This window comes from Orbicella faveolata, unplaced genomic scaffold, assembly GCF_042242905.1.
Source record: "Orbicella faveolata isolate gen_17 unplaced genomic scaffold, um_ofav_v1 contig_34, whole genome shotgun sequence".
Lineage (NCBI taxonomy): Eukaryota > Metazoa > Cnidaria > Anthozoa > Scleractinia > Merulinidae > Orbicella > Orbicella faveolata.
In genome coordinates this window covers 9,104,791-9,172,596 of record NW_028301563.1, presented here as the reverse complement: position 1 = coordinate 9,172,596, position 67,806 = coordinate 9,104,791, and the positions used below count along the sequence as shown (strand labels likewise).

At 38.7% G+C, this 67,806-nt stretch overlaps 3 protein-coding genes and 3 long non-coding RNA genes across 10 annotated transcripts; 4 read left to right on the top strand and 2 right to left on the bottom strand.

Moving 5' to 3' along the window:
- Nucleotides 1-11,919: 11,919 nt before the first annotated feature.
- Nucleotides 11,920-21,930, bottom strand: LOC149104645 (uncharacterized). 3 transcript variants are annotated; one of them, XM_089270857.1, is made up of 8 exons: nucleotides 21,714-21,930; nucleotides 17,976-18,226; nucleotides 17,253-17,367; nucleotides 17,011-17,133; nucleotides 15,533-15,655; nucleotides 14,978-15,094; nucleotides 14,468-14,701; nucleotides 11,920-12,961 (listed from the first exon to the last, which is right to left on the bottom strand). In XM_089270857.1, the coding sequence occupies exons 1-8, from the start codon at nucleotides 21,784-21,786 to the stop codon at nucleotides 12,654-12,656; spliced, it is 1,344 nt and encodes a 447-aa protein (XP_089126983.1). In that variant the 5' UTR covers nucleotides 21,787-21,930; the 3' UTR covers nucleotides 11,920-12,653. The 3 variants fall into 3 exon arrangements, with proteins under 3 accessions (XP_089126983.1, XP_089126984.1, XP_089126985.1); XM_089270858.1 differs by lacking the exon at nucleotides 17,011-17,133 and having other exon boundaries at nucleotides 21,714-21,929; XM_089270859.1 differs by lacking the exons at nucleotides 15,533-15,655; nucleotides 17,011-17,133 and having other exon boundaries at nucleotides 21,714-21,927.
- A 9,996-nt stretch (nucleotides 21,931-31,926) lies between these two features.
- Nucleotides 31,927-32,901, top strand: LOC149104644 (uncharacterized). Its single transcript, XR_016201306.1, has 2 exons — nucleotides 31,927-32,359; nucleotides 32,822-32,901. It is a non-coding gene; the product is annotated as an uncharacterized LOC149104644 (long non-coding RNA).
- Nucleotides 32,615-33,781, bottom strand: LOC149104643 (uncharacterized). The gene is made up of 2 exons (XR_016201288.1): nucleotides 33,480-33,781; nucleotides 32,615-32,863 (listed from the first exon to the last, which is right to left on the bottom strand). It is a non-coding gene; the product is annotated as an uncharacterized LOC149104643 (long non-coding RNA).
- A 116-nt stretch (nucleotides 33,782-33,897) lies between these two features.
- Nucleotides 33,898-40,706, top strand: LOC149104642 (ribitol 5-phosphate transferase FKRP-like). The gene is made up of 3 exons (XM_089270968.1): nucleotides 33,898-33,997; nucleotides 35,500-35,942; nucleotides 38,640-40,706. The coding sequence occupies exons 2-3, from the start codon at nucleotides 35,699-35,701 to the stop codon at nucleotides 39,116-39,118; spliced, it is 723 nt and encodes a 240-aa protein (XP_089127094.1). The 5' UTR covers nucleotides 33,898-33,997; nucleotides 35,500-35,698; the 3' UTR covers nucleotides 39,119-40,706.
- A 731-nt stretch (nucleotides 40,707-41,437) lies between these two features.
- On the top strand, nucleotides 41,438-44,302 carry LOC149104641 (uncharacterized). Its single transcript, XR_016201277.1, has 3 exons — nucleotides 41,438-41,937; nucleotides 42,088-42,158; nucleotides 43,473-44,302. It is a non-coding gene; the product is annotated as an uncharacterized LOC149104641 (long non-coding RNA).
- A 2,668-nt stretch (nucleotides 44,303-46,970) lies between these two features.
- On the top strand, nucleotides 46,971-62,966 carry LOC149104640 (uncharacterized). 3 transcript variants are annotated; one of them, XM_089270807.1, is made up of 18 exons: nucleotides 46,981-47,071; nucleotides 47,257-47,612; nucleotides 48,818-48,982; nucleotides 49,546-49,656; nucleotides 50,051-50,176; nucleotides 50,500-50,596; nucleotides 51,434-51,652; nucleotides 51,809-52,185; nucleotides 52,466-52,633; nucleotides 52,875-52,985; nucleotides 53,166-53,282; nucleotides 53,903-53,993; nucleotides 54,252-54,626; nucleotides 55,144-55,266; nucleotides 56,120-56,242; nucleotides 56,310-56,432; nucleotides 57,316-57,450; nucleotides 61,559-62,966. In XM_089270807.1, exons 1-18 carry the CDS (start codon nucleotides 46,993-46,995, stop codon nucleotides 61,915-61,917), a joined length of 3,255 nt encoding a protein of 1,084 aa, XP_089126933.1. In that variant the 5' UTR covers nucleotides 46,981-46,992; the 3' UTR covers nucleotides 61,918-62,966. The 3 variants fall into 3 exon arrangements, with proteins under 3 accessions (XP_089126932.1, XP_089126933.1, XP_089126931.1); XM_089270806.1 differs by lacking the exon at nucleotides 56,310-56,432 and having other exon boundaries at nucleotides 46,971-47,071; XM_089270805.1 differs by lacking the exon at nucleotides 56,120-56,242.
- The last annotated feature ends 4,840 nt before the right edge of the window (nucleotides 62,967-67,806 follow it).

Sequence of the window (67,806 nt, the reverse complement as noted above, 5' to 3'; positions counted from 1 at the left end):
ATTTCCGCTTTGTGAACAGTGCGAGGCAATTATGCTAAAAAAAGTTCGTTGAAGTTTAATTTGAAAAAAGATATAAAAATCGCTCTATATATGTACAACACTAACACAAATTCGTTCGTTAAGTGACCTACGCTAATCCCGCAATTAACGAAGAAACGTTTACTCAAGAATTAATGTTTACATGCCCATCTATACGGAAAATAACGTAGCTGTTCCAGAAGAGAAGTTTTCTCGGTCCGAAAGTTGAAGCGTTCAATTCAAGGAAGAAGCTTTCCAGGGAAATGGAATCGACTGCATGTCGCTAGTTATAATCCCGTAATTACGAAAAAAAAAAAAAAAAAGGAAAAAAAAAGGAAAACGTTTTACTCGAAAAGAATATGTTAACATCTACACGGAAAATAAAGCACCTGCTTCAGTAGAGAAGTTTTCTCCTTCCTGAAAGTTGAGGAACTTGTAAAATGAAAAGATTAAACCTTTGGAGAAACTAAAATATCGGCTCGTCCTTGATCATTAGATATTGATCGACTTTGTTCTCTACACGAGGAGCTGCGATTTGTATTTATTTATTTATTTATTTATTTTTTTTTTTTTCGAGCGTTAGCGTTAAATCTTCAATAACGATCAGCACTATTTTTCTCCACATGTTTGAAATACTTATTAAGTAAGCATTCTGGTTAAGCGGTTTTAAGAAGATGACTACGGTAAGTGAAAATACAACTGCTGATATGCACGCACTTTCTCCCAACTGCTAAATGCGAAAATGTATGGAAACTACTTAGGCGAATAACAAGTTAAGTAAAAATATGTTAAAAAAACGTTTGCGCGTTGGCCAAATTTGAAAAAGAGTTGTGAAATTTTTATTTCACCACGCTTCACAAAGCATGCTTTACCAAGGCTTTACGAAGGTCTCTAATGCTAATTTCATACTTTTCTATCGTTGTCGAATGAGACGACAAAAGCTTTTAACGATAATGCATTCAAAAGTCAATAATATTTATAATTTATAATCACTCTGCATCATTTAAGACTATTGTTTTTTGCCCAACACGTCCGCTCATGTTCAGACTTGCGGCATCTTCCGCAGGAAGAATATTGTTGTATGTTCTTGGGACGTACAATATCTAGAAAAACTGACCAATTATAACTTCGACGCAAATCACTTTACCTGTCGTAGAAAATGAGCCAACGAAGAAGATAAGGAACAAGGACCGAGCATCCCACGTGCAAAATGCCATTCCGTTGACCAATGGAATAAAACCTTCGAAATGCAATTTGTTTACAACCAACGACGACTAACTTAGAGATATATTAGAAATAATACCAAGATATAAACATTTTAGTCGTGTGTTGTTTGAATATTTAATGATACGTCGGTTTTTTTACTAGCATTTTATGCTAAGGGAATTTTGATTATTTTGGCAGGTTGTCAGGAAGTTAAAAAGTAGGCAAACAACTCCATAGCAACTAGTTTCTTGAAATTTATCCGACATGATTCAATTTTAACTTTGTCAAACGAACTGAGCCACTCTTGAAAGGGTTCCGCTAGGTTGGGTAAATTTGAAATGCCAAATGTTAACTAAGATAACATTTTTATCTTTCTTCAAACACAAAAACCACTTGTATTTCGAATTTACGATTCGAATGTCACACAGCACTGAATTAAGTACGTGCTCTGGGGTATTGTTTTGACTTGTTTCTTAATATATTGTGTATTTTGGAGAGCTCACTAGAAAGCTAAGGAAGATAATTAAATATTATGACGTAGTGGATATAAAGATGTTTTAAATTGACTCCCTCCCCAGATGGCGATCAACTTTTTATTTTTGCAGCATGAAAACACACCTATTCTAAAATTTCTAAAAATGCAATATTTTACAAACAGACTATCTTGGTTTTTGTAGCTTCACTGAAAATTTACTCATCGTTATTTTACATATTAAATATTAAACGCGGTTTCCATTTTTAAATGTGTTTATATTGAATGATCTACTGACGTAGTCAAACAGACGTTAAAAATATTTTCCTACCCGCTAAATAGCCTAAGTTACTCTGAGGAGTACGTTTAATTTTCCAAATTTGCGCATCATTAGGAATAAAACATTCTATTTATTACAATATACATATCGGTTTTAGCTTTTCTTTTTGGAAATTGCGGTCACTTTGACTTCCCGTTAGACAGTTTTCCACACAAGATTGGAAACATGATCATGTCTGAAATTAATATCTATGTTGCTTTTTTTTTTCCTAATGGCTCATGCTGAAGTTGGCACGTCTTATAAATATAAGGCTTTAAAGATATTGAATTCGTATCCGAGTACGCTTTGAGATCTTTGAAAACATGTCCAAACATGCGTTTTAATACCAGTCAAGAAATGTTTTTCCAGTGAAATGTTTTTCAAGGTGGAACACGCATTAAGACAAATAAAAATTTTAATGTGTTTTATTTTTCAGCCTGGACCTACAATTATTCAGGTTATAATTAGCATATAGTTCTGAGATAAAATGATGCCAAGTTCGGATATTCCATGAAATGAATTATTTTACCACGAACTAAAAGACGGCGAAGTCAAAGAGAGATAAAAGAGCTAAAAACATATACAGAGTTTAGGTTTTGTTTTTAACAATTTGAGAACAGTTTTTGTTATCGTGCCATGGTTATATTTTACTCAGTGTTGTCATGGCATCTTTTATTTCATACGTATAGCGCCAATCCCATTTCAGCCATGAAAGCAACAGTTATTTGACTTGATGTATGATTTTTTTATCCAAGTTTTGTGTTTTCCAATTTTTAACGAACTTTTTGTTCAGTATATTTATACATTCTAGATCAGTCTAGCTCAGATCCTATCACCCAACCTTTTGGTGGGTTTCTGACATTACGGAAATAGGTACGCAATGCGTACAAGTGTGGCTTCCAGTTACGCCTTTTAGTGATTACATCCATTTCGAAATCTTTAGCTTTCCTTGAAATCTGACTGGCTCTCAAAAGTGCGATTTATTCACGATTTTTTTGCCCGTTATGGCATTTTTTTTTCCCAGCCCAAAAACTACAAACTAGTAGCAAAGGAAAACCCGAGAAGGACTGGGGGGGGGGGGAATGCTTTCGTTTACAATGGGTGAAATGAATGAACTACTCGATACAAAGGTGGGTCACGAAAAGCTTGACTTATATCTGTCAACATCGTCTGACTGCGTTGGTAAACAGTTTTTAAATAACCTTTCTGTTGTGAGTATAAAGTCCGAAGGAAAGAATCTTGTGAAAGTTTACTGTTATTAATTCCAGTTAAGGAAGCTTTGGTTATTACTTAGTGTAAATTTTAAAGTCTTTAAAACATTATAGTGTTCTTTTTATGAAAGGTTTAATTCCATATTACGAATTATTAAGGTTTGCTCATATCGATCATCATTCACAGCTAAGTTCACAACTTAGCTCATAGAGCACTTTGATTGAAAACAAAATAAACGAGGTCGAGTAAATGTCGTTGCTTACTATTGATAAGTATAAAGAAGTCAAGAGACAGGAAAGACTAGTGCTATAAACATAAAAAACGAACACAAAGTTACATGAAAGAGAAATATAATACAATCAGGAAATTCCGGAAATTATTTGAGACGACTTAAGCATTTTTATCCTTTTTGGCTTTTCGTGTTCCCACATGACTTTCGTAAACGTTGCGCTCTAATTTGGACCAGCATTTTGTTTTTCAATCCTCATGGATGACCCGTGTCGTTTACCACGTGCACATGCGCGTGCACGTGTGACTTCAGTATTTTTTCTCCTGGAGGTTTTTAAGGTCATTTTCTAAAACTCTTTTTTATTTTCTCATTTTCACGCAATTTTAACGCACTTTTAAATCCCTCTCTAATTCGAACATCATTAGCTTTTTCATTCCTATTGCAAGGAGCCCTATGGCTTTTTCGAAGCGGTTCCACGCGTCCAAACGGTTTTTTTTCCCCTTAGGAAACTAAGTCTTTGTGGCATTTTAAATCCCTTTTACTTTCCATGGCCTTTTGCGTTCCCAAGCACAGGCAAGTTTCATAAGCAGTCCACTAACTTCCACGAACTTGTGCTTTTGTTTAGTCCGCGCGGGTGCATATGCCTTAGGGCTTTCTGCACGCAGTTACTCGCGCGTTTACTTGTGTGTCTTGAGTGGTCTTACTCCGACTTCTGAGACTTCTTCATGTTGCTTTACCCTTTGTTGGCTTTCCTCGCGTTCCCAACCAAGTTTCACGTGAGTTCTACGCGAATTTTTTTTTTTTTTCTTACTTTCTCCCCTCGGATGCCCAGTGGCTTTTTCAACGCGAATCCACGCCCGTTAATCTGTGTAAAATTGGCTTGTTTTCTCCCGAAACTTTTGAGACGACTTGAGGCTCATTTGATTTGCATGTTCAGTGGCGTGTAACAAAGAATAAGAAGAGTGATTAGAATTCATTATCACCAGTTATTGCGAAATCGCCTCGACTACGCGAGGCGGGAAAAATAGGTCAGGTGACTTAAGATTTAAAAGGTACAATTCGAAGTCAAGTCATCAACCGTAGCAAGGTAGACATCAAGATAGCGAATCAAAAGGATCTAACGACTCAACAACAGAAATTTTAAGTTTCGAAATCGCTTGTCGCTTCAACTGAGAATGTTGTAAATAGTAATTTACCTAACAATTACTTCAATTTCAGTTGACTACGATGTAACAACGGACACCACGAACCGTGTATACTCTAGTGCAAATAAATCCGACAACTTTGATCCCTCTAATCTTCCAACTAAGTTGCACTTTCAACCGCAGGAGCGAGCCATCATTTATTATTTTCTTGGTCTTCTTTCCCATGCGACTTTCACCCTAATTTCGTTCAACTCTAATTTCGAAAGCATGGGTGAGTAAAACATAGTAGGGAACTCCTGGGTTAAAAGACTAGGAAAGGCATGAAAAAAGGGGCAGACAATCAGCACGGAATACAGAGAGCACAAAATCGAAGTTAAATTTATGACCAAGAAGGCTTGCAAATGCCCGTATGAAGCAAAGGGGAGACACATAATAACCCAACACAAAGAGTGGGAAAACAGCGACTACGCATGATCAGATAGATTGAGATAGATAGATAGATAGATAGATAGACAGACAGACAGACAGACAGACAGACAAACAGATAGATAGATAGATAGATAGATAGATAGATAGATAGATAAGTATATTTCAACACGGTAAAACGTTCCTTCAGTCTGTTTATAATCTTAAACAATGCCTAACCAGTTAACAACATTAAACCAGCTAACAAAATTAAAAAAAGGAAATCGCAAAATTTCAGTTTTTAATGGACAAAAACCTTGTACCAGAGTAACTTTAAGTATATTACAGTCCTTTTTGAATTTTGTAAAAGCTAAAGACATAAACAGTTGCCTGACATAACACCAATACCAATTTCCAATGGGAAATCGATTAAAAAAATTTCAAAGTTCAGAGAAATTGTGCAAACATGGGTGAGATTTCTTCATCACTTTCATTTCACCGTTACTTTCAAGTGTTTCATATGAACTTCAAAATTTGTTTTCGACGTTCGTTTTCTCACAACTGATTTCTTTTGAGGAACTATTTTAAAACAGTCGCACAGAAGTTTGTAATACGATGTAAAAAATCTCGGTACAAAGTTATTGTTCGCTTGTTACTCGAACTTGTGGTGGATTCCTTCTTAAACTATACGTAGAAAAATTGAAAGTTGCTTTACAAAGGGGGCGTGTAAAACTCTTATATATATATATATATATATATATAGTTAAGTGTAAGATGAGGCGTCATGAAGCAAACTTCTAACTGTTCCGGCTTTTAATGTGACGTTTCGGCCTTCGGCCTTCTTCAGATTGGAACAATACTTACAAGTTAAAAAATAAAACGTTAAAAATCTAGTAAGCTTACAGATTTGCATGTATATATATAAGATCAGAAAAATGTAAATATAGTTACATAATGCTATAACACCTGAAATAATAGATTACATAACAAGCTAATGTCAACTTACAAGAACGCGCTGGGTGATAAGATTACAACAATGTATCTGCGAGCGCCTTAATTACTAAGTGTATAATAGTCTAATTCTGTATTGTAACAAGCTAATGGCAACTTACAAGAACGCGCAAGTGATGAGATTACAACAATGTATCTGCGAGCGCCTTAATTACTAAGTGTATAAGTGTATAATAGTCAGTCTAATTATGAATTGTAACGGACGCGATTTTTGGATCTAAATTCCCGTCTTTTATTAAGACCATGAGGGCTGAGTGTAAATAGCTGGGAGGTCCAATAGGCCTCTCTGGTCAATAACAACTTATCAATATACGAAGCAACCCCCTGGCTAGTAATTTGTTCGATGACGATAAAATTAATTTCGGAAATTTCGTGCCTAGTACAATTAAAATGGACTGCAAGCTCACACGTCTTTTTGTTGGTGAGCATGGATGATTTGTGATTGCGAAAACGTACTTTAAATTCTGTTGTGATGGAACCTACATACTGCAATTTGCATTTATTGCACGAGGCCAAGTAAACAACGTTTTTGGAAGAGCAAGACAATTTTTGCTTTATCTTGTAGACTCGGCCTGTGGAAAAGCTTTTAAATTTGGAATCTTGAATTAAAAAATTTTTGCAAAGATCACAACGAGTACAACATTTGAAGCACCCTCCCATTTCGTTCTCTGCCTGGTTTGCCCCGTTGTCGCCACGAAATTTAGATGGTGCTAAAATATCTTTGAGATTTTTGGTACGGCGATATGCTGGAAAAATCGATTTAGATGGAAAAATTTCAAGTAATTCGGGCGACGATCTCAGAAGATGAGCATGTTTCTTGATAACTCTCTGAATATCAGGCAGGATAGGATTGTAGTCAAGAACTAACGGGAAAACTCTCTTGACAGACTTGGCTTTTTTCTTAAGCAATTCTGATCTCTCAATACTAAGCGCTTTGTCGAATTGTTTGTCTACTAAAGCTGCATTATAGCCCTGGGACTTAAGATACCCTTTGTATTCAGCACACCTCTTGTTAAGAAAATCGTCAGAGGAACAATTACGTCTAATTCGTAGAGCAACCCCATAGGGAATAGCCCTTTTACAATGTGCCGGATGAGAACTTGAAAAAGGTAAATAAAGGTGACTATCTGTAGGTTTAGCATAAATATCTGTCTTAATAAAACCTTGCTGGAGGTGCAAAGTGAGATCCAAGACATTGAGGGTATGCTCCGAATAAACCAGCTCAAACTTGATGGTGGGATAAAGAGAATTGATGTATTCAGTAAACTCTAACAATTTAGGTAAACCATGTGGCCAAATATCGAAAACATCATCTCTATAGCGCGACCATAACATGGGTTTCACGGCACCTTCAGATTTAGCTTTCTCATCAATCAAACCCATTGCCAAGTCGGCATAACTACAAGCGTTTTTGGGCCCCATGGCTGTACCATGTTTTTGCACAAAATTTTTTCCAGAAAATTGACAATTGCTGGTCTGGAGACAAATTTCAATAGCCTCTACAATGCAATCGGTTGATGGAAACTTATCAGATCTAGAATCAAGAGCTTTTCTAACAGCTGAAATTCCTAAATTATTGTCAATGTTGGGAAACATAGCGACTACATCCCAAGACACCAGCAAGCACCCAGGTGGTAAGGGGCCTTTCTCGGAATTGAGAATTTCGATCTTGTTAATGAAATCTGTAGTATCTTTAACAAATGAAGGTAAATTTTGAGCTAGGGGCTTTAGATAAAATTCAGTAAAGGCCGAAAGTCTTTCGATTGCCGTTCCGCAACAAGATGTAATTAGGCGGAGAGGGTTGCCTTCCTTATGCGATTTTACACTGCCAAAAGCCACTCCCGGTTTTGGTTCCAAATTGGCAACCCATGTGGCAATCTCTTGACTAATTTGGCCTTTACCTAACCAATCTCGACCCCAATTTTTGATCTTTTCAAAATGCTCCATGGTAGGGTCATAGTTAAGTTTATCATAATGGAGATTGTTGTTAAGTTGCTCAAACATCTTATCCTGATATTCATTCTTAGAAACAATAACAAATCTGGATCCCTTATCTTGAATTCTAAACACATTATCACTAGATTTAAGTTTACTTAAGGCTAACCTTTCCTCTTTCGTCAGATTGTCTTTGGCTCTTCTTAAGTTTTTGGGCTCAAGAATGTCTTTCTTAACATTGTTTAAGAAAAGTTCGACTTCAGGAAAGCTGGACTTTGGAGGCATCCAATTGCTAGTAGAAGGGATTGATGGAAGTCGTTCATCTACTTTCTCACTTTGCACCTCCAGCAAGGTTTTATTAAGACAGATATTTATGCTAAACCTACAGATAGTCACCTTTATTTACCTTTTTCAAGTTCTCATCCGGCACATTGTAAAAGGGCTATTCCCTATGGGGTTGCTCTACGAATTAGACGTAATTGTTCCTCTGACGATTTTCTTAACAAGAGGTGTGCTGAATACAAAGGGTATCTTAAGTCCCAGGGCTATAATGCAGCTTTAGTAGACAAACAATTCGACAAAGCGCTTAGTATTGAGAGATCAGAATTGCTTAAGAAAAAAGCCAAGTCTGTCAAGAGAGTTTTCCCGTTAGTTCTTGACTACAATCCTATCCTGCCTGATATTCAGAGAGTTATCAAGAAACATGCTCATCTTCTGAGATCGTCGCCCGAATTACTTGAAATTTTTCCATCTAAATCGATTTTTCCAGCATATCGCCGTACCAAAAATCTCAAAGATATTTTAGCACCATCTAAATTTCGTGGCGACAACGGGGCAAACCAGGCAGAGAACGAAATGGGAGGGTGCTTCAAATGTTGTACTCGTTGTGATCTTTGCAAAAATTTTTTAATTCAAGATTCCAAATTTAAAAGCTTTTCCACAGGCCGAGTCTACAAGATAAAGCAAAAATTGTCTTGCTCTTCCAAAAACGTTGTTTACTTGGCCTCGTGCAATAAATGCAAATTGCAGTATGTAGGTTCCACCACAACAGAATTTAAAGTACGTTTTCGCAATCACAAATCATCCATGCTCGCCAACAAAAAGACGTGTGAGCTTGCAGTCCATTTTAATTGTACTAGGCACGAAATTTCCGAAATTAATTTTATCGTCATCGAACAAAATTACTAGCCAGGGGGTTGCTTCGTATATTGATAAGTTGTTATTGACCAGAGAGGCCTATTGGACCTCCCAGCTATTTACACTCAGCCCTCATGGTCTTAATAAAAGACGGGAATTTAGATCCAAAAATCGCGTCCGTTACAATACATAATTAGACTGACTAGTATACACTTATACACTTAGTAATTAAGGCGCTCGCAGATACATTGTTGTAATCTTATCACCCAGCGCGTTCTTGTAAGTTGACATTAGCTTGTTATGTAATCTATTATTTCAGGTGTTATAGCATTATGTAACTATATTTACATTTTTCTGATCTTATATATATACATGCAAATCTGTAAGCTTACTAGATTTTTAACGTTTTATTTTTTAACTTGTAAATATTGTTCCAATCTGAAGAAGGCCGAAGGCCGAAACGTCACATTAAAAGCCGGAACAGTTAGAAGTTTGCTTCATGACGCCTCATCTTACACTTAACTATATATATATATATATATATATATATATATATATATATATATATATATATATATATATATATATATATAAGAGTTTTACACGCCCCCCTTGTAAAGCAACTTTCAATTTTTCTACGTATAGTTTAAGAAGGAATCCACCACAAGTTCGAGTAACAAGCGAACAATAACTTTGTACCGAGATTTTTTACATCGTATTACAAACTTCTGTGCGACTGTATTAAAATAGTTCCTCAAAAGAAATCAGTTGTGAGAAAACGAACGTCGAAAACAAATTTTGAAGTTCATATGAAACACTTGAAAGTAACGGTGAAATGAAAGTGATGAAGAAATTTCACCCATGTTTGCACAATTTCTCTGAACTTTGAAATTTTTTTAATCGATTTCCCATTGGAAATTGGTATTGGTGTTATGTCAGGCAACTGTTTATGTCTTTAGCTTTTACAAAATTCAAAAAGGACTGTAATATACTTAAAGTTACTCTGGTACAAGGTTTTTGTCCATTAACAACTGAAATTTTGCGATTTCCTTTTTTTTAATTTTGTTAGCTGGTTTAATGTTGTTAACTGGTTAGGCATTGTTTAAGATTATAAACAGACTGAAGGAACGTTTTACCGTGTTGAAATATACTTATCTATCTATCTATCTATCTGTTTGTCTGTCTGTCTGTCTGTCTGTCTGTCTATCTATCTATCTATCTATCTATCTCAATCTATCTGATCATGCGTAGTCGCTGTTTTCCCACTCTTTGTGTTGGGTTATTATGTGTCTCCCCTTTGCTTCATACGGGCATTTGCAAGCCTTCTTGGTCATAAATTTAACTTCGATTTTGTGCTCTCTGTATTCCGTGCTGATTGTCTGCCCCTTTTTTCATGCCTTTCCTAGTCTTTTAACCCAGGAGTTCCCTACTATGTTTTACTCACCCATGCTTTCGAAATTAGAGTTGAAGGAAATTAGGGTGAATGTCGCATGTCTGGATTTATGAAAACGATGTTAAAGACTGAATCAGGTGTTTTTTGATTTTTTTTTTCTTTTTTCATTTCTTTGTTTTTGTTTTTGTTTTTTTCTGCTTTCGCTATGACAGCAGCTTGTAAATCTTACCTAGCATGAAATGTAGAGACTCCTTGCCGCATGTTTCATTTATTTAGGTATTTTTTTCATTATTTATCGACCCCCCCCCCCCCCCCAACCCCGTTTTCAATTTGTGTTAAGTTTAGCCCAGGCTACACTCGTCTGAATTCAGTTCGCGTGGTGACTCTGACAAGGAGCGACCGATTAGCGTTCTGTATTTGCTGTCTAAAGGAAGTCTACCCGAGGACATCATTAAGTCGAATGAAGGCCCAAGTCTAACGATTTGCCAGTAAGCGTCGTCCATTATCGTACGCGAAGCGGGCCTGAGGAGATGTGTAAACTGTACGGGTCACATTTAGTCCCGTAACAGGAGGCCGTCTGCCCTGTGGCGATAATGTTGTGCTTGCTTTAGACATCAAAACTCTTTAGCCACATCGATTTAGGGCTCAGACGTGCAATGGACTAGACGTTTCTAGCTGCTGTTGGCGTCATTTGCTCTGAACTTTGATGTAGCTAAAGTCTTAGAAAAAAAATCTGTTGAAATCTGGATGTGCCATTCCGCGCTCGACAAAATTGAAGTACATCCGGGACATTGCTATTTGCGAGCAAAACATGGCCACGAGGAGAGAGAAGAACGTGAGTTCAAGCGCTGATCGTGAGTAGAATTTCCTTGTTTTATCAATTTTAAGCGTTCTCGGCTTAGCTAAGAATCAGAACTGTCTGTGATTCGCTAGCGCGGAAGAAATTTATTTGCGTGGCTTCCGGGCGATAATTGACGTAACGACAACATGTTGAGTGTTCGCTTACTGCTAACTATGGCCTAGTTTGTTTGAGGTTCAATCGATTCTCGATGTAGGAAGCTCTTGATGGCAAGTCTTAAAATAGGATCAACAATATTTTTACTTAACAAATTTTTTTTTTTTTTTAAGTCAAAGCATGCTAAGTTTCTTAATAGACCATTTTACAGTTGTCTGCCCAGTGACCTGGCCTTTTAATGGCAATCAAGGTGACATCACTTTAATTTGATACAGACCTCTCTGCTTTTGCCATGTAAATGCACCTGATAAGAATTAGAACAACTTGATTTACATAACAATAGCAGTGAGGTCTGTATCAAATTAAGGTCACCTCCAGCCTCGCTGCATGCCATTCAAAGGCCAGGTCACTGAACAGACAACTGTAAAATGGTCTACTATCCAAGATATTAAAGTAATATGTTTACTCTGCGCTCTACAACCTATAGTGCACGCAGTAATTATATTGTCTCTTCCTGATCCAAAAACAACAACTTCCGGCCTGCATTCCTTTTCATATTTGGCTGCTAAATTATGGAACTCTCTTCCAGAATCACTTAGGACTTTAAGCGAAAGATATTACAGTATGACTGTTTTCAGTAGCATTGCAACTTTTCTCTAGTTTTATTACGTACGTAGTTAAGCTCTTTCATTATTTTTAGCATATTTATCGTATAAGTATTGTATTTTGTTATATTTATGTTCTCGAAGATATTAGCCAATTTTAGCTACCTAAAATTCGAGAGTAAATAAAGTATATGTGTATGCCTTGTTTATGGGGAGGGGGAGGTTCAATTACCTGTTTTGGAGTTGTTTAAGTGTTTTGAAGACCGTACCGTCTCTAGGATCTTTGGTCAAGTAATGCGATATGCGCTCCATTGCTTTCCGCGAAAAAAAGTATAGGTATAATAAGAATTTTCCAGTAAAAGTTGGATGTGCTTACTTCAAAAATCGGGACTATTTATTTATCTGGGCCTAGCTTCAGAATGATATTTGTAGGTGTTTGATTCAAATCCTCCTCGACTGCGTTGTTATGTTCTATTTGCAATATATTTTTTTTATTTAGTTACAGTGTCACCAATTAGCACAATAGTGCTTAATTAAATACATATGAAACCTTAAATAAAGCTATTTATTTTAAGAATACGTTCGATGAATGATCCAATAATGTTGGTCACTCAAAGGAGATAAAATACCTCCACCTCATCGGGAGTGAAACGAACAGTTGTGACTTGTTCTTCTACTCCAGTTGGAGCATCGTACGAGATGCCAATTCTTGTATATGAATTTCCATTACCATTTGCGTTATCAGCAATGTAAATATCATGCCCTCCACCAAATGTTGGACCGTAACTTGGATTCACGAAAATTGCTTGTGATGGATCTTTCACCATACCCTTAATTGGGCGAATTCCTTCTTCATTGCGTAAAGAATAAATAAAGGCCTTGTCAGTGTAGCGATATCCACCATGATTGGTTGTGGAACCTAAAGAAAAGGGAATATAACTTAAAACTGAAGAACAGTAAGTTCTATGCTGAGTTGAGCCCAACGGTCTGGACTTAGCCTGGTAGCTTCTTTTAAGCGAGAGCTTCACGGATCAGCGCATGTGCAAGCCACAACGTTAATCATTCAATTATATTCCATTGTTTATAAAAAAAAAAAAAAAAAAAAAAACCGGGAGCGTGCAGTTGAATCTTGCGGGAAAATTTGCTTCTAAAAATTCCTCGGTCAGTCACGAAAACGCGACGATATACCTATTTTCCGTCCTCGTGGATTAATTACACTTTGTGTAGACAATGGTTTAGGCCATGGCCTACCCTATGGCCTACCAGTGGTCAGATTTTAAGAAACAATAACAAAACATCAGTAAGAGTCGAGCGAGTTAGCTGGCATAACATTGTATCGTGTTAGTGCCTTTTTTTTAGTATACCCCCATTAGCGCCGACTTATAATTTTATGCCAGCTAACTCGTTCGACTCTTGCTGATGTTTTGTTTGTGTTTTTTTTTTTTGTAAATCTGACCACCGGTAGGCCATAGGGTAGGCCACAGGGTAAGCCATGGCCTACACCATGGCCTACCCCACGTTTTGTCCACACCCTCCACCACGTCCAATCAGTTGGCATTTGCAACAAGTTTTGTGTTCTATTATGTCTCTCGATTTATGATGTTCTCATTAGCGCAGTAGTGCTAAATACCATGGCTTTTAAATAATGCGGCTTTCTTTCACCTCTTTGTTTATTTTACTTTGGCAAAACATGGAAGAAACAGCCTCGACTTCCACATTGGCTGTCATGTCTTTTTTGTTACTGGGAAGTGCTATGAAAAAAAGCTGATCATGCAAATTTGACGAACCCTCTGACTTTCTGCTTCAATAACTGCTTGCAAAAACATGGTTCACATTTCAACTGAGAGAACACATGGTTGGTTGGTCACCTTACTTAGCGAGGCTCATTTAACTTTTAGGCCAAATGGTTGGTATATTAGAGCCGCGGCCTGGATCATGGTGTTGCGTCAATGGTCAAGTCATTTTTCTCTCACGGTGCCTTTCTCCACCCTAGGGAATAACTGGGTACCGATAAACCGATCTGAGAAAAACTCTGCGGTTAAAAACCCATTCAGGATTAGTAGGAGCACTTCGGCCGAGACCAGAAGGAAGGAAGGAAGGCAGGCAGGCAGACAGGCAGGCAGGCAGACAGGCAAGCAGGAAGGCAGGAAGGAAGGAAGGAAGGAAGGAAGGAAGGAAGGAAGGGAAGAAAGAGGGAGGGAAGGCAGGCAGGCAGGCAGGCAGGAAGGAAGGTAGGAAGTAACAACTTTATTTAACAAGTGTAACACATGACGGTAAAAACTGATAAAACAGTGACAGGCAGACAGGCAGACAGGCAAACAGGTAGACCGGTAGACAGGTAGACCGGTAGACAGGTAGACCAAAAGAGATGAGAGGGGCTGAGCGATAAGACAGATAAAGAGGTAGCAGTTACACGGTCATTTACCCCATGGAACGTCTGTGTATCCTCCGAAGACATAGTGATTACTTTCGATAACCGTAACAGTATTTTTCTTTCCGTCACACAAGCTGTGAAAGGTAAAAGCATCCCAGCCGTGTAAGGAGGCGCGGTAACACAGCTTCCACTGAGAACCATTACCAACAGCTGGCCCAAGAAAATGAAAGAGATGGGACACATACGATTCATCTTTCGAAAGTATTGTTGAACTTATTGGCAACTCTGAAATGGAATGAGAAAGTTTGAAAGTAAAGGCTTAATGGTTAATAATTAATATAAAATAAAAATACAGTCGACATTTTCTTCAGTGTATCTTCATACTTATAAATACAAACATTTCTATCTTATAGACAGTTCACTTGTATGGTCGCATAGAGAAAAAATTAACAATACATATATTTGTAATAGCACAATACGGACTCTCAGGTACTGCGGCGGAACTCTTGTGCAACTGGTGAATTTGTAGGATGACGCGTATGTAATATTATAATAACTTACTAGTTTCGCATGTTTTCCCAGCAAAGCCAACCTCACACCTGCAGAAGTAGCCGTCGCGTGTATTTTCGCATTCACCGCCGTTCTTGCATGCATTCTGCACGGCACAAAAGTTTATGGCTACACGGAATAAAAATGCAAAAGGAGAATAAATTAAGAGGTGAACGTAAATGATGTTTCAGTGACCAGGCCTACCTATTGGCCAAGGGCAGAACGGCTAGGCAGCCACTGGGGGATTTGAGCGTAGCAATCCGACGGTAAACCAAAGAAAAAGTGAGGGCTCCCTGATGTTGATATTTATTTTTGCTATTTTTATTTCCCCTAAGCGAGGAGAAATACTATCGGCCATGAAGAAATAATGGTGAGAAAACTGGCAATTAATTGTATTTGATGTGGGGCAATTAGATCCGGAAATATTTTCTGGTTCAATTTTCAGAATATCAAAATGTCAACATTGCATGCCTTTTAGAGCTGCATGCAGTCGAATGAAGATGCCAAGCCCAGTGATTCAGCCGGTTTGGAGGCTACATGGAATAAATACAATCCAAACGAAGTTACCTGTGCAGATGTATCCATCTCCTGAGTATCCAGGCTTACAAGTACAGTTATAAGACCCTTCAATGTTATTACATTCAGCTTCTGCATCACATGTATCGGTATTCAATGCGCATTCATCAATGTCTAGCGAGAGATTTACGAGAAGAATGGAAAAGTAAGAAAAGAGATTTCCCCTGAGGTTTGTGGTCCGTCCCAGGAGTCACAAGCAGTTTACTGCTCTTATCTACATGTAGGGTCTTACTATAGGTTTCCTTTTGGGTCTTTGTCTGGTTATCTTTGGGAGATTACCTTAAGGATTTTAGTGGGGCAGGCCATTACTCCAGATCCGCTCTGTAGCCATTATTTGCTACATGTGTCTCTCTCAAACAGCCGTCTAAGAGACCAGAGGGGGCTAATCTTTAGCCGCAACCGTTTTGGGTTGAGCACACGATCGCCCTTTAAGACAAGAACGTCTGGACACTCATTTCGTCTCCAGAACTGAAGTAGGTTTTTGGGAGACGCTTTCTTTCCTTTCGCCTGCGAGTTTGATTGCTTCTCTTTGCTCCAGCAAGACTTCATCATCACTAGTGCTGGTTCTTATCTCCTCAAGTCTCTCGTCAATTCTCGGTAGCAATTTTACAGCATTTCAGGCGTTCGAATTCTCGGCCTTGGGTGCTCTGAATGTTGGGTTGAAATGACTATATCTCTGGACTTGGTTAGTTTACGATCTCTGCATCACTTTTCTACATCTTTGACAGCATCTTTTGAAGCGTCACTTATGGCTCAGTTGCCAGTTAATATAGAATGCTGCAGCAAATTTTGGGGGAGCAGGGGTTGCATTTTGCGATAGGCGTATTCCTACCGTTTCCCAACCCCGAGGCCTGAATGAGGAAAAGATTCCTTAGCATGCTTTTTTCCAGGGGCCAGATTCAGGGATTTAGATTAAGATATCTGATATTGTATTGTTCGAATATACAAAATCCTATCGTTAGGGAACAATACTCAGGATACACCTTTAACTGAGGAAAGTTTCGTGAATTTGGCCCTAGAAATTTGTTCACTTTACTCCAACATTTCAGTAGTATAGGTCTTGAAAATCCTTTGATAATAGAGGCACTCTACATTAGGGGTGAAATGGCTTTTATTACTGTTTTCTATAGATTTTAAACGCAACAACCAACAGACAGAGCTTAAAACCGTTATGGGTTTACTGCGCCTCTCAATAACATGCAGACTCTAAAATTCAAAGCTTAACCGACAAATGTGTTTTTCGCTACCGCCAATTACATGTTCGGTGGCTCCTCCCAGCTTCCGACTACTGCCGAGCACTGTTTCGTTGTCTGAACTGTACTCAGCGATTTGATTACCGCGCGCTCGGCAGTAGTCGGAAGCTGGGAGGAGCCACCGAACATTTGTTGGCGGTAGCAGAAAACGATTTTGTCGGTTGAGCTTTGAATTTTAGAGTCCGCATGCTATAGAAAGACGCAGCAAGGTTTTACCAGCACAGTCATGGCCATCCCCAGAGGATCCGGCTTTACAAGTGCAAATAAATGACCCATTGGTATTATTGCACACGGCATCAGCGTCACAATTGAAGATTTTTTCTTTGCACTCGTCAATATCTGAGTAAAAATATACCGAACAACTAACATTTAACTTGCAAACAATATTATGTCTGTACATATTTTTAGGTCTGTCAACCTCAAGCTGAAAATATACGGTAAACATTTTCATTTCTTACCAAGTTCACATTTGTCACCTTTGAATCCAGAGGCACATAAACAGCGATATCCTTTGCTGGTAAAACCTGTTTGACAGGTTCCGTTGTTATGACAAGGATCGTTGGTACAAGCATTCTTAATAGATTAAACAAAAAAATCTCAGTTAAATCGATTACAAAAACCCTAAGCTGTTTTAATTATTACTACGCTCATTAAATATGCAGATAGACAAGCTTACAGCCTTGTGGTTTGCCTTTTTCCCAGGGCTCATTGAACATAATTATAACAACGCTTTCTTCCTTTTCATAAGAACCTGAAGTCATTTTTGCCGATGCGACGTGTGATAAAACGTCATATCTTCAGTCGTCTACAAACGGTTCACTAAATTGCAGTAAAAAGAAGGTAGATAAGTTAGTGTATTTACAGTTCTTTTAATTTCTCTTAAGATCGTCCAGAGAGCAAGCAAATAGGAACCGTGGCGATCTATCGTCTTTGAAGGCCCGTCTTTACGAGTCACAATGTTACTGTTGACCGGAGTCGTTCGATGGCATCTTTCGTCTTCATAATTACCTCCCGCCCGTAGGCACATGTCCCGGGGTATGCCAGGGGAATGATGATGAATTATTGTTGACTGATACCTCAATTGTCATATGCTAGCAAAGACATTCCCTCGTTTTAACTGTCGAAATTTCATTTAAATGCAGACGGAGACTGTACATACAAAATACGGACGTTCTACTCACAATTGTTCCATGGTATACGTAGCCTTCTGTTTTTAGCAGGTCCTTATCGTGTTCTTTATGTGTTGCATTGTTCAACTCACAGTTGTGTGTTCCAGTAAACTGAACGTTAATGCTGACACAGTTGTGTTCTAGGTAGCATTGCAGTTCACAAGAGTCCTGGTCCAACACTTTGATGGTTCTTATAACGTGATTAATCAGTCGTTCCCCATAGAAGAAGTAGGAGCCAGGAAACTCTAACTCACGGCATTGATCTGAAGCGTTCAAATGATCTCCTATTAGCTTGGTAATTAAGAATACTTTGCCACTGCAGATATTGAGGATTTTTAAGTTGACTAAGCCTATTTTAATTTACTGACATTTAATTAGCTATCGAAACAAGCCTATGCACATAAATTAATGACAAATGCTGCTCGCTGATAGCCTACCATTACTGTTAATAAGTGTGAGTAATCAACATTAGATCGATCAAAGATCGGCAAAACCCGGTTTTAAAATTGGAAAAACGGTTTGGAGATCGGCAAAAACAACAACAACAACAACAACAACAAAACAGTTTTGGGATCGCCAGAGATCGGTAAAAATTCGTTTTGTAATCAAGAAAAGCCGGTTTTGTGCTGGACTAAACCAGTTTTGAGATCGACAAACACCGGTGTTGAAATTGGCGAAAATTGGTTTTGAGATAGCCAAAAATGGGTTATACTATCAGCAACAAAAGAAGGTTTTGTGGCTTAAAAAGCGGTTTTTAGATCGCCAAAAGGCGGTTTTGAGCATGGGAAATAAGCACTACATGCTCGAGGGGTCGTGTATCTAATTAATTATCTAATCATCTAATTACCTACTGATAAAATGAATGAAATATCAGAAATTAATTTACCTTATCGCAAATCTAATTTCCTTAAATATCGGACTAGATTTTGCCTTTGAATAAAATTGTTTAAAATCACGAGAATCATTAAAATATTCTGAAACACAGTTCCACAGTACAGCTCCACTGTAACAAACAGAATTTTTCATGAAATAAGTGCAAAATCGTCGAACGACGGCCTTATTATGTCCTCTTAAGTCATACGGACTATTACGCCATACAACTAAATCTGAAATCATTGCGGGCATATAGTTATGAACTAATGACAAATCCTGCTTGCTGTTAGCTTACCATATATAACTACCAAAAAACGGTTCTAAGATCGCCAAAAACTAGTTTGTTTGACAAAAAGCGGTTTTGAGACTGGCGAAAAGTGGTTTGGGGATTGCCAAAAACCAGTTTTGGGATCGGAATAACCAGCTTTGGGATCGTCAAAACCGTTTGTAGACCGCTAAAACCGGTTTTGTGTAGGACAAAAGCCGGTTCTGAGATCGGCAAGAACCGGTTTTGGGTTGGATCAAGACCGGTTTCGCTTAAAAAAAGCGGTTTGGGGATCGGCAAAAACCGGTTTCGGGACCGATAAAAACTGGTTTTGATATCGGGAACAACCATGATAGAGAATGCTGAAATTTTCGCCTAATTTAAGGAGTATTTTGTTGCTCATGATATTACTGAGCTGGTATAAATGAACGGAGCCTTCTGGATTTATGATTGTTGGAAAACCACAAATTGCCTCTTAGGCCCGGTTCAGACGCCGTTCTTCTCATGAGCCAAATCGAATTCAATGAACTGAGTTCATGTGAAGTCCGGCGTCTGAATCAATTCGAAACGGCTGATTGAATTCGGATTGGCTCAGCCGTTCTTCACGCCTGGCTCAGCCGGGAATAACGGCTCTGGTTCGGCTTTGATTCAGACGTCGATCTTCACGTAAGCCAAACCAAAGACATAAATTAATTGATTTTTTTTTTTTTAATTTTGAAGACGTGGGTATGCGCAAAAGTATAAATTGTACGTCAGCGTATCAAAATGGGGGGTTTCGCTCATCAGAGAAGAAGCCGATATGTTCAGTTTGCTGCCACCTCGGTAAACAGCATCAAAATTAATGAGCATTCATCATAGTGCTTGTGTTTGAATTACGTGTGAATATATTGCATTGGTAAATTAACCGGAATATTGCAGTTGGGCTATTTGCCCAAGTTGTGCTGTATTTCATGACATACAAAAAGGTTGGAAGTTGAAATTGACCAATTTTTCAGTCGTCTTCTTGCAGTTACATATATATAGATAAATGCTCCTTTTTGCCAACGTTTCATAAATTTTTCACATGACGGCTTTTGATCGTGCCTGGTTGTTGTTTACTATGTTTATGGGACTTCAGCACATGTCAGCGCTGATCGAAATGCACTTTTATCTCCTATTGAATTTTATTCGGCTGGAATTGAGATAGGCGTCTGAATCACTTTCGCCGGTCTAAATTACTTTGGCTCGGCCTAAATTCGAATTCGATTCGACTCATGTAAAGTACGGCGTCTGAACCGGGCCTAAATAGCTAAAACCTAGCAAATATGCGAAGAACAACTGAAAAAAGCAAAAGCAGTTGAAAATATTTTTTTTGACAAAAACATCAGATATCAATATTTGAAAAACATGCCTGTTAAACACTGGTTTCCATGGAAACATAAAGGTCCTTAACCAACAACAATTCATGCAAATTCTTCCCACAAATTTGTTTAAACAGTCGCCTAAGTTGGAGATATTTGCTTTATATATATATATTTTAAGTTTTACGCCGGCAAAGATGGTGAGGCCCCCATGGACGGTCTAAATAGAAAAAAAAATAAACGAAACAACAATTCCTCGACAATTTCAAGAAATTTTCAATGCTTTAGCGGCATGATAAACAGTCCATCATTATATGACGCGCCACCTGTAAAGGGAACTCCCCTGTTGCAAAATTGCCTCGACTGAATTAAAAATTAAAAATTTAGCCTGTAACTGCTGCGTAAAAAGCAAAACACATAAGAATAGATGAAAAATGATAAAGACGAGTATATTCGGGTTGTAAAACTATTGAACGTTGTATGATTCTTATCATATGGTTTGTACCTTGAAACAATTCCATATTCAAATTTAATTGTCACGTACTGTTCTCTGAAACTGTGTGGTAAAATTTTCCTTCCAGATTCTAACTTGTACGATCGACTACGCTTTTCTCAAAAAAACGGCATTAACAAAGCTCCCCTAACACATTATTCCCAGAAAACGTTTCTTCTAAAAGACGGATATTTTATGAGATAGGCAACGCGGATAAATTAAGTCAAAATTTCGTCGTCTGAAGATTGATTAAGTTTCGCGACCTACTACACCAGAATAACAATTAATTATGACAGGGCAATTTTTAAGCCTTAAAAATTAACTTTCCCCCCTCGACTTTGCGTTGTTTAGCCAAACAATACTATCGAAATACATGTATCACGTTACAATACGATCTAGCTGGAATTGTACCTGTTGTGTAAGAATTAATTCCTTACACTAAAAATCACTCGCTTCTTAGTATGAACATTACTTTCTAGAAACAAATGACAAATTTCTTTATGACGTGAAGAAATACGTATATCAGTATTTGCTATCTCTAAAACTACAGGTGGGAGAATTTCACACTTTTGTGGAAAACAAATACCCCCTCCCCCAACCCCTTCCAAGAACTTATCAAAGCGTTGTAAAAACGGTACCAGCTTATCTAGCTGACGCTTTGAACGCATTAACGCAGGGGGGCTTGAAGGGAGCTTTATTTAACGAAGCTTAAAAGTCCATATCTTGCCCCTAGCATAATAAATTAGTGGGTAAAACAGATCAACATTTACAAGACCTACCATCCAAGCAGCTCAAAATAGCTTTGAGAGAAAAAAGAAGAAAGCAGATTCGATAATGTGTAGGGAAGCCCATGTCGGAGCAGCTAAATGTGCCTTGAAGGTTTCATGGCGCAAAATATTGGGCACAATATTAAAATTCAAATAAACTGCAGCTGCAGGTGTGTTAATTCAGATCTGAGAGTCGTACATGACAGGTCTGTCAAGGCACTAAGCAGTTGTTTTATTAGTTGCTTTAATGAGAGTTTTGGGTTTGTTGTCATAACGCGGTCAAACTAATATAGACAAAACAGGTACGAGCTTAACCTATTGATTATCACTAGGGTTACTTGAATCGTTTTGTGAAAAAACACAACTTGAGCTAATTACTATTGGTAGTTTTCCGGCACAGAACATAGAGATGCAATGCGTATTGGAAACCACTACAAATCACCATGAATGAGAATATAACAGTTGTCCGACGGACAAAAAATAATCTCACATTAGCACGTGCAGGTGGCAACTGTTATAAACAACCGATTAAATTTAGCAGAAATATTAATTGAAATGACAGTAGTCCGACGTTGTGATGTTTCTAACAGGAAAGGAAAGCGTGAGGATAGAGTCTGTTCGTAGATCAAAGGAAGGTGTTCGTTGATTATTAGCATTTCTTTAGTGAGACATTGTAATAATTTGTTTCGGCATGCACTTTTTGAGTACCGTATAGTTGCTAATTAAATTCAGTTTTGCGTTTTGCGCTTCACGAGTATGTGTTTCTCAATTGAAGAGTTAAAAAAGCTAGGTATGCTGTGCAACGCGTTGTAGATGTCGGTGTGTAACCAACATAGTCCATATCGCTTGAACCGCATTGTGACTGATGATTTCAGCTCCTTGGGTTTTAACATGCTTCTGATCGATTTTTCTGCTTAGGAACGCGGGTTTTAAAAGTATTCCGTCTTTGTTGCTAAGGAACTGTAGTTGTTTCGTCGTGCTGTTGGCCGATCTCTGATGCTAAACGGAATGATGATGATTGCGCTTTTATCGTTTTCAATGCAATTCCCCTTTAACACGCTGGATCTACCGTCAGTGGCTTGATTGTTCGTGAATCTCTTATCAATTACGTTTGCAGGGTTGCCGGGATGTGTGATTAAAGGCATGAAAGAAGTTTAGAATAGGGAATTATTTCGGGTCCAGACAGGAATTGACATCTAACAGTTATTATTTTAATTATTATTTAGTTATTTAAGTAAACGTGGAAGGCAATATTCTACACCATTTACCGGCACTGAGATAGAAGATTGTTTTGCAGAAAAAAAAAAAAATAATAAAATAAATAAATAACAGTTTGATCTGATTAACAGAGATCGAGAAATCTACCGGTGATGCCATTTGATAACGGAACCCGAAACTAGAAGTAATTCGATGCAAACGTAGCTACTCTAGATCAACGACGCGAACTGGAATTCTCAGGGGCTCTTGTATTCTGGGGAGAACGACTGATTAATCACGTGATAAGAACCGTCAATGTGTTGGACCAAGAACACAGAAATATGACTTGAACAATACAACGGATAAAAAATAAACATGGCAAGGACCAGGTGAAAACTGCCGCCTACTTATACAATGGGACTAATGTAAGTGAGGCAACTAGGCATTTTCTTACACAGACCTCTGCAAGGTGATTTTCCGATAATAGTGCGACGAGACAACCACTCGTGAAGTTAATTTATAATCAGTTCACTGTGCATCATTGTTTGATCACTAACGGTCTTTTTCTTTGTTCACACAGATATAAGCATAGAGCCAGACCTCACCAGCACTTTCAAAAATTCTACATTTTTTTTTTTTATGGGTTTCTTATACGGTTTAAGTAAACGCGGTTAGCAGAGGGTTTGGATCGATGGAGTTTAATTGATAGCTGAGAAGCTTGGAATTGACGAGGTGTAGATGATCGAGCGGCAATCAAATCTTCGCAGTTGAATTCATACTCATTACTCCCACCTGTTTGGACAACTTTGAAATCGGCGGCAGAAAGGATCACGTGGCCATCAAATGGTGAGCCACTAAAGAGACCCACACTTTTCACAGTGCCAAGCGTGTGAGTGTTTCTATTTTGTGCGAGGTACTATTTCACCTCACCCGTTTGGGAATTAAAAAAAACACGCTATCAATGTCGCTGCGACCTTAGACATTCCATGAAATGAAAGAACATTCTCTTCCTCTCCCAAATCGGCTGTGAGCTGAAATTTTTGTATGAACCATCGAACTCCCCCATAATACCAGTTATGTTCAAAGCGTCGTGTCCCCTACCAGTTTTGACTAAAATTTATTTGCTTCCTTCCACTAACCCCCTTTTCGCCAAGTCCCTATAGTCACCTATACTGATGACGTCGTTTTGGCGTGCACTTGAATCTGTACCACTTGTGACGCATTCCTAGTAGTGTCTATTTCAACACCTTTAAGCTCGTGATCAGAAATAAAATCTATATCGACAAAAACATGAACCCCATCATATTCAGTGCCCTTTTTAGATTTACCATAAAAATCAAAGCCGACCCACCCCGTCGTTTTACCCAAACCAGTAAAAGGTGGGTCTTGTGGCATTTTAGGACTATGCATAAAGTTATTTTCTCCCACACACAAGGATTGATCACCCCTTAGTTCTGCTAGGATTTCTGGTCTGTCCGGAGATGGAGTACCCAGATATCCTCGTTCATAAAAAGACGCTTTGGATATTGTGCCAACGTCTTTCATTTCCAGATTATAACCTGAGTCTGCAATACAAGCAGTCTGGTTGTTGACATAGACGTCACTGTACTGTGATCCCATTTTTCCCAGGGTCTCCATCCACTCTCAGTTCGAGCCTTGCAAGCATCCCTCAAGTCCTTGAGTTGCCCAAGTCTCTCATTGTAAGCTTTCACTGCCTCCTTGCCGTAGCCCAGAGAAGCAAGAAGCTCTACCAATGTTGCCGCGATACCAAGTAAGGCCCCCGCTATAATCCTGATTGGACCAAGTACGGCCGTTCGTGTGACTATTGCGGCAATAAATGTGGTTAGGCCAATTACTCCAGCAGCAATGCTCAACGAGGCTGCAGCGATACTTGCAGGATTATTATCTCTGATATTAATGTCCAGTCCCCAGATATTAAGACCGATTGACAAAGTGTCGGTGAGTGGCCCAAGCACCTCGAGAACGGAAGTTTCTCGCAACCACTTACTTGCTTTGGAAAAGACTTTGCCAACCCGTTACTCAAAAGAGGATATCTGTTAATATCAGCTTTAAATGCTTTTTTTTTTTTTTCAAGGCTTCCTGTGCTCTTTGAATGTTGGTTTGGTCGATGTTTGGTTTCCTGAATTCAAGCTCCAAAACCTCGGTATACACTTCAAAAGCTTTTGTGACGTTTCGAAATTTCTTTCTGTTTTTGACGTAGTCAACTGTTTTCTCCGACACGGGCAAAGCCACTCCTCCTCCAATATCCAAGAGATAATGTCAAAGCTGTTTGTGCAAGGCTTTCTTTGGCTTTGTCCAACTTTTCCTGCTCCATTAGGGATATTGCGGCCACGCTACGGGAACGGGAGTGGGTGTCAATGAGTGTATTGGGTATAGATGCTGCCATGGAGTACTTTTCAACTGTTTTGGTGAAGGAGGCCAAGCCACCACTTGAGTAAACATATGATATGAAACAGAAAATTGCCAGACATTGCAGGTTTATTAACCAAAAGCAAACCAGAGAGGCTTTGATGCCCATCATTTGTGAGGTGACTGGTCCCTGCTTAGGTAAGAAATTGTTACAATTAACACATTTCTCAGTTATTGTCTCTCATGCAAGTCTATGTCCTGTAAGGCAAATAAATTCAATTAATAAACAGTTGTTCAATAGGAACGGGCCGTCTTTTTTTAACAGGGGGGGGGGGGGGGCGGTGGAGAAAAAGCCTCTACCGGTTCCTCTACGTACTGGCTTCACTGGTATGTAGCTAATACGAAGGAGCTTCACCTATGCTCTTCTTTTAAGGTAAAGCTTTGTAACCTAGTTCAAGGATGTCGAAGCAATGATGATGGAACTTACATGGTATATCTTACATCTGAGGACGTTTCCTTTGAGAGCATGGGACGAGGACTTCATATCACGTGGTCAATACACCTAAGTCGTTATCTACAGGCAAGAGCAATCGGCGTCAATTAGCCATCTTTGTATTTACTTAGTTTCAAAAAAGCCAAAACATTTTGAAACGGAGATTTTCGAAAACGACGACGTTACGATAATCGTGGTTTCCCTGACCGGGTTTTCCTCAAACACAATTCTAAAATGACCGGCGATGGTTGCGTTTTTATATTTCTCCCTCGTAGTCTGATGGCGTCTCAATTTTATGCTTTCTAAATTAACAAATTTATATGTAAGCACTTCGTTAACGTACGAAGTAGTTTAGGCATGAACGAAAGTTATTATTAAGGTAATTCCCCTGAAATAAAACTGCACATAGATTTTTGTTCAACCTTTGTCCAATGAATATTTATCATATGAGAACTTAAATTATACAATAAAAAATGGGGGTGCCCATGCTCGTTAAGGAGCAGTGAGGCATTGAAAATGTCCCATTTTAGCGTTATTTAATGCTCATTACAAGAACGCATTCTAAGTTATTGTAAACTCTTTGTGAGCCCAGACTCATGAAAACACGCCTCAAACTACAGTCAATACTTGTGTCGGACGCAAATAAACTTTTTAAGTTTGATTTTGACAGACAGCTGAATCCTTGTTAAAATATTGGAACCAAATTGTTCGCCACGGCTATCAAACTTCAAAATAGAAGAGACTAATACAGTGCAGCTGCTATTTTCCTTATTTATTTAATTTTCAACGATAGAAATCAGATCAGTCTTTTCTCACGCAAAGCTGATGATTAGTTGACTAAAATGACTGGAAAAAAAATTGGGATGCCCGAGCTCGTTAGTGAGCTATAGCCACTTTTCAACTGACAGAACTCAATATCAAGGCAAATCCGCTATGTTTTCAATGTGCGCGTACACGAACGCGCGCTAATGACGCCATAAATTATGCGCAGTAAGGGTGCGCAATGCAATACTGGGGAATGACCTCAATAGTGACAATAGAGCGATTTTCGATTGAGCAGTGAAAGGTAATTACTTTGGTTTTGGGTTTGGTTTTTATTTTGTTACGGGTTGAGAATGGCTGACAACTCTAATTAATTAGAAAGTAATTCGTTTGGTTTTGGTTTTACCAAAATCAATTTAATACCACTTTAAAGTATATGATTGTGTCAATAAAGGTCTCTACCCGAGTTTATTCACGCTTGTGCCTTCAGCATCTCAATCAGGGGAATGCATGAGTTATTTTTTTCGTAACTGTTACTTTTGTAGAGCTATGTCTGTTCTGTAGATATAGCACTGGCACTCCTTTTCGACATATTACATGTATTGCAATAAATGAAGTCATGACACATGTACGAAGTGTTTCATTCTAACTTGTTTTCTCTTTTCCTTTTTTAAGTCCCCTTTGTGCCGTTTCAATCATCAAATCGGATGATAACGATGCTTATGTATCCAGTTTCTACCAACCTTTCCACTCCCCCCTCCCAGACGCCTGTCACCTCCTCCCCTCTCGCTTTCGAATTCATGGTCTTACCCTTAGATCTATTACATCAGTGCTACCAATCCAAGAATTCTTCAAACTATTCATGGCATTCAATAAATATTTCAAAGGGCTATTACTACAGTTTTTCATGCTAAAGCGTTGCTTTGGAAACTAACCGATACAACAAAACTGCAGTATTTTATTGATCTATTGATTTATTGATCTATTGATCTATTGATCTATTGATCTATTGATCTATTGATCTATTGATCTATTGATCTATTGATCTATTGATCTATTGATCTATTGATCTATTGATCTATTGATCTATTGATCTATTGATCTATTGATCTATTGATCTATTGATCTATTGATCTATTGATTTATTGATTTGTCCCCACGATCCCTTGATATTTTTGGATTTTATCCCTTGTTCCCCATTAATAAAACCCCTTGTTCCCAAATATGTTTTTAGCTCATGCTCCCTTGATCCCGAAAAATTTTTGCACCGTTCCCTTGATCCCCAAAAATGTTTATCATTGTTCCCCATATTTGTTTACTTGTTTTATCTTTCTATTCATAGTAGAAAAAATCGCTTTCGAACCGCCTCTTTCTTCTCCTTGAGATCCGCTCATGCTGTACTTCATTGGCCGCAGTTTCTGTCATCTCAACTGTCTCAGCTGCCTCTGCGACAGTTACGACTTCACTGGTATGGTGAAGCACATCAAGGAGAAGGATAAGATCACCTTCTTCAAGCTCCAGGATATCTTCACGGTAGTTATAGCAGGTTAGGGCACAAACAATGTTGCTTACATCGACATATCTCTCTGCATCTTCCGTGAAAAGCACTGGATTGAAAGAATCTTGAATGAACACTTTGGCTTTCACCCTCTTCATGCCAACATTCACAATCTCTTGCAGACAGGCCATTATGAACAGCTGACGAGTATCACTGGAATCAGCTTTAACACAGACAATCTGGCTTTGTTTGTAAAAAGTCTCTGTTGTTTCCCTATGCGGCACTGGGACTGCTGCTGCTTTACTCAGCACTGTGAAATCTAGGGGCTGTACAGTCGGAGAGTCAGTTGCATACAGAGTTCCTGGATTGTCCTTTGTTGTCATGTTTCGCACTGTTTTCTGGGGAACACTCTGACCATACATTGCTCTCCAGTTCCTCATATCACTCACTTGCTTCTCAGATAGTTTGTGTGGCTTTGGAGGGCATAACTTGGGTAAACCCTTGTAATGCGTGGTGGTGAAAACCTGTGGGTAATAGGACTTGGGAGCTGTGAAGTAAGCAAATGGTGTAAAACATTGCTTCTTCAGCATACATACATACATACATACATTTTATTTGTTATCAAATTAAAATTACGATTGTAAATTGCCCGCGGATAGCTGAGCTAATCTAGGCGGGTCATGTTTGGACGAGTTATTACTATACAACTAGGTACAACTAAATACAACTGAAGGTACCAAGAGAACTAAAGAGACTAGAATTGACAACGATGACTAAAGACAACTAATAAACGAACGATATTACAAATAATAATTAACAACAGTTACGACGAGAGACTACAGATACACTAAAGCGAAATTATTGAGTATTAATGAATACATACTAGGAGGAAAATAAATTCAGCTTTACTTTTGAACGATTTCTGTAAGAACAATATAACAGTCTTCTGAAGCTAGAATTTCAAAAAGTATTTGTTTTATTTTCCTCTTAAAGACATTTTTTGGAAGCTTTCTTAAATATATAGGGATTTCATTCCAAATTTTTGGCAATCAACCGTTCCTTGATTGCCCTGCTGAATCTGTAATCGAATTCAAGCTTTGATAGTTTCTCGAACTGTGTCAGTTTCCGCCATCTTGAATTTTGCCACATGAAAGAAACAAGCATTCCCAAGATGCCTTGCGAAGCTCGTAATAATAATCATTTCGAAATAATCTCGCCTGACACGCAAGTACGTAATAGATTTTATATTTTAGGGGTTCGGAAAGTTAAAAAAAAACAACATATTATTGAAAATAGATTGGTGTTCCCTTGTTCCCAAATATCTACTCAAGAGTTCCCTTGTTCTCTGAAAATAAACTGAACATATCCCCTGTTCCCTGAAAAAACATGCTCCAGTTCCCTTGTTCCCTAAAACCCCTGGGAGGGGCTCAATACTTTTAATCTCATCGTATTTAGCTAAAAGTTTTTGCTTACCTACTTACTTATCAGATGGGAATTAGTGATAAGGGGATTTATTAATGATCGGATGAGATTAAACTGAAAGCAGGGTAGGTATGCTACATCCATGTACCCCCCCCCCCTGGGAGGGGCTCAGTATTACATGCTTGAGGGAGCGTGACTAATGTGCGAGCCTGCGAGCCGGGCCCCGAGTCGCGAGCCGCGAGCCTATTTTTGCGAGCCACTCTAGATTTTTCTGTTTTTTTTTTTTTTTTTTTTTTTTGCGAATTTTTAATTTAACGTTAACGTTTTACCCAGTAAATGCTACACTCGGCAGAAGGAACAGAAATTTTCGATGTTCTTTCATGCGTGAAATTCCGCGCAAGTAATTTTTCTGTCAGTGTTAAATTTATAATTATAATTTCATCATGTTTCATCGAACGGATTCTGCAGGCAAGTTTATATTTTCATCTACGAGTGAAATTTTGAGTTCCCTCTTAAATTTTTGTATCAAAATGTTGATTATGTAAAATTAACTACTACCCAAATGTCAAACACGAAAACGTTCAAGTGAGGCGAATTTTAGGTAATCAAGATTATACTCTAGAACATTAATCAAGCACCGCCATGAAAGATTCATATATTTGTTTTTTGCTTGCCAGTTGTCCATTGCTTTGTCTCTCGGGAAACCAGGCTCTTGATTTTTTTTAATGGTTCCCCGGTAAAATCGAACGACAGGACGATCGCTTATTTCGAGCAATTCAATAGTTTGGGGATAAAACCCATCCGCCCGGCCATAAAACAAGAAAAAAGCAAACAAACAAACAAACAAACAAACAAACAAACAAAAAAAGCCGAAGTTGGTTTTTAACCATATTTACACATCAGTTTCGTTTAAAGTTTGCTTAAATCACGACAATCTCGCTGGAGTATAAATCATTTATGTACTTCATTGACCCTTCATTTCGCTATAACGCGAAACTTCGCTCAGTGAAAGTCAGTACAATTAACTACGCTGAAAAATATCACAACTCCTTGCAAACTAATTAAAGAGTAGCAAAAGTTTCCCTCGCGTGCAGCTACCAAAGTCTGGTAATTCAAAAGCAAGATGGGAAAAATGTCCGTCCTAAAATATCTGCGTAATTGATAGAAATAACTTTTTAAAAAAGGAATTCTCCATCACCTAGCTCACTTGCTATGTTTAAGTGCACCGACACATGAAGACTGCGGGTGTTTTCCATTATGCCAAAGATTCCGGACATTTCGGTCGAAAGTCAAATGGGAAGGTCCGTTTCGGTTCCCTCCGACCTAAATATTGCGGTCGGACCGGTCCGACCGAATTTGCCGTTCCATTTTTGACAAACCGGTTCATTGCCCTACTTCTCTTCACTTATATTATGTAGGGAATTCGGAAAAAGGAATAAAACATGAGGACATTATGGCCGTTTTTGTTTTTTTGTTTTTTTTGTTTTTTGTTTTTTGTTTTTGTTTTTGAGGGAATCTTTCGAGGCTCGCAAAAAGAGACTCGCAGCTCCAGGCTCGGGCTCGCAGACTCACAAGTCGTTGTCCACGTTAAGTTCCGCTTTGGCGAAGGGGATTCCCAAGCAGCGGATGACAGTCTTGTTTGACCCTTAGCCTAGAACTGTTACGAACCCGCTGACAGGTCCATGGGTCGTGTTTATAGTCTGTGTAGTCTTTGAAGATACGCACAGAAGGAGCATCGAGAAAGCATCGAGAAATTAAGAAATACCGCCGGGGTAAATACCGCCATGACTGTCCTGTTGAAGTCAGCTGGCAATGTAGGTTTCAAAACTGCAAGTAAGATTACCTCAGCGTCTATTTAAGGTATCTATGGGCGGAAACAAGCAACAGCCGGAAATACGCTAGTTTGCGTATTTTTAATGATAGCACAAATGTGTGACACACGGGGCAGTGTTGTGTTACGCTTCAACCAAGGGACTAAATAAAGGTCTAATAAGCATAATTTATGCAGAGGCAGTACGTCTAGTCTGCGCTTATCAGTCCGGAATATCCCGATATATTAGGACAGCCATGACGTCACGAAGCTATTGTTAGCAGGGAAAATGGCGGACCTTTCATGCGGACAAAGAAAGTATGTTGTTTCCAGTCTCGCATAGACTCTAGCCAGCATTAAATGGGACTTTTTTGCGACTAAACGTTGAGAAGGAGAATAAGCGGCCATTTTGGTAGTGAGAGAACGTGAACTGTCTTCTAATCATTCAGGTTTTTTGGTGTCAAGCGACGATGTACACGCGATTTTGTGGTCAATTATTAAGAGTAGGCGTTATTTTCTAGTATTTGCGTATTTTTAATTGAGCTGTTTATATTTTTTTACTGGTTCTAGTGTTGTTAAAGTTTCATCAGGCCAAATTCCACGGTTGTAAACAACGCCAGTATTTTGTAAACTCTCTTTGAATTTGAGACCTTACAAGTCTACTTGAACCGCTGTTGTTATAAGGCTTGAGTAATGCATTGTTCCTTCATTTTTATGACAGTTGTTTTCAATTTGTCTCTCTTAAGTACATGGAAGAGCATACTCGACTTCTCGAGGCACTTTACCGAGTTTGTGGGGAAAAAATGGAAAAGAGAGGAAAGAAGACGTCGCTAAGTACGCGGACGAAATTAAACAAATTTGGGCGGGAGGTCTCTGTGTTGGTGGATTCACCGAATGTATACCCCAGTTGTATCACTGGAGAGCCAACAGCCTGTTGAAAACCACCTACAGCACAGAAGTGGCAGAGAAACAGACAGGCCAGGGGTAGTGCAGTGATTCCCTGTAAATGATTCTATCGGTATCCCAAGGAATGGCACAAAGGGTAGAGGAGATTGTTTGTGCTCATTTACCAGACGTTTGAGGGCCATGCAAACATTTAAGTTAAGGTTTGTAGGGGGCATTGTATTCTTTTTTGGCATTTTTTTAAAACCTATACACACTGCAGCTGTTCTTAGTAGATGATGATTCTTTTCACCTCCCCATGAATCTTGAATGTACCAGAAAGTACTATTTTTGCAAAATAACTATTATGAAAGCAAAGACTGAAAAAGTACAAGAGCTTAGAATGTAGTGTCGAGTGTTGAAAGTTACTAATTGTGAAACTAATGCAAAACATTAATTGATTGTGAACAGGAAACATATCAGTTTGGTTAAGAGTATGTAATAAAAAATAGAAAACATATGAGTCATCAGACCACTTGAGGGCACTCTCTTAATTAGTTAGTGAGAACTAATGTGGTAACTAAATTCAAAATAAAATCATATTTTAAAAGGAAAAATACATTTGTAATAATATTGACATCTGTGAGCAATGTAATAATCTTCTAAGCGCTTGTGATTTGTTTCAGGTCCTGCATTCTGCCAAGGGGCAAATTCAAGGTTGAGAGTACCTAAAGAGTGAATAAAGTAAAATGGATTTCACTTTCAAGATTGAGTTTGTTTTGTATCGGTTTAAATAAATATATAATAAAACCTTGGGACATGTGGATGGATTGTCAATGCTCCCTTGTCAACCTGTCCAGGAATTATATTTTGATATTTTTGGGTAAATAACTTGTTAAAGTCAACAATTATATGTGGACTTTCATAATTTAAATGTGGAAATCAGACATGATATCTTTTAGCACAGCAACAAATAGATACAAGAAATATTTGAGATAAATACCAAAATGGAGAAATTTCAGATTTACAAAGAATATGTTAACGGAATTTTTGACTATCTATACATCTGAAAACACTATTTTTCTAGCTTAGTTTATTTTGTATAAAAGAACAAGAATTTCTCACTCGTATGCGTTATTCAAAATTCTGCTTCAATTATGATTTCATTTCCTCGATTTAGCCAAAATGTATAACATTTTGGACATTTACAATTTATCTTTGCTGGCATATAAGAACACGCGCGTGCTGTCGATTTCGGCCCAATAATCCCTAGATAAGAGGAAAGCCTCAATTCTCATATCGATCATTTCTGTGCTTAGAAAAATGCAGAGTAAAGATGCTTACCGATTGTACCGTCTCTTTCCAAAGAATGATAACTGCAGCTCGTCAAACTTAGCTCGCATTGCGTTCCGTAATGCTTCCTTCGGTCCGAGGATAATCGTTATCTGGGCACAATTGCCTGTGACATGGAACGCGAACACAAACTTTCCTTTAATTTTATTATTTGGACAGTATTTAACTCAATTCGAGATAAATATACACCTCCTGAGGGCCCGCATTCATGGCATTGGAAAGTATTCGCGACTCTCTTTGTCCGCCATCTTGAATCTCTTGGTTTGTTGTGAAACACAACACTCCAGCCAAAACACGCATTCGCATTGGTTGAAACGTGAGTTTCGTGACAACACAACCGTCCTAATATATCGGGATATTCCGGACTGCTTATACCATGTGGCAACGAATCAAATTAGCATACCACAAAGATACCCCAACGCGGAAAATATCATGTGGTTATGGTATCGCGCTTTCAATTTGATTCGAAAGGCAAAACACGCTCCTCGGGCCGGGAGGTCTTTTTAAAGGTAACATTGAATTACACTGAGTTTATAGAGGGTACAAAAAGTACCCTATTAATTTTAAAGCTGTACTGCTGTTCTTGTACTCGAGAGCGAACTTTAGGAAATGATTCCCAAGCTTAAGGTACATTTCTCTAGTCCTACGCAACGCTGATGCATTTGTATTATTGAAGCGTTTCGCTCGAGTAAAACGTCTTCTTTCTTTCACTAGCTGTCAGTTGTTTGGTTAACGCAATTCTTCGATCATATACCCGGCAATCGGGTACGGCTTTTGCATGGAGTTGCTTATAGCCTGCCCGCCGGTCTGAAATTTTGACACATTTTCCACGGAATGCCATATTGAAGCTCTTAAACAATCTATGATTGCTTGGAAAATCTAAGGGATACCGATTTCGTTTTTGGTTTCCTATTTAATTCAGAATTTTCTGAGGTTGAGTATGAGCATACTAAATTAAAATCGCCATGTCCTCGGCCCAGCCTATTCTCGACATCTACAATTTATAGTCGGAGTCATAGCCCGAAATTTTTGTACAATTTCGACGGAACAACTTAGCAATGGGACCTCCTGAGATTATTTTACGATCTTTCAGAAATGCCAAGTGATTCTCAAAACTGTGGACGAATCTTCGGAGCAATCGCTTCATGGTCATTCGTGTCAGACTCACTTTGATAAAAGATTGCGTGACTTGCCCATGTTTTGTTTCCGTTTCTTCTGGTATCACAAGATCACAAAGCTTTATTGTTTTCATTACATTCCATGTTATCTAAGTATCATAATAATTGGAGACCGTAGTAAGTTTCGCTTATTCATAGCGCGACATGTCGGGGAGATTTTCTCTTTTCAGTCCTCCATTCCGATGTCGGCCACCATACCGCACGATTCTCGGAATCGAAATCGAAACCACTGCATCACCATTACAGAAAAACCACATTACGTTTACCGTGTATACCAGAGAAATTTTAAAGTTATATCATTGATTCCCCGATTAGTCCTCGTCGTTTTTCGAAGAGTCTTCACCTATCCGGTCCAAATACCGACTATGTTCTTGAGTAATCGCTGAATACCCTCTCACTGCTGGAGAAAATCATCGTCAAAGCTACGACTGTCACTCCTTCTATACTACAAGTAGGGAGCTTAATTGAGAAAACCACGACGGTAACGGCAACGGCAAAGTCGCTAAACAAAAGGTTTAATGAAGATAACAATGACTGTGCACGTGCGTTATGATTCCTGGTGCATTTCTTTGCCCTCCTCTGCAAAACAACAACGTGAATGACCAAATTCTGCATTGTCTGGAGAACGTGAACCACGACCGCTAATTTTTCACATTTACAGTGTTTTAGTAATTCCTTGCAAGAGATCTCATCAATATGGAGACGGTAGGGCAGCCTTGAAGCAGTGATATCTGCGAATGTTGTGTGTCTAAAGAAAGACTACTCTTAAAGAATGAATTCTTTTTTTAATGATGCATCCGGTTACTGATTAGACTCCTTATTTCTATATGCAGGATTCGCTGCATGCAGATGAGCATTCGAAGCCAGGATCCAAGTGAGAGAGACAAAACCACCAGCTACAAAATACGCCTGTCTCAACATGTTTTGCTTTGAATAATACAATATTGTTCCCCGCGTTATTTCGTCAAAGCTGTTGCGAAGCATTCTGAGTTCATCATATCAAAGGCTGATGACCAGCAAATCAAGCCGAGCATGTTTTGCTGTAAGTTGGCACCTCGAAGACAACGCAACCTAACAAACAAAGGATTGACAGTCATGTTAATCATCTTGCTCGTAGTTCTTGTTAGTCTCCACCTGGTTATTCTTCCATCTGCGAGTGGTGGCTATAATGACGAGTGTTATTTAACTGATGAAAAACGTCAAAATTTGAGGATTGTGGTGCAGAATATCTCGAGGGTGTTTGACAAGTTTGGTGTTCAGTATTGGCTCGACTATGGTGAGTTGCTGTTTATGCTTCTAATTAGAATAGAATTAATTGTGATATTAAGGTTACGGTATACCTTCGGGTCGAAAATTTTCTTGAAATTTGGATTTTTGGGTCAAAGTAGCGGTCGAAGAATAATCTCTAATTTGTGACAAAAAAATTTGAAAAAGGCATAATATTGGCGGACAAATGGCGGTTTTACGTTTTCACCGGAAGTAAAAGTTTACCTCTTGATTGACAGCCCTATGGTGTGTATGCAATCAACCGAGACGATTTTCGCGGGAATTACCTGAATGAATGTCACGAATTGACTACTCAGTTGAACAGCATAGTTGTTCTGACTACCCAGTATTTTTGGTATTAGGTGTAACTCTATTAAGTTATAAGTAAACATAGACCACGTTGAAACCATGGACCAGTTCGAAAAAGCGAAAACAGCGAAGAACGAATGAAAATACATCAATGAGTGAAGAAGCGAAAGTTCGCCACGAGGATGAAGCTATAGCTATCGAATAAGGCGGGCAAAATATTCGTGGTAAGAGTAAAAAAAGGTTTTGTAAAAATTTCGGAACTTGACAGCAATAACAGGGATGCTAACAGAGACTCTTCTGATGAGTTCGATATCGGCGAATCGCCGGACTCATTGAGACCATTTGAAATATTATTCATGCACAGTTGACCACACACAGTTGCTCCCCGCGCTTTCTTTTGTTTGCTTTCTTCGCTCAGCCACTCTAGCGTTCGTATCCTTTTTAGTCTTCCCCATTTAGCGAGACCAGCTTCAAAAAAAAAACCGAACTACAGAAAAATTATCTCTCCGCCTTCGGTTCCTTGAGCGCATTGCGAAACACAAGAGCTTTTCGGAGATTCGCGCGTAAATTTCACCAGGAGGTTAACGGTAGTAAACTTTTCCTGCACTGACTGGCTCAGTTATCTGAGAGCCCAGTTGAAGGCGTTTGTGGGCGGAGTTTGTTTGCGAAGCAGAAGATTTTTCTTAGCGCTGTTTCCTCGAATAAATTTTTTTTCGCTTGAAGCAAACACTTTAAAGAGTTACAACTCAAAGGGAATTTGTTCAATTGCCCTCAAATTTGGACAGTAGCTAGTTTAACACATAAACTACGAAGGCGTGTCTGGGAATTGTTAATTTCGAAATACCTTTTCTTCGAGAGCGATTTTTGTACGATCACTCCACATTTTTTTCATCCTATTTCGAAATGTTCTGTAACTTTTTACTGGAATTGAATATGCCAAAACGCAGACACGTTTTTTAAGCGCTTTGGGCGGTGAAACCGAGGAAAAAAATAAATTGGCGAAAAACGAAATTCGCTTTGACTTGTACCTTTCGAAAGGTGATTCGGGCGCTCGCATTCAGTGGTCGTGAAAAATTCGGAAATTCATTTTATTTCAAAATTCTTGGTGAAGTTTGACAGCCAGCTCTATAAGCTTTAATTTGATATAGGGGTTTGAGTATCTACCGCTTAAACTGCACGCGTTACATCGCTTGCACGCGAGACACCCCTGAAGATATACTGTAATATAACCTTAAGACCTTAAGATACGTTCGCACGTACACGTGTATGCTTTATTGCTACTTATTTTCGAGGGAGTAATTTTGCGGGGCCTAAATTTGTCTATAAAATACGCGAAAATAAACTAAATATCGCGAGATTTGTCAGAATACTGATCTTTATTTTATAATGAACATTTATACTTAGTCTCAGAATTGGCACAAATGATTATAGTTTTCCTCGTCGATAGTTAATTGCATTGATACTTGTTCAAGTGTCAAATATATGTTCAAATGTATGATCTCTTTCATATATTCACTTGTAGTCTTCACCACCTACGGGTATATTACGAATTCACTACCCAGCTGGCTTGATAACTCAGTTGGTAAAGCGCTGCGCCGGTACCGCAGAGGTCATAGGTTCGAATCCCGTTCAAGTCTGAACATTTTTCAGGCTTTAATTTCACGATAAATAAAACTGCGATGATCAATCATATCTTCATACCTTTCTCCGCAGTTCAAATTTATGATCTTTCGTATATTCACTTGGACACTTGACGAAATAAAGCAGAGCTATACAGAGTACAGGGCAAAGTCTATGAGCCCTTTACAAGTGACGTGAACGTTGATTAATAAAGAACTAAATAGCAGGCATTGGATTATACGTGATTCATTGCCGCGAAAACATTTTTCGCGGGTCTCTAATTTTGCGGTTATAAGTGAGTAAGTCGTATTCGTTTTAAAAAAAGGCGAGAATTATTGTTCGAATTAAAAAACGATTTCTTCTTAGAGAATACAATTTCCTCTCAAAATGGCGGCAATGAGCCAGCGCGGCCGAATTTATGAGCTCGGAAACCTCTCTCCGACCAATTCAGAGGTGAAACTCTTAACATGTAGAACCGTGGATTTTCCAAACAAAAAGCAGATTTGCGGTGATTTACAAGTAGCTCCGAGTACTGTCAGAAAGAAAATTCACCATTTTTAACGGTGTTCAATATTCAAATAATCAATTCATTAATGTAATATTGAGGGGTACGCTAATCCCTTGGTTTTACTTTAAAAATTTGCTTGGCTAAATAGAGGTTCTGTGGAGAGACTAAGCATGCATTAATTAACGGATTCGTTTAGCCTGCATTGTTCGAAAAGAAACAACGTGACAGCAAAGACTTAAGATTACTTTTGTTTGTATTAATTCGTTTCAGGAACCCTTCTTGGTGCTTATCGCACGGGAGACATTCTGCCACACGACCACGACGCAGATATATCATTTATTTTAAGAACACAGAGCTTAAACGCCTATTCGGAGTTGACGAGATCAGGAATTAAAGCAAATGGTTTCATGGCAATCTTTGGGAATGCGACCGCTGATTTCGTGAGGTGGATACCAGCAAATAGGACAACTAGCGGCAAAACAGAGGTAATGCTTCACAAATTCTATCCAGCCTCGTCAGGGGACAACTTCATTCTTAAATACCATCATACCTTGGAGACGTTTCCTGAATCCTGGGTCATGCCACCTGCGAGGATCAATTTCCGCGGAGTCAATGTCGCAATTCCCAACTCCCCGGAACGTTTATTGTCTTTTAGATACCCTTACACTTACGGACTGTTCGGGTTTCAATTTCCATACAAATGGAGGTGCTGGGTGCCCTGTCTTTTAAGAGCAAGCAATGGATGCTAAAATTATACGCAGCGGAAAGTTAAGATGCTAGTAATAGTATCGTGTGGTGCTATTGATTATATTGGTTAAGTGTATTAAATGAGTGGATGAATCCCTAGTGTGTGACCATTAAAGTGTAGACTATTGAGCAGTACTTTCATGTGGTACCGTTTATTGTGCTGCACAAAGTGGTTCTAACTTTTAAGTCTTTGGATGAAACCCTAGTGTGTTACCATTTAAATGAACGCTATTGAGCAGTAATTTCATGTGGTACTGTTTATTATGCTGTACAAGGAGGTTCTAATTTTAAAGTCTGTGGATGAAACCCTAGTGCGTTACCATTCAAATGAGACCGACTGAGTAGTACTTTCATGTGGTACTGTTTATTATGCTGCACAAAGTGGTTCTAATTCTCAAGTCTTTGGATGAAACCCTAGTGTGTTACTGGCATTCAATTGAAAGCTATTGAGCAGTACTTTCATGTGGTACGGTTTATTATGCTATACAAGGTGGTTCTAATCTTTAAGTCTGTGGATGAAACCCTAGTGCGTTACCATTCAAATGAGACCGACTGAGTAGTACTTTCATGTGGCACTGTTTATTATGCTATATAAGGTGGTTTCTACTTTTAAGTCTTTGGATGAAACCTTAGTGCGGTACCATTCAAATGAAAGCGAGAAGTACTTTCATGTGGTACTGTTTATTATGCTATATAAGGTGGTTTTTACTTTTAAGTCTTTGGATGAAATCTTAGTGTGTTACCATTCAAATGAAAGCGAGAAGTATTCATGTGGTACTGTTTATTGTGCTGTGGATGAATTCCTAGGCTGTGACCATTCAAGGGAAAACTACTGAGGATTACATGTACTTTCGTGTGCTACTGTACATTGCATCAGGCGGTTGTAACTAAAAGTCTTCATATACATTCAATTAAATATACACGATAGGTCCATTTTAAAACCGACCGATGTTTTCTAGATGTTGTAGTTGTTGTTGTTGTTGTTGTTGTTGTTTTTTTTTTTTAAGGGGAACTAAATATTTTCAGGACCTTTGCTAAAATGTGATGAACTTATTTTACTTGTTGTTAAAAATCTGAAATAACATGCTGTGATTAGCCAAAAAGTAGCGATGCGTGATGTCCTATGCAAGTTATATATATAAGACCGATGTTCTATAGAAATTCCAGAAATTACTTTGAGAAGTGCTAAGTATTTCTAGGACCTACGCAAATATATATCTGGATTATTGACCAAGCGTGAGGTCAAGATGGCTGGCTATTGGCCAAGTGTGTTTTTTGCGTGTTTATGGACCGAGACGGAGTCGAGGTCCATAAACACGCAAAAAAAGGACGAGGCCAATATCGAGCCATCTTGGCCGAACATGCTTGCTCAATAAAGGATTTATTATATGGCTTTCGGAGAAATTTTTCTTGCGGGACACGGCGGTAGTCCCGAGCGGGCAAGACAGCTCCATCTTGCAGGCTCGGGTAGCCAATCACAGCGCAGGATTTGATTCATCTTGCTCGCTCACGGAGCTAGCCCTATAATAAGATGAACTTATTATATTTGTAATTGAAAGTCTAAAATAAAATGTTGCGATTGGCCAAAAAGAGCAGCTTTACATGATCTCTGATGCAAGTTTAATCATCGATACGTGGGCAAACGACTCCAGGAAACTTGTTACAGGGGACGATAACAGGCTAGACTACTCACATTCCTCTATTTTTTTTGTGAGATGGTAGATGTCTATCGTTGAGTTCGATGGGCCGCTATCTTGATCTCTTGGTGTCATGATGCGAGAGAAACTGAGGAGAGTGTTTTTCGTTGCTTTAGAAATTCAAACACATTGCAGTCGGTCACGGTAGTGTTTTAACAATTTGTTCGCTGTTTGCCGCTTCATATTGTAATCCACTTTAGTTTGGAGAATATATAGTTATAGCCTGGGTAGCAAGTGTTCTCGTGGGGTTCGGAAGCAAAGAATTACCGCGTAAAAAAATCGTTTTTTGGCTCTCGCCCCATTTTTCGCGAGGGTAAAACACCGAAAATCCCGTTCATAGGTCTTTCTTTGTTCCCCAACCCCAAGGAAACGCTTGCTACGCGGGCTAGAATAGTTATGACGATGGGAAAGGGACCTAATCCTTTCTTCTGGCGTGACGAATTTCTACGGCGTCGGCCCGATCTGACCTGTCGCCTCCTGAACAGTTGAAGTATAGTAGTCGGGACACGGTAAGGCGCGAAACACAAGCGCGGAGCGTGTGGAGACAGTGTGGCCGAGTGGTTAGGGCGCCAGATTTGAAATCCGTAAGTCTTGGGATTGTATCCCGGTCTGACCGCTAGCTGATGTTGTTCTCGGTAGCCCCGAGTTCAACTTCTCGGCAGCGCTTGTAAATAGCCAACTGGTCTGTCTCTCGCCAGTTTGGATTTTTAAGCGAGTGTTTATTTGAATATATATTTATCATTGTTTGTCTATATTGGTCCTGAAAAGCCCCAATGGGAAGTGGCCAATTAAGTATACATGTTTTCTTTTTCTTTTTTTTTAATTCGCGCTTCGCGCTCGTGTATCACGTTTCGCGCTCTGGCCTCAATCCGCCTAGATCGAATTGCTGTTTGACTTGCTGTTTGACTTGCTGTTTCGAATGTAGTTCAGTGGAATTTTTGTTGCTGGTTTCAGGTAATGTTTCGGATGACCTGATTCAATTGCATAAGGCCTCAGCTTCCGTAGTCTGACTGTCCCAAATAAAAGAATCTAATAAAATGTAATTTGCTACAGATTTGTGGTTCAGTACATGGTCACCTACAATCTCATTAGAATCGATTTTTCAACGCCAGGACCGGACTGCGGTGAGATGATATATTTTCTCTAATATCTTAATGATCCCGCTTCAGTTACAAATTGCCATGAAATATGTCACAGAAGTTAAAGAGGGTTAACTGATTGGTGCGTGCTAACGATGATCGCTATTTAGACTAACCGAAACTTCATTTATTTAGGTCGAAATCGTGTGTCATCGGGCAGGGATAGGAAACCAAGATGCTCTACTATATGAGGCTCCTCGCTTAAAGTAAGTTATTAAAAAAAGGTAAAGCAAGTTACGAATTACAGGACGAAATTTCACAAGCTCGTGCTAGTTACAAGCAAAAATTTCCGTTAGACTTAACTTTGCCAGATTACGAATTAACCATTGTAACGTGATTTGAAAATTTAGGCTGGACGAAAGAGGTCACAATGCCTACGAATAAATCACTTTAAAATTCCTTACAATGTAAGCTTCCAGAGAGGTCTTCTATTTGAGCTGTTCATTTAAATCTTTTAAGAACCGAGAAAATAAGCCTGCAAAAAGCAAAATGTTGCTTCAAAGTAATGTATGATAAGCAAAGTTCTGTTTCAATTCTAGCATGCAGTGTTCTTTAGGCCACTTGTTACTTTATCACAAGTTCTTGCTAAGTCCGCGTTTGTTGCTAGGAAGAAAAATACACATTTTTTCTTGCTGCAGGAGAATAGTAATAGGTCCATATTCTTTGTACAGAAATGGGATGACCCACAATAAGCGAGACATTACACGTGACTGTATTCGTTTAACAAAGAATGACGATTTATTGCTCAGACGGGCTAAGCCGTGAAGTCAAAAAAAGCCGCCATCTTCTCAATGGTTGCTCGCGCTAGTCACGCATGTAACTGATGAAGAAAGCCCAGTCTGATACTAAGAAATCACCTTAATTCTATTCTTCTGTTAACTCACTTTTGGAAGGAAGGACATAACATAATTGTTCCAAAGTCAAAAATATTTGTTTACAACGTGATCCAGTTTTCACACTAAGCTATTTATAAATATAGTCTATCCAGCTGTGTTATCATAACCTTCTTGAGACCTGACTGTCATTAAAGATCATTAAAATACCAGTCTTGTTTCAACGAGCATGCTTTCTCGACATAGTTGTATTCATTTTTTTTTTTTTTTTTTTTTTTTTAATACTGCTAAGTGGAATCAGTAAGTGGCTTATATTTTTGTAACATGAAAACCTTTTGTCTTTTTTTTTCCTGGAAAGATTAACACGCATTTCTCAGTATTTTCTCACGGGTCTGTGATCAGACGCGTGGAAAAATACTGAGACACACTTCCCTGTGACAGGCCGTCATAGGGATGCGTGTCCGGGATATGAGCGGTCATGCCTCTAACGTAACACTGAAACAGAAAAATGTCCAACGTCGATTTTAAAAGTGATTTAACAAACAAAGAGACGCGGCTGTGCTTTTGATACGATGTCATTTCAGCTCTTTAACTTTAAAATCTCCTAAACCAAGGAAAGGGAAGTAAATATTTAACATTCCTTTAAGCAGTATCAATAAACTGCAGTCACTCCTTTTATTTTCCTAGCGTGTGACGCGAATTCACGAATGCGAAGCAAAAGAGGAACGATGGAGCAGCATATTTGTAAACCCCAATTAATAGCGCAGATGATTTCACGAACAAGACCCCACTTCTTTCTTTTAGTTTTGTTAGCTGTTTGTTTTAACGTAGTAATTTAATTTAAAAGGTCTTTCTAGTTTAAACCCGCTTGAACCTAGCAAACACAAAACAGTCTATCGCTATGTAAACAGGAGTTTTTTGTTTTTTTTTATTGTGCCAAACATGCAAAGTCTTCGTCCATATAGAAGATGGAATGAGATTCAAATTAGGAAAGATAAAATAGAAAAGTCGGCAAACCAGGATAAAGAAATACACAACGAACAATACAATCCTATAGATCCTTCTCAGAGGCTGCTCTCTCTAAATGATTTGTTGACACATTCCAGACACGTTATATGACGTGGAGGCCACTCTAAACACCTGAAATAAAAAAGCTTCCCTATCCTCAGAGCGCATTTTCCTTGCTTACTTAGGACATGTTGCATAGCGAGTACGTATCTACTTTAATTTTCTAATTCCATACATATAGTGTAAAACTAACATCGAACAGTATGGAGACATTTCGCATGTCACGGACCGTTGTCTAGCACTTTTACCAGAAGTGATCAAACTTATATTTCTCTTTACAGTTCCAACACATTAACCAGCAGGAATGTGATGGAAATAGAGAAGATCATCAACTTAGTGATATTGTTTTGACACAGCACCAAATTCTCAGAATTTAAATTAAAATTTATGCCATCATTGAGCAGAACCCCGGGGGGTACTTCTAGAAAAGTTGGGTGGGGGTGTGCGGCCCACTTCCCAAAACCCTTACCCGATTTATGACCAAAATCTCAGTTTTTTGCTACCCTATATATGACCTGACCAAAAACTCGATAGCCTATTTATGAAGGCTGCGGCTGACGCAGTTGTCCTAAACATAAGTTATGAAGGGCTTTTGTTGACGGTCTTATTGATAATGATGAAAAAGTAGCTGCTTCTAAGAAACATACCCAATTCAAGACCAGAGTGCAAAAACCATACCCTATTTATAACCAAAATGACCAAAATCGATACCCTAGTTATGACCAAAACGGCTGAAAAACCCTACCCTTTGGGGCCGCACATACCTATATAGCCCATATAAGGAAGTACCCCTCTCCCCCCCCCCCCCCCACCCCCGGAGAAGAACTGACTTTTCTAAACTCACTAAAAGGCTTAATCCGTCTTAAATAAGGGCGGTTTTCCTGCGCTGTGATCCGCTTTTAAATACTTTAATAGCTAGAGTATCGCAAATTCGTTGTCAGTGTTAATTCTCATTCTTCTATAGATGTCTCATTGATAATTTTCTTCATTCATAAACGGCATAAACTGGACTTCTTCAGGATCCAGAATACGGTTTTAATTCAAAAAATTATTATAGATCAACGGACTTTATAGCAAATAGTAGGCAATCTCTACAAATCAATCGGCAATCTCTAAAAAAGGCATTAAAGTTCATAAATTGTAGAACAGTGAACGGGTGGTCCTTTTCCTAACATGCGCTTGTACTCGTTCTTTTTTTCGTCTTTTTTTATTGCTAAGGGGCAATAGTAAATTGATGTTAGTTTTAGAAGGAATAAAATCTTTTGCCTTTTTCTCAGAAAGCCGAGATTAACCAATATTTGTATTAACCTACGCGATTGTGAAATCTGCAGAAAAGCTGTCATACGGATGTGGGTAAAGGTTAAAAGCTTTGAAAGAAGTCGTGGTTTCTTCGATAAAGTTACAAATCCATGAAACCGACAAGCAGGCGATATCCCCAATAACAACTGCTATGCTTGCGATGTTAACTTATTTATTGACGAGCTGTCAAGCAATAATGAACGTGAACAGAAAGAGGAAATCTTAAAAGGTAGCCTCACGATTCGGAGCATGTGCAAGGCATCGCGTGACTTCCGCTTTCTTCCTGAATCGCATGTAGTTTAGAAATCACATGTAGGCGCTTTAATTGTCGAAATCACACGAAATATATCACCGGGTTTAAAACCAAGCTGTCAAAATTTAGAGCATCGATGTCATCATTCGGCCTAGGGATTTATTTAGGACACAATACTAGTTATCTACTAGTATCTGATTGGTTTATAAACAATAGAATCGAGTGGTGCATGGGAGTTAGAACAGACGAAAGTAATTTGCTTGTGAAATATAACTTCTATCGCAGTTTTTCACAACTTTTTCCACATCTTTCAAGGCATAAATATAAAGAAAAACTCATAAGGTCGTCGTCGATTGTTGCAAGAACAATTAAATCAAACTGGCTGTCTCTACAGCTTGCCTGATGTGCTTAACCACGGCGCTATTATTTTAGCATTCCGTACACTAACTCAATATCCATTAGACAAATCGACACCGGAGCTTATTTCTATCGCTATCGATGTTGGAGCACTGGAGTTACAACCAAGTCCAACAAATTAAAATAATTGATTTAACTGTTATGTTATGTGAGATAATACAGCATTCTTGTTTGAATGGTCTTTTTTGCTTTATTTTTTACTACTTATAAGCCATTTTCCACATAAAAAAAAAAAACATGTTAACATAAAACAGACAAAACATGTTACCATTAGCTTTGAATGAAACTAGACTGAAAGAGAACATGAATTACAAAATAGTGACGTTAAGATAGATCAAATAAAATATTTTGCAAAACTAAGGCAAAACCAAACAAAAACCCTGGAGACAGTCTAACTATATTTCAAGATGTGATGACCTTAACTGAATTTTAAAAACGGGACACCTGCGGTGACGAGTGCCCAAACGTAACATAACATGACATTTTCTCAAACGATTTGCTGACCTATTCAGTGTGTATTAGGCCACAGGCACTAGCATGCCAAGCAAACACGAAATATGCATGCAAGCTAAAAAGTTCATTTAGTTTCGACAGTTAGAAACTCGAAGACGAGAGATTGATTTATCATATTATAATTCGAAATGTTTAAAAGTGGATACTTTTTTTTCATGAATATTGATTTTAATCTTTGGTAATAAGGGGGTAGACGCGAATGGGTAAAAGGGATATAGGGTGTGGTCTGAAAAATAACTTTTGGCAGGACAAGACAGATCTAAAGTTGAACAGAATTTGCACATGCGACATTTCTCTTTTGCTGTTTTGTCAAAGACCTCCATGAATTCCCACTTGCGACGGAGAAATCAGGTCAATACCCAGGCAAATCTTATATTTTGATTGTACAACGTGCAATAATTATGGCCATCAGTCTACGGACCAAGCACCTCCGACCCCCCCCCCCCTCCCGACCCCCTCCTAACCTCCCTACCAAATAGCAGCCATCTCCATAACAGAACAGAAAAACGGGCTATTTGCCATCATTGTCATCGTGATAATCTTATAATTCGACTTGTCCTATCACGTAGATGACAGTCAGCACGTATGCACAGATAGCTCTTGTGCGTAGTCATTTCAATACTCATCAGAGTACAGTTCCCGTTCAGTCGAAGTAACATGTCGTCTGTGCGCCAACGCTCGATCTACTTCGTTCCAGTTTTCTTATTCATTTGTGCACTTGCTCCAGCCACCGAAGGTATGATAGTTTTTCTCTTAAAGTTCCGCGATCGTGTACCTTATATTAATCACCAGTTGAAGATTCTTTGATGCCTTCGCGAAGAAATTTAAAGTGGAAGGGAACGGAGGGAGGGGCGCACCGATTAAGGGCATCCACTATGATTTATCAAAGACAAAAACAAATCGTTCTCTATTCCTTCACAGCACTTGGTTTCAAAGCTGGAAAAGACAACATAACTACCATTACACCGGGATTGTTTGCTTGCAAGGTGATCTACTTCCCAAGTCCCTTCTACGGCGGACAGCAAGTAACGGTTCTTGCCTCAGTTGGCCATACCGTAAAAAGCCAAAAGCCTCGGAATGGCGCTGCAGTCTGGGTTGAAGCTGTTACAGCAAGTGAATTTACTGTTTGTGTGCTTGAATTCGGAAATGGTTCCAACAGGACGGTGGAGGTAAACTGGTTATCCTTCCAGGCTTCGCTGCGTGGATCTCAGATTGGTACTACATCTTTAAATTCTTGGACAACGGGGACGGAATGCAAGAGGATCGATTTTCAGCAGGTAGAAATTCTATGTTTCATTTGTTTTCAGCTGATTATTATTTCTGAACAAAAGAAAAGTTTACTTAAGCATATTCAGCGATTAGAAAGTTTAAAAAAGTATTTTACATTTTCGTAACTTCTTCGTTTCCTCACCTATTCTCTCCCTCGTCCCCCATCGATCTTCACTCGCTCCATCACTACCTCGCTCCCTCGCTCCCTAGTTCCTTTGCTCCCTCGCTCCCTCGCTCCCTCGCTTCCTCGCTGCCTCGCTGCCTCGATCCCTCGTTTCCTCGATCCCTTGTTCCCTCGCTCCCTCGTTTCCTCGCTACTTCGCTCCCTCGCTCCCTCGCTCCCTCAGTTCTTCGTTTCCTAGTTCCCTCGTTCCCTCGTTCTTCCAGTCCTTCGCTCCCTCGCTCCCTCGCTCCCTCGTTCCCTTGTTTTCTCGTTGCCTCGTTGCCTCGTTGCCTCGTTGCCTCGTTGCCTCGTTGCCTCGTTGCCTCGTTGCCTCGTTGCCTCGTTGCCTCGTTGCCTCGTTGCCTCGTTGCCTCGTTGCCTCGTTGCCTCGTTGCCTCGTTGCCTCGTTGCCTCGTTGCCTCGTTGCCTCGTTGCCTCGTTGCCTCGTTGCCTCGTTGCCTCGTTGCCTCGTTGCCTCGTTGCCTCGTTGCCTCGTTGCCTCGTTGCCTCGTTGCCTCGTTGCCTCGTTGCCTCGTTGCCTCGTTGCCTCGTTGCCTCGTTGCCTCGTTGCCTCGTTGCCTCGTTGCCTCGTTGCCTCGTTGCCTCGTTGCCTCGTTGCCTCGTTGCCTCGTTGCCTCGTTGATTCGTTGCCTCGTTGCCTCGTTATCCCGGTGTCTCGCTGGCTTACTTCCTCGCTTTCTCGCTGCCTCGCTGCGTCGTTGCTTCGCTGCCTCGCTGCCTCGCTGGCTCGTTGCCTTGTTGCCTCGTTGCGTCGTTGCCTCGCTGCCTTTTTCTATTGATCCTTCACTTCCTGGCTTCACTTTTTCCGCCCTTCCTCGATTTTTGTCCTTGCCTTATTATTCTTTTTTACATCGTGCTTGGTGAGTGTGTTTTGCTCTTACTTTTTATACAATCGCCCCTCGATTAAATTATGTCTAATTATTTGTAATATTTGGTCAGTTAACTACTGTAAATGTTTTCATCTAATCAAGTCCTCTTCCTCCTTTTCTTTTTTTCGTTTATTTTTATCTATCTTTTTATTTATTCCAGCATTTCTCTACTCCTCCAAGCATATTTGTAACTGCTAGTCACCGAATTCCCAAGAGACCCCAGGATGCCATGGCTGTGTGGGTGGAGGAGTTGAAGGTAGACAATTTTAAAATTTGCCTCCGAGAAGCCAAGGTTTTCGACGGACTTCATAAAAACATCAAAATAGTGAGTGAGCTAGATATTAATTCTCTTTTACTGGATAATTTGTACTACCTCTTAATCAACAAGATCGCCTTTTCTCTCCCAAATTACAATCTAGGAGAAAAGAGAAACGATAAGTAGTTGTCTTCAAATACATGTATTCACGTCCGTTTGGATGTTGCCAAGTACAGCAGAGGTTAATCCAATTATTTACTATACATTAAACAAAAAAAATGCCCACTTATTTTCAATTTTCATGCTTTTTAATATGTTGCTTATTTTGTTGTGTGTCTGTGTGTCTGTTTGTTTGTTTGTTTGTTTTTAATATTTTTTTCATCAAAAATACTAGACGTTTACGTCATTGAAAACTAAAGAAAAAAAAACCAAGGAAACAAAATACCCCCCTTCCGCCCCCAACAAAATGTACATATATATGCACTTATACTGAAATTGCCGTGCTCATAAATTCTTTGTTGGCCCTATTGGCCTAACCCTTTTGAACTTTAACAAAATTTCTTCTGATTTATTTTGTTATTTAGCAATTATTGATTTTTTTTCTCATTACGTGTTTCCAAATTCTGCTGCAGAATTGGATGGCGTTCACGAATCTGAGAGTTGACAATTTTACTATAACCGACAGCCTCGTGTTTACCAATACAAACTCACCATCTCATCAAGATAACTACGCTTTCTGTCAAGTAAGGATTAACTCAGCCTTATTTCTACATTATGTTACCGATATTCTGTTATGGGATGGAAAAAGCAGCAACAAAACAATAGTTTGCTTCCATGAAAAGTGGTCAGTTGCGACAATTAATTTCCTGTTTTCCTTTGTCAAGTCAACGTTGTGCTGATGATGTGGAGAGCTAAATAGTTTCTAAAGCCCAGTCTTCCTTGCAGCGTTCTCCTCTTTAGTTGATCAAGTGGTTTATAGAGAGGTTTCTCTGAAAGATTGACTTAAAATCGACAGCGGTAGAAAGCCAATCACTTATCAGATATGTACAATTTGTATTTTTCCTCCTAGAAAATTTAAGACTCCCTTGCTTGTAGAACTGAACAATACTTATAGTACTATTTCCTTTAAAACTGCAGACAATAAACTTCACAGAGCCATTTTATGCTCCTCCAGTTGTGTTGGTGACGCCAAAGCGCAGCGTCAACAATAACAATTCTAATCTGTCTGGGTCACGTTGTAATGCCGTTACTGCCTCGGTTGAGGTAAGCAATACGTTGCAAGATAATTGGGCACACTCATTGCCCAGGAGAGGACTTAACGCCGTCTATTTTCTATGGTTTGTAATTAAGCGTCTGTTTCTTATTTATTTATTTTTTGTAAGTTATTTATTTATTTATTTTTTTGTTTGGTTTTTGGAGTCACGAAATCGGCCCGTAGTCATTACTAGCCCTAGTATTAACCAATCAAAGCACAAATCATATAAAAAATTTTTTCGAACCTCCTTTTGTATTTTTCGTGAATCTCTGTATCTGAGTGGACTAGCGAAGGGTAGAAACGCTCGATATAATTTTCCTTTATTATTCAGCATACATCTACAACTGAAGCACAGGTGTGTGTGAAGAATTACAACAGTGACCCCAACAACAAAGATGTTATCACTGTCGACTACGTGGTCACTGGAGGTAGGCAGTCAGAAACTTTCCACCTGCTTATGGTTAAGAATGACTTAAGGCTTGAGAATGAATTCGAAATGTCTTTAACAAGCAAAGAAAAATTGCACTCAAACTTCGTAATAGAAGGTTAAAAAAAGAGCATTGATTACACCCGGAATTAAAGGTTTCGAGGCGTAAATAGTAAATAATCGTGAAAAGAACCATTCAACACCGTTTATCTTTTAATAATATGCATGAAAAAATTACTCGATTCTAATTGGCTGAGAGCAGCGCAGTTCAAGTGTAACACCAGTGCAGAAAGTGCAAAACCAGTGCAAAAAGTTTAACAACAGTGAAAATTACACATCGTAATTCTGGATTATGATTGGCCGAAAGACAATAGCGAATTTTCTAAGCCAATGATATCACGTAAAATGATGACGAAGATTTTGTCCAGAAATTTTTAAAAAAGTTTTCTTCAATAAGAAAAAAATGGCTTCAAGAAAGATCTTCCGGCAGTTCCTCCCCGCGAATTTTTTCATGTTTATATTATTAATAAGTAATCATACTGTTTTTCTCGTTCAATTTGGAATTAATTTGCACTTGTGAGTTTTTCAAAAAGCTCACTCGTGCAAATTAATTCCAAATTGAACTCAAAACCCTATGATTGCCTATACTAAGTGTAATTTATTTGCACATATAACTTGAAACAACGTAGAAACATCAGCTTGAGAGTTCCATTCGTATTTGTCTTAAAACATTACTTACTTAAACATATTTTATTTTTACTTTACATGTATGTGTGTATTTATTTTTTAATTGTTTACTGATTTAGTTATTTATTTTACAATTTTTTTTCTTTGCCAGACTTGGATCCCTGTATCGACGTGACATGTCATTATCACTGTCTATGTAAAGCGTTTGGACCAAATGATGCTCGCTGCGTTGCTGAGGACAGTTGTCCATCCTACCAAGAGCCAGTCTGCTCATCAAATGGCACAACATACGACAATGAGTGTTTGTTTCGACAGGAAATGTGTCTTCTGCAATTGAACTTTTCCGTTCAACACCCTGGTAGTTGTGAAGGTCAGAATGTAATATTTTGATTTGCTTTAAAATGAATCTTTTGACGACATCGATGATCAAAACGATAATGATGAGGATGCCATTGACTTGTGTACAACTAGTAAACTCAATCATTCCTTCTGACTAGCTTATGATTTTTCTCATTATGTTTTTAAGGATTCCCTTTCCAGCGAGGTCGCCGTCACATGCCACATATTCCGTCACTGGGATATTCACATTGTGAAGTTATCCACCTTAAGCCTTATGTGTTCTATCCAGACAAACCACTTGAAGTTCAGATCACTGTCAATCATATTGACACCAGTGACAAGTCATATGTACATGATGCTGCTGTGTCGTGGATCGAAAATGTCAGTTATGATCGATTCACTTCTTGTGTAATGGCGGCGGGCTACAATGAGCGGAAATCACATGCTAACGTGACAGTTGATTGGATGGCGTACCAAGGGGCTCCACTGGGTGGTGTTGCCGGGGAAGTACGAATATCACAATGGTGGACTGGAACGACTTGTAAAGCTATCAATTTTCCATCGGTTAGTCTTTTCTGTTTTAACTGACATTGCCCTAACTTCACTTTAGCCTACGATGTCACTGGACCACTGAATACATGATACTTATCATTAACTCATCCTAGGCTTTAGACAGTCTTATTACAGGCTAGGAATCTTGGTTTCTCCTTTTTATAGATATTAGGTTGCTGAACCGCTTAACCACTGATATTATCTCAAATAAATGTCCTGATTTTTAGTTTGTTTGTTTGCTTTATTATTTCTCTTTGTTTTTTTCGTTTTTTTTTTTTTTTTTCCCACTCAGGGGAAGTTTTCAGTGATACCCTCAGTATTTGTAACTGCTGCTCATCATCACGCCGGACTTAAGCGTGATGCTGCCAGTGTGTGGATTGAAGACATCACGCAATCTTCATTCAAAGTTTGTTTGAGAGAGCTGCAGAACTACGCAGGATCGCACGAAGACGTTCATATTGTAAGTGTTACAGTTTCCACCAAACGGGACCTTTATAGAACTGGGCCACTTGAATATGTCCTTATATATTTATATTTAAATTTGGGCTTGCTCAGTTGTAATCTGTGATAGGGGTTACTCTATAGTACGCTTTGTCATCAAAATGTATATTATAGTTAAGTACAGTTATAACGATGCAGTTATTCACCCATTCTCTTTGTATTTGCTCATATATTTAAACTTTTTCGTTTCTCTTTAATAGAAATGGTTGGCGTTTTCCTCTCTCCACAAGCCTCTTTTCACAGAGCATAGTTCAGTCTATTTTGCTAACGCCCAGCATCCTCCTGCAGATTACAACAATGCTTTCTGCAAGGTCAGTATCAGAGTCTTTTTAATGAGAAACATCTACATTTTGTCGATTAAATTGGTCAAAGTAAATCTAAGAGTTTTTACTTGAAACTATATACCAGTGAACCTGCATTGCCAACTAACTCCAAAGGTTTCTGATTGGATGTAAGGACAAATGTAATGAGAATATTTAATGTTTCTGTAGGATATTCGTTTTGCTAGGAATTATAACAGCACCTCGAACGTATTTGTTTCCGCGAACCATTCAACTAGCGGTGGAAATCAACAACCAGTACACAATGGAATAACTGCTTGGGTAGAGGTAGGATGAAGGCCTTATATTTACACTCCGCTATTTATGGAAATAGTTTCATAGCAAAATTAGAGTGCGCATACATGCAACGTAATAATTAAAAATTCTACCAAATTTTACGGATTATGTTATTAGCACCCACTGGCTCTTCTTGGGAGCAACGTCAGAAAATTCTGACGTAAATAGGGAAATTAATTAGCTCCACCTAAATAGCACACCAAGCTCAAGAATAAACGACAACACATACCCTATTGCACACCAAAATGATCAAAATGCATTCCGGTCTTTTTCAGACCAAATGGCTTAGACAAATACTCTTAAGGGTTGCGTACACCTTACGGTAAATAGCTTATGCGTGTAAGAATAGCATTCTGTAGTTGGTTGGAGGGCGGGGGGGAGGGGGGTAAGAAAAATGTCCTATGTGTTGCATCCTTCATACTTAAGGCACTTATCTGACATGTCAGATAAGTACTTTAAAGCTTTGTTTTTGAGCAAATTGTGAGATTTGGAATATTTTTTCTTGGTTTATTAAATTATATACTAGAAATATGCTAATAACCATTGTGAAGTATTACCCAATTTAATTTCATTCTTGGACACTGCCGATTTTGTTTTATTCTTTCTTTTAGTACATCAACAGGACCGGTGTCCGAGTTTGTTTAAAGGAATTGTACGCGACAAAGTATGATCCTCTGTCCATCTCGTACACTGTTCTGTCGGGTAGGGACAAACAAATGTCTTGTTGGTTTCAGTTTTCCTTTATCAGCGATATATGAGTTTTGGTCTCATGTTGTTTCAAGGTCAGAGATTTATCTTAAAAAGAAAAATAGAACCCAATTTTTGGTGACGGGGGCAAAACATGTTAAAATGGAAACCTGGCCGTGTAATACAAACAGATAGGTGTCTCTGAAAACACAACTACAGGGCAATCACTTTATTGGCTTTTCTTACTTATGGTGTATTTCTTTGTATCTACAGACATTTGTCAGTCAGGGTGGACCTACTTTGGTGGTTATTGCTACTTCACGAGTCCCGCGTGCGCTTCATGGCTGACCGCTGAGTCAAACTGTTCTGCGATGGACTCTGATCTGGTTACTGTACACAACCAGGAGGAGAATGTATTTATTCAGCACCGTCATGACGGCGATAAATCCTGGATAGGGCTGAATGACCGCAGTGTTGAAGGCTCTTTTGTCTGGACAAACAAAGAAATTAGCAGCTTTAGGTTCTGGGCTCCAAATCAACCAAACGACTGGAACAACGAAGATTGTGTGCACACGCTAGGAACGAGGCATGGATACACTTGGAATGACGTACCCTGCAATAACTGCTTCAACTTTTCTTGCGTTACAGGTGAGAAATCTATTGTTCGCATAATCGATCGCCATTTATTAACTGTTTGATTGGTAGACCGATTGATTAAGGTATGCTTTTAAGTTTTTCTCCGAAAGTTTATTGTTAACAGCACTTTTGAGGCAAAGATTAGTAGTTGCGAACAATAATAATTTCCATTAAAAAAACAAACGCGCATTTAGGGCGGGCAAGACTGTGTGCTCACACTAGGAGCGAGGCATGGATACACTTGGAAGGACGCACCATGCAATAAGTGCCTCAACTTTACTTGTTTTACAGGTGTCGTTGATCGATCATGATTTATGAACTGATTGACCGATGGATTGAGTGACCGAGATACGCGTATGGGATTTAGTTCCGTGGAGAAAACGTACTGTTAACAACGCTTTTAAGGAACAGAGTAGGGAATAATTTCAATATAAAAAAAAAGATATGCGCCTTAGGACCAGGAAATGTTACAGGTTTAGGCTTAATAGACTACATGTAGGTTGCTCAATGTTGTGTTAAATTGTTGCAGACCTGGACGAGTGTAATACTCATACTCATAACTGCGACGTCAATGCGGATTGTGCGAATACCGTGGGATCATATTCCTGTACGTGTAAAGTTGGATATACTGGAAACGGACAAAACTGCAATGGTAAGTCAAAGAAACCAACAAGCCAGGGAACAAACAAATTAAACGCGCTTGGAAATAAATGAAAAAAAAAAACCTGATATTTTATTCTATTATTATTTTATTACGCTTAGAGCAGCTCAACGTCGAGATTTCTTCACTTTCACCCTACTATAGATGATTTAGTACACAGCAGCATTGGTTATGAGTTTCCTGTGTAAATAAATCTAAAAATGCTCAATCATTGTTAAAGATGCTTTGTCTTCCTTTTATATGACTGTAAACAGGTTACCATGATAGCAAAGAAAACAACCTAATCTTCTTTATTTTAGCTTTAAGGGCTCATAACTCCAAAATTAACTTGGTGAACTCAACTTTTTTTTTATCGTGAAAGTACAATAGGCACAATTTGCAAAGTTTGAAAAAATTGTGTGGAGGGAATCCAGGGCCATCGTTAATTGTCAAAAATTCGGCATGGCTCTTAATCTTCTTTACATAGTTTTTTCAAAATTGTTCATTTAGTTTCAAAGCGTGCTTATCACAATCGGATGGTAAAAAAAGAATGGAAGTCACTGAGGAATTATGGAAAAATTATTGGTGGTCCAAATAGATTGTATTGTTATGGTAATCCATTATGCTATGAGAATGACCAAAATCTGTCCATCAGTGATAAGGCATCTTTGTGACACCAATATTGAAACATCAGTTCATAGAGGGCGTTAGTATTGACTCGTAAATAAGTGTAACTGTTTAAAAATGATTGAAACTGTTGCCAGTTGCTTCAAAATCGTGGTTGGTTATGTTTTTTCAATTGTTACGTTTTCTCCGGCGACTTCCCAACTTTTGCGCGAAATTTACTCCTTTAACGTTGTTTTAGACGTAGACGAATGCGCTTCAAACTCGCATAGCTGTGACGTCAATGCTGTCTGTGGTAACTCTCATGGATCTCACACTTGCACATGTAAAGCTGGATATTCTGGAGATGGCAAAACTTGCAGTGGTACGTCAGCGTCATAAATTTCTAGCACATTTGAACTGAAATGATTCATTTATGTATCTTGTAATAGAAACAGACGAGTGTTCTACCAACTCTCACATCTGTGATGTCAATGCTGTCTGTAGTAACACTCCAGGATCTCACAATTGCTCATGTAAAGCTGGATTTTCTGGAGATGGCAAAAGTTGCACTGGTCAGTCAATCGCGAGCATGTTAGCTTACTCACGTTACAAATTGACATTTAAATAGCTAAGTCAACTTCATTTTCCGGACAAGCCACAAAGCTAAAAGCTATAAGAAAGAGTCGCAGGGTTTTAACAACTTCAGTTACAGAGCATGATGTTGAGAGATTTTTAGACGGATGGATCGGACCTTCTGAAATAATGCATTTGAATATCCACGAGTTTTTAATGTTTAGAAGAAGATTCGCAAGAGGCTTCTGAAAGGAATATCACGAGAATTAGGCCTTACGTACGGAAGAAAGTCTCACTATGTGCAATGTACCATTACAAGTTTAACTGTACCATAGTGATAGCCAATAATTATATAAAGATTTTTTTTCTACATCAAGATCATGTTGGTGTTTCCAAGCAGTAACTTTTCTCGCGTGTGTGAAATGCTCAAGTGATTTTCAAATTGTCAAAATCATCAAATCATCAATAAAATCAAGTCATCCTGCTGTAAATCGCAGGTGTTCATAGGGTGGATAACGCTATCCAGAGGACAACGTACTGTAATCCAGAGAATAAAGTGTTGTCAAAACAAAGTTAGTGATCAGATTCTTGTAAAATTAAGTGTGGTGATTTTTCCGGTGGATTGCGTTATCCGCCAGTTGAACAATTGGAACCTGTTTAGGAATTCATATGTGGCCACCACGAAATCGCTCAATACTCGGACTACCTTCCTCACTTTGTATAACGTTATTTGTTCCACCATTTTATTGTAAGGGTAATACCTCACTTGAGGAAAAGGAAGGGAAAAAAAAAAAACGAAACGAAACGATTCGAAATAAACAAACAAACAAAAAATTACTAATACAAGCCTCAGAACTTTAGTTTTTTCTTTAACGCTTATAGATATTGATGAGTGCGTCAGCGGTCTACACGATTGCCACAATTCAGCCTCGTGTACAAACACTGTTGGATCCTTCAGTTGTACTTGTAACCATCCTTTTACTGGAGATGGAAAAACGTGCAGCCATTCCGCATCAGGTAAATATACTTGGAATGTCATGACTCTGCGATATAGTGAAGCGCAATACGTTTTATTTCATGTTACAAAATGATATTTGTCAAATTTGATTTCCTTTACCAAAATATCTTAAGTGAAGAAATAGGAGATACATTTTAAAATTATTTAAATAGCCTGAATTCACCAAGATTGACTTTTGAAAGTTTTTAGAGTTTGCAGATAAAAAAAACAAACAAACAAACAAACAAAATCAAGTTTTCTGTCTATCCATGGAAACATGCACAGGTGACCATGAACTCCCACCTTTTGGAGATGACATAACAGAATACAAGTTTGGCTTTAAGACACCGACATCATGTTCTAGAAATTCAGAATTGACACTTCCTCTTTCAGTGTTTATTGCAATTGTTGTTGATTTTCCCCTCCTAGCGAAATAAAATGCTAAAGCGGAAAAAAACCGCATTTGATCTTTACTTAAGAGTTCTATGAAACAGAAACAATGAATGGCATTTTATCTATCATCAATATTTCTCCAAACAAACTTGCCTTGTCCAGTTTGTTATTGTTGCTCTTGGTCTTCTCTAGCCAAAGATTAAATACCTTTTAATTCGATGAAAGGACAAAAGACTAGACTAGAAACCAAAAGGAGGATATTGCTGGGAATTCTCGAAAAAGTAACATATTCCATGTAATAATTTCCTATAGGGTCTATTCTTCTTTAAGTCATGTGGTGTTTTTGTTTGTTCGGTTTTCAATCTTAAATTTTGAAAGGGGAACAATCGCGCAGATCTAATACTTACTTGGCAGAAATGGGGTGCTTTCGTTGGGAGATCGCTATAAAGTTGTTTACCATTTCCAAAAGAAAAAAACAAACAAACAAAACAGCCAGGAGAAAAAAAATAATAATAATACGCAATTTTGGTCTAAACAGAAATGGTAGGACTCTTTTTAGCTAGCCCGACTGGGAAAAGCCTCGGAAAGAAAGGAACGTCTAGACGGTAGTCCAGAATTTTCAACCTAGTCGGAAAAAGCGTTTCCGGTTTGCTTGTATCTACCAGTGTCAGGCCTGTCGCTAGTCTCAACAGTCCTAGGCGTTCAGAGTAGTTTGTTGTATATGGACGAGCCAAATCGTATTCGTGTTTTTCTTGGGGGGGGGGGGGGGGGGGGGTACCTAATTACGCAGCCACGCTTCGTAGCTCAAATCTCATACCCTTTACTCGTAACCAGGAATGCGACAAAAACAAATACCTCATTTCGCTTTCTGCTGCACTGGAATGTTAGAAACAAATATGCCCTCGGTGTGCTCAAATTCGAGAAGTAGCGCGCATGCAACAGAATTCACTACACTAACGCAGTACACTGCCCGTACCGCAGGCACATGCTTTATTGCGCTTGAATGAGCTCGGGCTGATAAACTATGGCGCGTTTAACTCCTTGGACATTTTATAAATGTTAATAGATATATACTTTCTGCTGCGCCTTACGCTTCGTGTGAACTGTACGTGGGACAAGTCCCTGCGACCAGTCTGTTCGTGTAAACTCTTCAGGGGACTTGTTGCAGAGACTAGTCCCCTCGTGTGCGCCGACCTTAAGGCAAGGTGCTGTATGATCTCAATCTTTGTTGACAGAGCAAGCAACACATTAACATTAAGAAATTACAAAAACTAAATAAGAACAGAATGCCTGCATAAAAAGCACACAACATTTTGCATTGCATTGTTTGAATTGTTCCGTTTGTTTGTTATATACAGTTGTCAAATCCACACAGTTATTTTACACGAGATCCACGGTTAAACGTACTTTCGATGTCTTCCCCAACTTACTCCCTACAATGGCCTCCTTATATTGCTTTGTAATTATGTAATTAAAATTGACGTCATTGTGAACTAATCGCAAATTTAAGTTTAGCTCGGTCAACAGACAAAAATTTTATTTCCCAAAATGTCAAAACTATCAATCTTTAACCAGTGCTGACAGGAAGGTGACCTACACCTACCACAGCATCTCATATGACAATGGACTTGGGGAGAGCGGGAAGAGCCGAGAGCGGAATGGTGACGAGGGGGAGCGCAAATCGCAGAATTCTTTTTTCGCGCTTAACGGCTCGCTTCGCTCGCCGTTTTTTTTTTTTTTTTTGTTTCGCCTCCGCCGGATTTTTTTTCCCCCCTCGCTGGGAGCCTGTTCGCAGGTTAGTTCACTTGCCGTGCTTCCAGCCGTTCGAACAGATACCGTAGGAAACGTTTTCACGTGAGAGGTCACATATTTGCCGATGCATTTACGTGGTTGAATCGGCAAAGTTCTTCTTTTAATGACACTTTTAGGGTCGAGAAAGTAAAATTGGCGATGTACTTACTTCTTTTTACGTGACGCGTGATTAGTAAAAAACTTTCTCCGTGATGCGTGATTTAATAGAAAAATTCAGCGTGATGCGTCATTGGTACCCCACCTTTACCATCCTCTTAAACCCTTTTTTCAGTGCTTTTCACAGTCTGAGGGGGACGAAGTCAGCGGGACTAGACTGATCAATTTGGGTTGTCACAAAAGCAGGGAAAAGATTTATTTCGATCAGAAATTTTAAGTTAAACTCAATGCATGCATGCATAACACGATATATGATTTTGTAGTTTAATGTAGTTTAATGTAGTTTTCATTTAGCAAAATATAAACAGAGAAACAAGGACTTCATAGCCTTTAGCATAAGTAAAGAAATTCTGAATAAATTTCGGAAGCAGAGTTTCTGTAACTAACCCTTATTCCATTCGCAAAACTTTGGAAAGTTATCGTTAAACACTGCGTTGAATCATTTCGCCAAGCACATGAAATAACTACTGGCACACTTTTCGTAAAGCCTTTCACTTTCGTGATGACCGACTCCACTTACGAACCCTTTCATTTCCCCGTCAGAATACTTTTGAGTCAATTAATACACTTTTTGCCTTTCACCGATAACCTTTTCCTTCCCTTTCTTAAAACTTAATTTCGTCGCTTTGCTCTGCCGATTTCGTGTCCGGCGCCGAGTCTGTGCTTTCTTTCTTTCAGTCGCTGTGACTGGTTTGTTGCGTCATCTCATGAATTTGGTGAGAATTTGGTGAGAATAAGCAACTTGATCGCGAAAGTAAACTACATTTTCCTCTTATTGACAGACTTTTTCCATAGTATTTCATAAAAGCGATAGACCATTCTTTCTATGGGTTTACCGGCGCAAGAGGCCACTCGGGATGTTGGGAGAACACTCGAAAAGCTTGTAAATCATTCGCCTAACGGCTCGTGAGTTACAAGCTTGTCTCGTGTTCACCCAACATCCCGCGTGGATTATTGCGCTAGTAAACCCATAGAAGAGTGGTGTATTACTTAACTAAAGCACACACGAAGCGCATGCGTGTACTGTATTACGCTAAAATGAGCTGGAACTGACCAGCCCCTTGAACATTTTTTAATGTCTTATAGATATATACCTTTTACTGTGCATTGACCGTTTTCGCTGAAAGAGTTATTCTTGATTAAACGAAATAAATATCATGCTAGCCTTCTGCATTCGAAAGAAGGTCTAGGGACACGTATTTCAGTAGAGAACTAAAAGTTAGTGAGTGCTGTTCGTTGAAGAAAGTTGCATACTGTCTCAAAAAGGTGTCTGTTTGTTGCATATTTCGGTCATTCATCAGCACTATCAAGAGACCAACGCGTCGTCTTACTTTTAAAGTTATGGTCATTCTATTATTATTATTATTATTATCATTATTATTTTGTCATTATTACTTTAATTTTGAATGGAATTAAGGCAAGGTGCTGTATGATCTCACCCTTTGTTGACAGAGCAAGCAACACATTAACTTTAAGAAATTATAAAAACTAAATAAGAACAGAATGCATGTATAAAGAAACACAACATTTTGCTCTTAGCATTGTTTGAATTGTTCTGTTTGTTTGTTATATATAGTTGTCAAACCCACATAGTTTTTTACACGAGATCCACTGTTAAACGTACTTTCGGTGTCATCTCAAACTTACTCGCAGGAATGACCGCTTTAAATTGCTTTGTAATGATGTAATTCCAAATTGACGTCATTGTGAACTAATCGCCAAATTGAAGTTTAGCTTGGTTAACAGATAAAAATCTTTATTTCTCAGAATGTCAAAACTATCAATCTTTGACCACTGCTGACAGAAAGGTGACCCACGGCAATATCCACGGCTTTTGCGACAATGGACTTGGTCCTGGCTGGTTCCGTTTCCAAGGAGCTGCGGGAACTAGAATGCCTACTTCATGTCCACCTACACACAGGTGTAACACTTATGCAACCGGCTGGTTAAATGGTGGTCATCCTACAGTGGCTGATGGCAAAGTCACCAAGCAGGTCTGCTTTCACTGTGTTTCAAACTGTTGTAACTGGTCCAGAAACATTCAAGTGAGAAACTGCGGCTCTTTCTATGTGTATTACTTCAACGGTACACCGTACTGTGCTCTCCGCTATTGTGGCACTGACTAAGTCAAAAAATATAGTTATTACATGTAGGTAGCGAGTAAACCTCAAATTTTTACCAAAAAAAGAAAGACGATTAGAAGTGATTCAGAAACGTCGATACTTCAATTCTGTCCACCTCTGCAATCAAAAAAAGAAACAGCTTCTCTATCTTTAGCTAGTTTAACGTGATACACATTGCTTATCAATCGTTATTCTACATTGATTTTACCTGTACTAGAGTAAATACTAGTAAAATTAAATGTTATACAGCTAAAAAATATACAATTCATCATAATTTTCAGTTTTTTCTTCATATGGAATAAGGAATATAGTCAATCCATGACGTGGTTTTTGAGGTTTACTGATGGCATATAATCAGTTTTGTAATAAGTACACGGTTCAGAAGTAGTTACTTGAGTTTAAAAACAGAACAAAACAAAGAAATAGAAGGTAGTTAATCATTAGTCTACAGGGCATCATATTTCGTATACATTTTTGCGTATTTTCTTCGGAGTGATGATTCACAAGTTAAAATATAGGTAGAGCTTAACTTCTGGAACAGCATAGAAAATTGATTAAGAGAGTCGCAGGCTGCAACGCTAATGTTACCTACTGACTTCAAGCTTCCATTGAACGATTCCGCGGAGTATAGTATCACTCGGACAGCATGTTTCTCGACTAGCGCCCTCCACGACACAAGAGGCGACAGGGGACGAGTCAGTGCTTCTTCCGAATTCTGTATCGAGGAGATTTGAGATGAGATTCAGTATTGCTTTAATTTACTGTTGACACAATACCATACTACACTGGTCATTTGCATGTTCCCGCCACTTTTCTTTAGTCGGTGTGCCCAGATTGAGTCCGCGCTCCACAATCATGAAATTAAAATAGGCTCATGTGATTTAAACAGTGGCCGATGAAAAGAGTGTCTAGGCTTACTACTGTAGAGAACGTTAAAGAATAAAACTTGGTAACATCGCTAGAAATTAAAGACGAATTTGTTGCAAGATTCATAGCGTTATTGAAATATCAATTGAGTAACTTAATTAAAGAAGATATTCAGGAAACTGTCAGTTTGTCTATTTTTTTTTTTTTTTTGTTGGTGATGGTGGAAACAGACCACAGGTTAGAGGGTGATAAAGGGTATTTTCGTGATTCGCGAATGGCCCAATTTTTTTCCCGTGAAATGTTTTCTTCTTGTGAATCGTGATTTCATTAGAAGCAGTGAACCGTAATTTTTCAAAACAATTCTCCGTGAAATATGAGAAAGAAGTGTTAAATTCGTGGTGAACTGTGATTCTGGTTGTGTCTTCTATTATTTTCGACCGAAATTAACAATACTGCGTCGTTGTGACAAGACAATCATCCCCCTTCGTGTTCTTGCTCGAATTTCTTTTTGCTGCGCGCTGAACAAGAAATGGGCGGATGATAAAGAAATCCAAATAACAAGGCTGAATCCTTGGGAGTTATGCAAAAATACCATTTTGTGTTCGTAAAACGCGAAATGCCGATTTTACTTACCTTGAATTGTGAACGGACCCATTTATTTTCCGTGAGACGTGATCTTGACACCGCTTCCCCTCCCCCCCCCCCCCCCCCTTCTCTGCCACCCTCAGGTTAATTGGTCGTCTGCCTAGTAATGGGCCAGGGAGGCGGTTCGGGTCCGAGTCCTGGCCTGGGACATTGTGTTGTGTCCGTGGACAAGATCCTTTACACTCGTAGTGCCTCTCTAAACCAAGGTGTGTAATGGGCACCGGCTAAATTAAGCTTCGGGCAACCCTGCGATGGACTACCATCTCATCCAGAGGGGAGTAGAAATACCCCTTTAGTGGTTTCATGATACAGAAATATAGATAAGCTCCGGCTTGATGGGCCACTCGGCTAGTATGCAGACATTACCTTCACCTAGTAGTAATGGGCCAATAAAAATTGTCTGCCAAAAGTTTTCTCACACATTGTTAGTTGCAGTATCTTTTTTTTTGTTTGTTTGTTTGTTTGTTGTTATTTTTTAACGTACCTATCGCAAATTGCAATATTACATTACATGTTGTCTTAATGTCTCCTGATAATCCGAACTGTCGTAAATTGTAATAACACTTTGTCGAGTTCTGTAAGAAGATTTTTACAGTTTTCCACAAAGCTCCTTTTTCATCAAATAACAGTTGAAGGTGTCTCGGGGAAAAGTAAGTTCAGCGCTGAGAGCAGCGTAGTCGGGGCATCTCGGAATACTTTATATGTTTGTTTTCTTTTTTTCAGCGACAACAACATTTGCCTTAGCAGGGTAACTCTTTTAAATTCTCTTTGTGCGTAAAATCTTCGGCAAGTATTTTTGTCGCCCCACCACCCTTGTGCTAAAATTCTATTTAATCGACCGAAATTGCACGCAACTGGACATGAAAAAGTTTCGAACAAAACGATTTTCGTTATAAATTATGCTGCCTACGCGACTAGTCTGACATATTGAACTGTCGAATTATTTCCTTTGGTCGCTCTCAGCCAGTGGGAAATTTTCATGCTGATAACGGAACTAACAATATTTTTTGTGGACCTCTCGTGCAGCCAATAACTTCGACTAGTACACGCGCGTCAACTCGCACTCCTTTCCTATTGATACTCGAGCGCCTGCTTATAATAGGCTTACACAATGGCGCAAGGTGATTATTGCTAATAGTTTATTCAAAGTAGATCGGTTACCTTTGAGGAAGTTTATCAAGGTGAGCTCTTAAAGGAAATGAAACTACAGTACTATACTACGGAATGAAAAGACGTCTTCGTTATTCAGTTTAGCTATAATTACGATTTATTATATAAACACGAGTGTTTTACTGGAAAATAAACCACTCGCAAACTTCAAACTACAATCGGGACCCAAATGGCGTATTTTCCATATCCTCGCTCGTGAGGATATTGATGACGCCATTTTCCGCTCTTTTACGGTTGGTTATGCAAACAGTGTATATAATAAAAAGAAAATTACACGGTTGCTAGAAGATGTGAATTTTATTCTCTCATGTTAAAAACAGTAAGAGGGAACGTATACGAAAGAAATACAAAAGAAAAAGAAAATTTATTTCGCATGTATTTCATAAAAAAACACTACGTAAAAAAGATAATTCAGGCAAAGGCTAGATATTGAGAGACGTTTTCGTTTCTCAGTGACCTCAGTGGCGTTTTGAAGTTTCAAAACATTTCTGTTATTTTCGTTCTTAATTTGAAAAAGTGGAGCGACAGTTTTTTAATCCAGTTGTGCAGCGTTGTTATGCAAAACCACTTAACTATTTTAGTTTAACTGTAGATCACGGATCGCTGCAGAAACGAATTTTTTTCCAGCAATCAATCAAATTCGCATCAACTCACAAGTAAATTTTCGCTAATTCTCAGCTGCAAGGTAAATCCCTTACAAACCCTCCTAAAAACTAAACCGGCTATTCTTGTTGTGACGTCAACACTCAGGATTTACTTGTTTTGTTTATTACTGTGAGTAATGTCTTGTTATATAATGTCATGATGGCTATGTCAGTTCGTGTTCCCAAGCAATGATATAATGATTTGTTCTTAGATTGCTTCTCCCTCTATTCTCAGCCGAAAGAGAAGAAAGTATCTAATTAGATCATGTCCATAGTGTTCTTTTGTCAGCTAACGTTTCGTATTGAGCGGAACATCCAGTATGGCTTGAATGGCTCTAAATCAGAGTGACTGCAGTACCCTTATTACAGTACCAATAATATACGTGAAAAAATTACTCGATTCTGATTGGCTGAGAGCAGTGCAGTTCAAGTGTAACACCAGTGCAAAAAGTTACACAACGTAATCCTAGATTATGATTGGCTGAAAGAAAATAGGAAATTTTCTAAGCCAATGATATCACGCAAAATGATGGCGAAAATTTAGTGCAGAAACTTTGAAAAACGTTTTCTTGAATGAGATTTTTTTTCATGTTAATATTATTAACAAGTAATCATCCGGTTTTTCTCGTTGAATTTGAATTAATTAGCACTTGTGAATTTTTAAAAAAGCTCACTCGTGCAAATTAATTCCAAATTGAACTCGAAACTGTATGATTACCTATACTTAGTTATACTGACTAGTTAAACTATCAGGTGCTGCTTTCATAGACGTTATTCGTTGTTTAATTTCTCAGAGATAAGAATACTAGTTAACTTTCCGAAATTCTACAAGGAGAGAACCCAGGTGAAGTGAACCCAAGTGAGAATGACATGGATAATCGAAAAGAATTTTGATCAACAAATCCTAATTGTTGGAAAAAACACCAAGTAAAAACATTGGTTTTTGAGGGTGTGGTTCAGAGTCAGTTGACCCTTAAATATTTTATTTCTTTACCATTATTTACCGTTTCCTAGAATGTTCTAAACTTTAGATTGCATTACAGACGACAGCTTCGAATTTCATGCTCTCTGACAAGTTTTTCCTAAAAGGTACCTGTAACTGTAAGGATTATCACCTTGGTCGCCTTTATCTCGGAGTTCTCACACCTAAGAAATCAGCGCTGAGAAGAAAGGCTTCCATTTTTAAAGGCAGGCAATTGTTAGTTAATTCACTGCTTGTGTTCGTTGAGGTAACCAATAAAGTTAAAATCCTCAATGCGTATAGTAAATCCGTATAACTGTTTAACAATTTCTAACATCCAAAGCGATTAGCTGGATTTCGCTTGAGGGTGCTCTGTTTTGGTGGCGAGGTCGCGAGAGAAAATTCCCTAAACTGCGGCCTAGACGCTCTCGTGAGATACTCCGCGGCTGAAACAAGGCGCTCTCGCAGACAAGGCACTTATAACAGGGTTCTTGCAACAAAGACTGCGCCGCCCCAAAGATCCAAAAACAAGAGAGACTGATCAGAGGTCAAGTTATGCGGGTGCATAGATCAGTCCAAATAGGACCAATCAGTGGCAAGTTTACACACAAAATTATCTTTTCTTGAAAACGAATTTCTTACAAGTTTTCACTCCATTTGCGACGAAACTCTTGATTAGTTGGTTCTTAAGCACGGTGGTTTGCCTCTCTAAATCGATTCGGAATCGTTTCCTCGATACGAAGAATATTCGTGCAATTGTCCAGAAAGTTTTTTTTTCTTCTTAATTAGCTTCTGCGTGGCTTTTAGTCTAACGTGTTTGTTTTTTCTTTTTTTTTTAAATTGATTTACAACAAAACACTTTGTTGTCTAATCACTCTGTAGTGAAACGAAAACAATATAATTTCTAACTTAGTACAAGTAAGAAAACACCAGTCGTCTAGGTGGGAGGAGGGGGTTGCACCTCGTTTATTAATAAAAAATAAACGTAAGTGGCCTTAGGATAGTTATAAATACAACAAATTTATTATATGGCTTGTGTTTGTAGGCGATATAACGCGCGCTCTGATTGGTTAATTGTCACTGAATTGTAGGGCATTATTCTCCCGTAATGCCCACGGGCCGATTACGGATTATGCAAATTAGGAAGAGCCCGGCTCGGAAAATTCAAGCGGATTGAAACGATGAAAGCCGATTAAAAACAGTAAGAGAGGTAAATTTAATTCCGAGTAGCTAAAAGTTTAGGGATTTTTCCTTACTAAAATTTATATAGAAGTCGTTTTTGACTTACCGGTAACCTTGGCGAGCGCTAGTGAAAAGCAATCAAAGTTTGCCGAGTGTTGAGTAAAGCTAAAATCGCTAAGTGTAAAACACCATCGGCAAATGTGTCACGTATCCTGAGCAGAAAACCACGAAGAAACTTATAAGTTATCATCTTAGTCACAATAATTACCGAAATATTGAACTCCGTTTCAGTTCTCATCAAATAGATTCCCTCGCTTCAACACAAGAGAGTGAAAATTAGCTTGTAGGATCATCAGATGTAAACAATCGGACGGTTTCTGTCGGTAGCAGTATTTCTGATACCGGCAGGAAGTTTTAGACGCT

Excerpts from the sequence above, each read along its gene's own strand:
- LOC149104645 (XM_089270857.1), bottom strand. The coding sequence starts at position 21,786 with ATGGGCTTCCCTACACATTATCGAATCTGCTTTCTTCTTTTTTCTCTC. Across the intron at positions 17,368-17,975 it reads ACGTATACCATGGAACAATT|AATGCTTGTACCAACGATCC; the intron begins GTGAGTAGAACG and ends TAATCTATTAAG. Across the intron at positions 17,134-17,252 it reads AGGTGACAAATGTGAACTTG|ATATTGACGAGTGCAAAGAA; the intron begins GTAAGAAATGAA and ends ATTTTTACTCAG.
- LOC149104642 (XM_089270968.1), top strand. The coding sequence starts at position 35,699 with ATGTTTTGCTGTAAGTTGGCACCTCGAAGACAACGCAACCTAACAAAC. Across the intron at positions 35,943-38,639 it reads TCAGTATTGGCTCGACTATG|GAACCCTTCTTGGTGCTTAT; the intron begins GTGAGTTGCTGT and ends AATTCGTTTCAG.
- LOC149104640 (XM_089270807.1), top strand. The coding sequence starts at position 46,993 with ATGTCGTCTGTGCGCCAACGCTCGATCTACTTCGTTCCAGTTTTCTTA. Across the intron at positions 53,994-54,251 it reads CTCGTACACTGTTCTGTCGG|ACATTTGTCAGTCAGGGTGG; the intron begins GTAGGGACAAAC and ends TTGTATCTACAG. Across the intron at positions 54,627-55,143 it reads CAACTTTTCTTGCGTTACAG|ACCTGGACGAGTGTAATACT; the intron begins GTGAGAAATCTA and ends AAATTGTTGCAG.